This window comes from Pongo abelii, chromosome 4 (genome assembly GCF_028885655.2).
Source record: "Pongo abelii isolate AG06213 chromosome 4, NHGRI_mPonAbe1-v2.0_pri, whole genome shotgun sequence".
NCBI classification, from domain to species: domain Eukaryota; kingdom Metazoa; phylum Chordata; class Mammalia; order Primates; family Hominidae; genus Pongo; species Pongo abelii.
In genome coordinates, this window is record NC_071989.2 from 165687918 (window position 1) to 165760006 (window position 72089).

A 72089-nucleotide genomic window follows, 5' to 3' on the forward strand; every position below is an offset into this window, starting at 1 on the left:
TGATTCGTTCATCAGTTCTAGGAGTTTCTTGGTTGAGGTTTTAGATTTCTCTCTATATAAGATCACATCATCTTCAAAAAAAAATAAATGACTTTTTCTTTTCTAATCTGGATGCCTTTTATTTCTTTCTCTTGCTTGATTGCTCTGGCTAGGACTTCTAGTACTGTGTTCAACAAGATTGGTAAAAGTGGGCATCCTCACCGGGGCAACAGAGCAAGACTGTCTAAAACAAAAAAAAGGCAGCCTTGGCTAATTCCAGTTTTTAGAGAAAGGGCTTTCAGCTTTTCCCCGTTCAGTATGATGTTAGTTAGTATGATGAGTTTGCCTTATATGGCCTTTATTATGTTGGAATGTTTCTTCTAAGTTCCTAGTTTGAGAGTTTTTATCATGTAAGGATTTGAATTTTATCAAATGTTTTTTCTTTGAATATTGAAATGATCATATGGTTTTTGTCCTTCATTCTGTTGATGTGATGTAGCACATTTATTCATTTGCATATGTTGAACCATCTTTACATCCCTGGGATAAATCTCAATTGATCATGGCATATTATCTATTTGATGTGTTGTTGGCTTCTGTTTGCTGGTATTTTATTGAGGATTTTTGCATCTACGTTCATCAAAGATGTTGGCATGTAGGGTTTTTTTGTTGTGTCCTTGTCTGGTTTTGGTTTGGAGCTGGTATCACCTTGATACCAAAACCAAACAAGACGGTATGGAAGAGAGTATCACCAATATCCCTCATGAATATAAACACTAAAATCCTTAACAAAATATTAGGACATAGAATTTGGCATTGTATAAAAGAAATTATACAACATGACCTAGTGCTGTTTATACCTGGCACGTAAATATGATTCAACATTCAAAAATCAGTCAGTGTAATCTACTATAGTAACAGCCTGAGGAAGAAAAATCATGGAATCATATCAATTAAGGCAGAAAATATTTGATAATATTTATAACTCTTTTATGAGTAAGACTCTCATAAACATAAAAATAGAGAAGAACTTCCCCAAGAACTAAAGAGCATATACATAAGAACCTACAGCTAGCATCATACTAAAGCCGAAAACTGAATATTTTCCCCTTAAAATTGGTAAGGAGACCAGATATCTTTCTCTTCTCACCATCCTTATTCATGAAGATGAGGGCTGCAAGTTCTATTCAGGTCAATAAGACAAGAAAAGGAAATGAAAGATGTACAAATCAGAAAAGAAAAAATAAAACTGTTCCTGTTTGTATATAACATGATTGTCTACATAGAAAACCTTAAGAAATCTTAAAAAAAAAAAAAACCTCTCCTAGAATAAGAGAGTTCAGTAAATATGCAAGATGTAAGATAAATATGCAAAAATTAATTGCATTTATATATAAATGCAATGAATATATAGACACTGAAATTAAAAATACAATACCATTTTAAATTGTTCAAAAAGAAAAAAGAAATACTTAAGTGTAAGTCTAACAAAAATGTATGGGACTTGTATGCTGAAAACTACAAAATACTGAGGAAAGTAACTTTAAAGAAGATCTAGGCTGAGCGTGGTGGCTCACACATGCAATCCCAGCACTTTGAGAGGCCAAAGTGGGACAATTGCTTGAGGCCAGGAGTTCAGGACCAGCCTGGGCAACATAGCAGGACTCTGTTCCTAAAACAAGGAAGAATAATAATAAGAAGAAGATCTAAACAAATTGAGACATACTGTGTTCATGGATTGTAAGATTTAATATAGTAAATATATCAATTATCCACAAATTGATATATATGTTTAAAGCAATTCCTATCAAAATAGCAAGATTTTAATAATATAGACAAAATTATTCTAAAATATGTATGAAAAAACAAAGGAACTAGAATAGCTGAAATAATCGTAAAAGTAAAAAAGCAGAACAATTTAGGAGGAATCATTCTACCCAATTTCAATATTTACATAGCTATGGTCATCAAGATTGTGTAGTATTGGCTGAGTGATAGAGTCGTCAATCAATAGAACTGAAAAGAGAACCCAGAAATAGACCCACAAATGCACCCAATAAATTGTATTTATTGATACAAAATATTTGTATATATTTATGAGGGGCATGTGATATTTTGTTACATGCAGTGACCAAGTCAGGGTATTTGCTATAAATTTGTACGAAGTTGCAAGCATAATTCAGTGAAGATAGCCTTTTTAACCAATGATGATGGAGCGATTGGATATATATTCATAAGCAAAAAATAAACCTCAACCTAACCTCAGACCTCATATAAAAATTAAACCTCAAATGTATCATGGACTTAAGTTTATATATAATATAAAACTATAAAACATTTAGGAAAAAACATACTAGAAAAATCTTCTGGATCTAGAGCTCAGCAAGGGGTGTTCAGACTAGACACCAAAAGCATGATCTGTAAAAGGAAAAATTGAGGTTCATCAAAGTTAAAACTTTTTCTCTGCAAGAGACTCTGTTACAAGGAAGAAAGATAGGCCAGGTACAGCGGCTAATGCCTGTAATCCCAGTACTTTGGGAAGCCAAGGTGGGCAGATCACCTGAGGTCAGGAGCTCAAGGCCAGCCTGGCCAACATGGTGAAACCCCATCTCTACTAAAAATACAAAAAATTAGCCAGATATGGTGGCGCACGCCTGTAATCCCAGCTACGCAGGAGGGAGGCATGAGAATCACTTGAACCCAGGAGGCGGAGGTTGCAGTGAGCTGAGATCCTGCCACTGCACTGCAGCCTGAGTGACATAGTGAGTCTCCATCTGAAAAAAAAAAAAAGGAAGAAAGATAAGCTACAGACTGGGAGAAAATATTTGCAAACCACATATCCAGCAAAGAAATGAATCTATAGAATACATAAAGAACACATATAGAATAAATAGCTCAAAACTCAACAGTTAAAAAAAAATCTAGTTAGAAAAGATATAAATGGAATTTCACTGAAGAGGATGTACAGGTGGCAAATGAGAATGTGGAAAGATACTTACCATTGTTAGCCATTAGAGAAACGCAAGTTAAGGCTGGGAGCGGTGGCTCACACCTGTAACTCCAACACCTTGGGAGGCAGAGGTGGGCAGATTGCTTGAGCCCAGGAGTTCGAGACCAGCTGGTCATCGTGGCAAAACCCCATCTCTACAAAAAAATACAAAAAAATTAGCTGGGTGTGGTGACATGCACCTATAGTCCCAGCTACTTGGGAAGCTGAGACAGGAGGATAGCTTGAGCCCTGGAGGTGGAGGTTGCAGTGAGCCGAGATTGCATCACTGTACTCCAGCCTGGACAACATAGTGAGAAACTGTATCTACAAAAATAAAATAAAATAAAATAAAATACAAAAAATTGCAAGTTAAAACTGCAATTAGGTAACATGACACATCCATCAGATTGGCTAAATTTAAAAACAGTAACAATATCAAATGCTGACAAGTGTCCAGAAACACCAAATCACCCATACTTGCTAATGGGAATATAAATGGTGCCACCATTCTGGAAAATTGTTTGGTTGTTCCTTAAAAACCTAATGCACAGGTAGATCCAAAATCACTCGTTAAGTAACAAAACAAGTTACAGAACAATACGCGTAATTTGGTCTTCTTTTAAAATTTTATTTCAATCGTTTTGGGAGAACAGGTGGTGTTTAGTTACATGGAAAGGTTCTTTTGTGCTGATTCCTGAGATTTTGGTGCACTCATCACCTGAACAGTGTACACAGTACCCAGTGTGTAGTCTTTTATTCCTCGCCCTCCTCCCACTCCTCCCCCCAAGTCCCCAGAGTTCATTATATCATTCTTATGCCTTTGCATCTTCATAGCTTAGCACACACTTATAAGTGAGAACCTATGATGTTTGGTTTTCCATTCCTGAGTTACTTGACTTAGAATAATGGTTGCTGTGAATGCCATTATTTTGTTCCTTTTTATGGCTGAGTAGTATTCCATGGTATATATATAAAACACATTTTCTTTATCTAACTTGTTGGTTGATGAGCATTTAAGATTGGTTCCATATATTTGCAATTGTGAATAGTGTGCTATAAACATGCTGTGCAAGTGTCTTTTTCATATAATGACTTATTTTCCTCAGGGTAGATACCCAGTGGTGGAGTTGTTGGATCAAATGGTAGTTCTACTTTTAGTTCTCTGTGCAATCTCCACACTGTTTTCCATAGTGGTTGTACTAGTTTACATTCCCACCAGCAGTGTAGAAGTGTTCTCTTTTCACCACCTCCAAGCCCACATCTGTTATTATTTATTTTTTAATTATGGCCATTTTTGCAGAAGTAAGGTTGATCTTATTTTTAAAAGCACAACACAAAACAAAATGTATATGGGTATTTATATTTGTATTTGCTTAGGAAAAATTGTGGAAGGGATACACAGGCAACCATGAATTGCAGTAATCACTTCACTATGGAATAAGAAACGAGATTGAAGAAAACACATTTTCTAGATGTGATTAGAAGTAGTCTCTACAGCAGCGCTACACAATAAAACATTTTGTGGTGCAGAATTAGAAAAAACTATTTTAAAATTCATATGGAACCAGAAAGGAGTCTGTATGGCCAAGACAATCCTAACCAAAAAGAACAAAGCTGGAGTCATCATCCAACTGAATTTCAAACTATACTGTAAAGCTACAATAACCAAAACTGCATGGTACTGGTACAGAAACAGACACATAGACCAATGGAACAGAATAGAGAACTCAGAAATAAGATCACACAACTACAACCATCAGATCTTTGACAAACCTGACAAAAACAAGCACTGGAGAAAGAATTCCCTATATAATAAGTGGTGCTGGGACAACTGGCTATCCATTTGCAGAAAATTGAAACTGGACCCCTTCCTCACACCTTATACAAAAATTAACTCAAGATGGATTAAAGACTTAAATGTAAAACCCAAAACTATAAAAATCCTAGAAGAAAATCTAGGCAATACCATTCAGGACATAGGCACAGGCAAAGATTTCATGATAAAATTGCCAAAAGCAATTGCAACAAAAGCCAAAATTGACGAATGGGATCTAATTAAACGAAAGAGCTTCTGCACAGCTAAAGAAACTATCATCAAAGTCAACAGGCAACCTACAGAGTGAGAGAAAATCTTTGCCCTTTCTTTTTTTTTTTTTTTTTTTTGAGATGGAGTCTCACTCTGTCACCCAGGCTGGAGAGCAATGGCACAATCTCAGCTCACTGCAACCTCTGCCTCTCAGGTTCAAGCGATTCTCCCACCTCAGCCTCCTGAGTAGCTGGGATTACAGGCACCTGCCATCATGCCCAGTATTTTTGTAGAGACAGGGTTTCACCATGTTGGCCAGGCTGGTCTCAAACTCCTGACCTCAGGTGATCTGCCCACCTCAGCCTCCCAAAGTGCTGGGATTACAGGCTTGAGCCACTGCACCTGTCCGAAAACCTTTGCAATTTATCCATCCGACAAAGGTCTAATATCTAGAATCTACAAGGAACTCAAACAAATTTACAAGAAAAAACAACCCCATTAAAAAGTGGGCAAAAGACATGAACAGACATATCTCAAAAGAAGACATTCATGCAGGCAACAAACATACGAAAAGAAAGCTCAACGTCACTGATCATTAAAGAAATGCAAATCAAAACCACAATGAGATACCATCTCATGCCAGTCAGAATGGCCATTATTAAAAAGTCAAGAAACAACAGATGCTGGTGAGGTTGTAGAGAAATAGGAATGCTCTTACACTATTGGTGGGAATGTAAATTAGTTAAACCATTGTAGAAGATGGTGTGAAAGAATGATCAAGCAAAACAAAAATTAAGAATACTTGTTTACAAAAAAAAAATAAAATTTGTGATGATGGAAAGGCTCAACACTATGCTGTTCAACAGGGTAGCTCCTAGCCCTCTGTGATTATTGCACACTTTAAAAGTGGCTAATGCAACTGAGGACTGAATTTTTAATTTAATTCCATTTTAATTAATTTTAATTTTAAAATAGCTATATATGGCTACTGGCTGGCTTAGTGAACAGCACAGCTCTAGAATCAAAATGAATGTATCCACAGCCTATTTCCACCACTTTCAAGTTATTTAAACACAAGTACATTTCTGAATGCCTCAATTTCTTCACCTATGGAATCTGGATGATAGGAATATTTTACTAGCAAAGTTGTTGTATAATCTCCTCAGAACTATACTTATATATTGATATAATTATTTCACCTCTTTGTAATACTTTGTGTACTTTTTAAATTTTGTAAAATAAACATGTATTTCCTTTGTAAGTTTTATAAAATATATTTTTGAAAGCTAAAACTTCACTGGTTTTGTACAGTCTTTCTTCCATGAATAGAAAAAAATTCAATTTGAGTCCCACATTTCCCTCTACCCAGTTACAAGTTAAGGCTGATATTATTAAATGGGCAATGGTATAAAGTCAGAAATGGCTGATCTGTGGGTTCCTAAGAAGCCTGAGACTTCTCTGGCTTAAGCTCACATTTTTGCAGTGAGGCACTACTGGATACCTTCCTGAGCCTCTAAGGCTACTTATTTCCTTGAGCTATTTTCCTTCTCCTCTCAAATACCTAAGATGTTCCACACTTTAGAACTATCATGACCTTCTGTCTTCATGGAGCTTAGCATCTAGAGGTGGAGAAAGAGAAAACAAGTAATTAACTAATGTTGTAACAGATGCTATGAATAAAAGAAACAAAGCTGCAGATTAAAAAAAAAAAAGGTTGGCAGAAATATTGATCAGAAACAGTCTTTCTGAGAAAATAACTATGACGGTTAATTTTACGTATCAACTTGACTTGATCACAGGATGCCTATATAGCTAAACATTATTTCTAGGTCTATCTGTGAGAATATTTCCAGACAAGATTAGCATCTGAACTGGTGGACTGAGTAAAGCAGATGGCCCTCCCCAATATGAGAGGACACCCTCCAGTCTGTGAGGACCTGAATAGAACAAAAAGATGGAGGAAATTAACTCTGCCTGACCACTTGAACTGGAACATCAATCTTCTCTATCCTCAGTGAATCTGGTTTGTAGGCCTTTAGATCCAGACTGTCATCTACACCAACAGCCCTCTGTCTTTCAGGCCTTTGAACTACACTACCAGTTTTTCTATGTCTTCAGCTTGTAGACAGCATACCAAGGGACTTCTCAGCCTCCATAACTGTATGAGCCAATACTGTATAATAAGTCTCTTCCTTTATAGGTAGAGAGAGAGAGATGGCATGAAATGAGCCAAAGGCATAGCCTTGCAGATAGAGGAAACAGAATGTGCAAAGACACTAAGTTGAGAAATAACTTGGAATTTCCTAGACATGTAAAGAGAGCTGGTATGACCAGAAAGCAGTGAGTGAGGGAAAGATGGTGTGGACCATATTTGAATAACTACCAGAAAAAAGCCATATGACACAGGCCAAAGGAAGAACTGGGGGTTTATTCTAAGGATTATGTATAGATGGATTGTGTAATATAATTCACATTTTAAGGATATTGCTTTATCAGAAATGGAAGAATAATGGCCCTATAGTGCATCAAGCCCTCCTCTTGTTGGCTATTATTAAAAATGGCATCAGTGAGGCTGGGCATGGTAGCTCACATCTGTAATCCCAACACTTTGGGAGGCCAGGAGTTTGAGACCAGCCCGGGCAACATGCAAGATCCTGTCTCTACAAAAAATTTTTATAAAATGAATTTTTTAAATGGCATAAGGGCTCTTTTCACTCTAAGGGGTCATTTCAGTTACCTATTGCTACATGCAAAACACATCAAAACTTAGTGGCTTAAAACCACATTATATTATTATCTCTCATGTTTCTGGAGCATTCTCATTTGGGGTCACTTATGCAGTTGCTATCAGATGATGGCTGGGACTGCAATCATCTGAAAGCTTGACTGGGCTAGACATCCAAGATGGCTCCCTCCCATGGCTTGCAGCTGATGCTGGCTTTTGGCAGAAAACTCAGCTGGGCTGTCAACTACAGTATCTACCCAGCCTCTTCATCTGGCTTGGGCTGCTTTCATTATGACAGTTAAGTTCTGAATAAGAGCATCAAACAGAGAGTATCTTAAGAACAAGTGTTCCAAGAGGTCCAAGTGAAAGCTGCAAGCCTTCTTTTTTTTTTAGACAGAGTTTCACTCTTGTTGCCCAGGCTGGAGCGCAGTGGTGCGATCTTGGCTCACTGCAACCTCCACCTCCCAGGTTCAAGCAGTTCTCCTGCCTTAGCCTCCCAAGTAGCTGGGATTACAGGTGTGTGCCACCACACCTGGCTAATTTTTGTATTTTTAGCAGAGACAGTGTTTCACCATATTGGCCAAGCTGGTCTTGAACTCCTGACCTCAGGTGATCTGCCCACCTCAGCCTCCCAAAGTGCTGGGATTACAGGCGTGAGCCACTGCACCTGGCCTGAAAGTTGCAAGGCTTCTTATGATCCAACTTCAAAAGTTCCCATAACATCACCTCTGCCACATTCTATAGGTCGAAGATCACTGAGGCTAACCCATATTCAAGGTGAGAGGAATTAGAGTTCATCTGTCAATGACTGGACACTGTATTAGTTATCTACTACTGGTAAAAACAAACAAACAAACAAAAAATCCACACAACTACATACTAACTTTAAATCACATATATTTATTAACTTATAGTTTCCATGGGTCAAGAATCTGGACAGGGCTTGACTGGGTCCTCTGCTTTAGGGTCTCTTACAAGGAAGCAACCAAGGTATCTGCCAGGGCTGGGGTCTTATCTGGAGGCTCAACTGGGAAAGGATACACTGCTCATTTGCATGGCTGTTGGTAGATTTTAGTTCCTAGTGAGCTGTTAGACTGAGGGCCTCATCTTCTTGCTAGCTGTTACACAAAAGCTTCCCTGAGTTCCTTGCCATGGGGGTCTCTCCATATGATGATACCTTACTTCATTAAAGCCAGAAAGGAAGAGAGCCATTAGAGAAACTGGTAGCAAAACAAAAGTTGCAATCTCATTTGCTTCATTCTGTTGGTTAGATGCAATTCACTAGGCTGGTCCACACTCATGAGTAGCGGATTTCACAAGGATGTGAATATCAAGAGTGTGAATCATTAAGGACCCTCTGAAAGTCTGCCCACCACAAGTACAAAAGAATGCAGGGCTGTCTTTAATCTACCACAGGAGCTTGCTGCTAAAGACTAAAAGGAGACTGACAAATATTAATATATTCAACAGTATTTACTGAGTGCCAGCTATGTACCATCCAGGCATCAGAGCAGGCCCAAGAAATACAGGGATGAATAAGACATCACAACTGCCCCCAAGGAGGTCATAGGCCAAAAGAAGAGAAAGACCTTTAAGGAAATTGCAGTGTAATAAATGCAAGAATAAAAACACATGCAATGCAGCTGGGCACGGTGGCTCACACCTGTAATCCCAGCACTGTGGGAGGCCAAGGCAGGAGGATCACCTGAGCCTGGGAGTTCAAACCAGCCTGGGCAACATGGCAAGACCCAGTTTCTATAAAAATAAAAATAAAAAACACATGCAATGTATAGAATGGCAAAGAGGATGATATAGAGAGGTCTGTCAGGAAAAGATGAAGCCTGACCAGGGTACTGAGAGGTGAAAGGGAGTTTATGAGATAAATGAAGTTATGCTAAGCCGTGGAACTGGAATTGCAATAGAGCAAAATGAGAAACAGCATGGTGTATGTATAGGATAATGAAACTTTTGGCTTGTCTGGAGGATAACGTGAAAGAAACAGGAAGAACCAAGAGTGGACAGTGACCCAAGAAAAGGTGTAGTCCTAGGGGCCACATTAAGATGCATCAATTCTCTAGGTCATGAGGTAAAAGACAGAATCCTCAGCAGGAGAGAAATATGACACATACGTACTTTAAGGTCATCTCTGCAGGGGTTGCATGGAGAATTAGCTGAAGGGAAGCGAGGGGAGAGGGAGAGTAGACAGGTGAGGCTAATGCAGTAATCTAGTCCAAGTTAACCAAATTAGAACTGAAAGCACAGCTGTGGGGAATGGAAGGGTAGTTATGGATTAAAGGCAGTCATGGGATATAATCAATAGGCTGTACTTATTGCTTGTAGTGGATGGAAGAAGAGCTTTGGGGAAGAATGAAGCAAGATGGAAAACTCCAGGCTACATCTGGTTTTTGGACTCAAAGCTGTTTGTGGAAGAAGGAGGGGCTTAAAAAGGCTAAGTTCACGTCTGGACACAGAAGGCTGCAGCTGACTGTGAAATACCCAGGTGGAAGTGTGAAGCTAGCAGTTAGCAACTGGTTCTGAAGCTCAGGAGAGACATCCAGCTGCAATTGAGATTTAGGAATCTCCAGTGAGTAGGGAAAAGATGCCCAGAAAGAAGTACACAGTAGGTTGAGTCCTGAAGGACATAAACATGAAAGGACACAGAAAAAGAGGAGCCAGCCACTGCTGCTAAGAACAAATGTAGAGGATGTGTTAGTTTGTTTTACGTTGCTATAAAGGCATACTTGAGACTGGGTAATTTATGAAGAAAAATGTTTACTTTGGTTCACCATTCTGCAGGCTGTACAAACATAGCACCAGCAACTGTTTAGCTTTTGGTGAGGCCTCAGGAAGCTTTTACTCATGGCAGAAGGCACAAGGAGAGTAGGCATGTCACATGGAGACAGAAGGAGCAAAAGAGCTACCAGGCTTTTTTAAATAACCAGCTCTTGCATTTACTATTAGAGCAAGAATTTCCTCATTACCACAGGGAGGGCACTAAGCCATTCATGAGTGGTCTGCCCCCATGATCCAAATACCTCCCACAAGGACCCACTTCCAACATGGGGATCACATTTCAATATGAGATTTGGAAGGGACAAAAATCAAAATGATATCCTTCTGCACTGGCCCCCCAAATGTCATGTCCTTCTCACATTGCAAAATGTAATAATGCCTTCCCAATAGTCCCCCAAACCCTTAACTCAATGCAGCATTAACTCAAAAGCCCCAAGACCAAAGTCCAAAGCCTCATCTAAGACTCAAGGCAAGTTCCTTCCACCTATAAAGCCTGTAAGATCAAAAACAAGTTATTTACTTCCAAGGTACAATGGTAGAACACACATTGGGTAAATATTCCCATTCCAAAAGAGAGAAATTGGCCAAAAGAAAGGGGCAGCAGGCCCCATGCAAGTCTAAAACCCAGCAGGACAGATATTAAACCTTAAATATGCAAAGTAATCTCCCTTGGATCCACGTTTCACATCCTGGGCACACTGGTGGGAGAGGTAGGCTTCCAAAATTTGGGCAGCTTCACCCCTATGGCTTTGCTAGGTATAGCTCAAGTGGCTGCTTTCATGAGTTGGAGTCTGATATCTGTGGCTTTTCCACACTAGGGTTGCCGGCTGCTGGTGGTGCCACCATGCTGGAATCTGGACAGTAGCAGTCTTATTCCAACAACTCCACTAGGCAGTGCCCAACTGGGGACTCTGTATGAGGGCTCCAACCTCACATTTCCCCTTGGCATTGTGATAGTAGAGGCTCTTTGCAGGGAAGGGCTCCACCCCTGCAGCAGGCTTCTGCCTGAGCACCCAGGCTTTACCATTCATCCTCCGAAACCCAGGTAGAAGCTGCCAAGCCTTCTTCACTCTTGCATTCTGTACACCTACAGGCTTAACACCACATGGGAGCTGTCAAAGCTTATGGCTTGTGGCTTCCAGGCTGCATGCTCTGAAGTGGCAGCCAGAGCTGAACTTGCAGCCCTTTGAACCCTCTTTTAGTCATTCTAGTCTCTCTAGCAAGCAATCACTTTGTAGCCTGTTTGAATTCCTCTCCTAAAAAAGCTCTTTCCAGGGCCAGGCATGGGGGCTCACACCTGTAATCCCAGCACTTTGGGAGGCCAAGGTGGGTGGATCACGAGGTCAGCAGTTCGAGACCAGCCTGACCAACATGGTGAAACCCCGTCTGTACTAAAAAGACAAAAAAAGTAGCTGGGTATGGTGGCAGGCACCTGTAATCCCAGCTACTTAGGAGGCTGAGGCAGGAGAATCACTTGAAACTGGAAGGCGGAGGTTGCAGTGAGCCAAAATTGTGCCACTCCACTCTAGCCTGGGCAATGAGAGCAAAATTCCATCTCAAAAAAAAAAAAAAAAGCTCTTTCCTTCTATACCACATAGCCAAGCTATACATTTTCCAAACTCTTACACTCTGCTTTCAACTATAAATTCCCACTTTAAGTAATTTGTTTGCTCCACATCTGATCATAGGCTGTTAGGAGCAGCCATGCCACCTCTTGAATGCTTTGCTGTTAAGAAATTTCTTCCACCAGATGCCCTGTCATCACTCGTCATTCTAACCTTCCACTAATCCCTAGGGCACAGACACAATGCAGCCAAACTCTTTGCTAAGGTGTAACAAGGGTGACCCTTGCCCAGTTTCTCATAAGTTCCTCATTTCCATTTAAGACTACATCAGCATGGCCTTCACTGTCCATAATTCTATGAGCATTTTGGTCACAACCACTTACAAGTATCTAAGAAGTTCCAAACATTCTCTGGTCTGCCTGTCTTCTTATGAACCCTCCAAATTCTTCCAATCTCAGCCCAGTACCCGGTTTCAAAGCTGCTTCTACATTTTCAAGTGTCTTTATAGCAACACCCCACTCCTTGGTACCAATTTTCTGTGTTAGTCTATTTTGTATCATTATAAAAGAATACCTGAGACTGGATAGTTTATAAAGAAAAAGGTTTATTTTGGCTCATGGTTCTGCAGGCTGTACAAGCATAGCGTGAGCATCTGCTTGTCTTCTGTTGAGGCTGCAGGAAGCTTTTATTCACGGCAGAAGGCACAGAGAAACAGGCATGTCACATGACAAAAGAAGGAAAAAGGATTAAGAGAGATGCCAGCCTCTTTTTAAAAACCTGCTCTGACATGAACTAAGAGTGAGAACTCACTCATTACTGTGGGGAGGGCACCAAAGCCATTCATGAGGGATCTGCCCCCATGACGCAAATATTTCCTACCAGGCCCCACCTCCAACATTAGGGATCACATTTTAACATGAGATTTGAAAGGGACAAAAATCCAAACAAAGGCCAGCCATGGTGGCTCAAGCCTGTAATCCCAGCACTTTGAGAGGCCAAGGCAGGATTGCTTGAGCCCAGGAGTTTGAGACCAGCCTGGGCAAAATAGGAAGACCCTGTGTCTACAAGAAAATTTAAATAAAAATTTTTAAAAATCCAAACTATATTAGAGGGGTAGAAAGAAAACCAGGATAAATGGTGTCACTTCATGAGAGCAAAAGGGAAGAGAGAGTTGAAAGAAAGATGGTTTGGTCACTGGGATCAAATGCTACTAAGAGATCAAATATAACAAGGAATGACAAATAACCACTGCACTTATACTGAACTTTTGTTGGAGGGCTTCATTGGAAGGGGAGGAAAATTTTAAAAATCCTTTCTCTTATAGTGCCTAAGTCACACATATCCATCCATCAGTCAATGCAAGTTCTTTTCCTACTCTTAATTTTGTTGAAATGCAAAAACCATAAAATTCACCAATTTAAACTGGTTCTTATATATCCATAAAGTTGTACAATCATCACCACTATCTAATATAAAAATGATTTTATCACCCCAAAATGAAACTGCATATCCCTCCATATTTCATTAACAGTCACTCTCTATTCTTTCCTCTTTTCAGCCCCCACAAGCCAGTAATCTTCATTCTGTTCCTGTATTTTCCTATTCTGGATATTTTATAGAACATGACATATACTACATTGTCTTCTGCATCTCGCTTTGTTCACTTAGCACAATGTTTTTGAGGTTCACCTATGCTGTGGCATAAATCAGTATTTCATTGCATTTTATGGCTGAGTAATATTCATTAGATGGATATACAAAGTTTTATTTACCCATTTATCAGTTTTGGACATGTATTTCTGTTTTTTTCCTCCTATAAGCAATGCTGCTATAAACATTTATGTTCAAATTTTTATGTGAACATATGTTTTTAATTCTCTTCGGTATTACCTAAAAGTGGAATTTCTGGATCATATGGTGACTCTACATTGAACTTTTTGAGGAATGACCAGACTAGACTGCTTCCCAAAGTAGCTGTATCATTGTACATTCACAACTGAAATGTACAAGAATGTTGTCTTCTGGTTTTTGTTTGGTTGGTTTTGATTTTCCTTAATTACAGCTACCTTAGCAAGTGTAAAGTAATATCTCATTGTGGCTTTAGTTTCTAGTTACCTAATAACTAATAATGCTAAGGAGTTTTTCATGTAATTATTGGTCATTAGTTTTTAGGTTCAGTTTTGTTTTGGTTCTGAGGCAGAGTCTTGCTCTATCACCCAGGCTGGAGAGCGGTGGCAAGAGCTCAGCTCACTATAACCTCTGCCTCCCAGGTTCAAGCGATTCTCCTGCCTCAGCCTCCCTAGTAGCTGGGATTACAGGCACCCACCACCACATCCGGCTAATTTTTGTATTTTTAGTAGAGATGGGGTTTCACCATGTTGCCCATGCTGGTCTCAAACTCCTGGCCTCAAGTGATCCACTTGCCTCAGCCTCCTGGAGTGCTGGGATTACAGGCGTGAGCCACCATGCCTGGCCTGGTCATTTGTTTATCTTTTTGGAGATATGCCTATTCAAGTTTTTGTCCATTTTTAAATTAATTATTTATCTTTTGTTGTTGAGTTATAAGAGTTCTTTATATTATTAATTAATTAATTAATTAATTTTAAAAGTTGTTTTCTTGTGGAGACAAGATCTCCCTATGTTGCCCAGGCTGGCCTCAAAACCCTGGGCTCAAGCAATCCTACCACCTCAGCTTCCCAAAATGCTAGGATTACAAGCATGAGCCACAGTGCCTGGCAAGAGTCCTTTATATATTTGGGATAATAAACTCCTATCAGATGCCCTCTCTCACCACTCCTATTCAACATAGTGCTGGAAGTTCTGGCCAGGGCAATCAGGCAGGAGAAAGAAATAAAGAGTATTCAATTAGGAAAAGAGGAAGTCAAATTGTCTCTGTTTGCAGATGACATGATTGTATATTTAGAAAACCCCATCATCTCAGCCCAAAACCTCTGTAAGCTGATAAGCAACTTCAGCAAAGTCTCAAGATACAAAATCAATGTGCAAAAATCACAAGCATTCCTATACACCAATAATAGACAAACAGAGAGCCAAATCATGAGTGAACTCCCATTCACAATTGCTACAAAGGGAATAAAATACCTAGGAATCCAATTTACAAGGGATATGAAGGACCTCTTCAAGGAGAACTACAAACCACTACTGGACAAAATAAAAGAGGATACAAACAAATGGAAGAACATTCCATGCTCATGGACAGGAAGACTCAATATCGTGAAAATGGCCATTCTGCCCAAGGTAATTTATAGATTCAATTCTATCCCCATCAAGCTACCAATGACTTTCTTCACAGAATTGGAAAAAACTACTTTAAAGTTCATATGGAACCAAAAAAGTGCCCGCATAGCTAAGAAAATACTAAGGAAAAAGAACAAAGCTGGAGGCATCATGCTACCTGACTTCAAACTATACTACAAGGCTACAGTAACAAAAACAGCATGGTACTGGTACCAAAACAGATATGTAGACCAATGGAACAGAACAGAGACCTCAGAAATAACACTACACATCTACAACCATCTGATCTTTGACAACCCTGACAAAAATAAGCAATGAGGAAAGGATTCCCTATTTAAAAAATGGTGCCAGGAAAACTGGCTAGCCACATGTAGAAAGCTGAAACTGGATCTCTTCCTTACACAGTACAAAAAAAATTAATTCAAGATGGATTAAAGACTTAAATGGGCTGGTGCAGTGGCTCACGCCTGTAATCCCAGCACTTTGGGAGGCCGAGGTGGGTGGATCATGAGGTCAGGAGATCGAGACCATCCTGGCCAACATGGTGAAACCCCATCTCTACTAAAAATACAAAAAATTAGTTGGGCATGGTGGTAGGCACCTGTAGTCCCAGCTACTCAGGAGGCTGAGGCAGGAGAATGAGTGAACCCGGGAGGCAGAGCTTGTAGTGAGCCGAGTTCACACCGCTTCACTCCAGCCTGGGCAACATAGCAAAACTCTGTCTAAAAAAAAAAAAAGAAAAGAAAAGAAAAAAAGAAAACTTAAATGGAGCTAGGTGCAATGGATCACACCTGTAATCCCAGCACTTTGGGAGGCCGAGGCAGGCAGACATGAGGTCAAGAGATCGAGACCATTCTGGCCAACCAGCATGGTGAAACCTCATCTCTACAAAAATACAAAAATTAGCTGGGCATAGTGGCGCACACCTGTTGTCCCAGCTACTTGGGAGGGTGAGGCAGGAGAATCGCTTGACCCTAGGAGGCAGAGATTGCAGTGAGCCGAGATTGTGCCACTGCACTCCAGCCCAGGTGACAGAGCGAGACTCCATTAAAAAAAAAAAAATATATATATATATATATATATATGTAAATATAAGAAACCCTAGAAGGAAACCTAGGCAGTACCATTCAGAACTTAGGCATAGGCAAAGACTTCATGACTAAAACACCAAAAGCAATGGCAACAAAAGCCAAAATTGACAAATGGGATCTAATTAAACTAAAGAGCTTCTGCACAGCAAAAGAAACTATCATCAGAGTGAACAGGCAACCTACAGAATGGGAGAAAATCTTTGCAATCTATCCATCTGACAAAGGGCTAATATCCAGAATCCACAAAGAACTTAAACAAATTTACAAGAACAAAACAACCCCATCAAAAAGTGGGTGAAGGATATGAACAGACACTTCTCAAAAGAAGACATTTATGCAGCCAACAGATGTATGAAAAAATGCTCATCATCACTGGCCATCAGAGAAATGCAAATCAAAACCATAATGAGATACCATCTCATGCCAGTTAGAATGGCGATCATTAAACCGTCAGGAAACAACAGATGCTGGAGAGGATGTGGAGAAATAGGAATGCATTTACACTGTTGTTGGGAGTGTAAATTAGTTCAACCATTGTGGAAGACAGTGTGGCAATTTCTCAAGGATCTGGAACCTGAAATACCATTTGACATAGCAATCCCATTACTGGGTATATACCCAAAAGATTATAAATCATGCTACTATAAAGACACATGCACACATATGTTTATTGCAGCACTATTCACAATAGCAAAGACTTGGAACCAACCCAAATGTCCAACAATGATAGACTGGATTAAGAAAATGTGGCACATATACACCATGGAATACTATGCAGCCATAAAAAAGGATGAGTTCATGTCCTTTGCAGGGACGTGGATGAAGCTGGAAACCATCATTCTCAGCAAGCTATCACGAGGACAGAAAACCAAACACCAGATGTTCTCACTCATAGGTGGGAGTTGAACAATGAGAACACATGGACACAGGGTGGGGAACATCATACACTGGGGCCTGTCAGGGGGTGGGGGGTTGGGGAAGGGATAGCATTAGGAGAAATACCTAATGTAGATGACGAGTTGATGGGTGCAGCAAACCAACATGGCACATGTATACCTATGTAACAAACCTGCACGTCATGCACATGTACCCTAGAATTTAAAGTATAAAAAATAAAATATAATAAAATAAACTCCTATCTGATATGTGATTTATAAATATTTTGTTCCATTCTTTGGGTTGTCTTTTCACTTTCGTGATGGTGTCCTTTGATGCACAAGAAGGTTTACATCTTGATGAATCTTAAATTTAGCTGATTAAAAAATAATTTAAAAATAGGCTGGGCATGGTGGCTCATGCCTGTAATCCTAGCACTTTGGGAGGTCAAGGCAGGAGGATCCCTTGAGCCCAGGAGTTCAAGTCCAGCCTGGCCAACATGGCAAAAACCCCCCTCTACTAAAATACAAAATAAAAAGCTGGGCGTGGTGGCATGTGCCTGTGATACCAGCCACTCAAGAAGCTAATGCAGGAGAGTTGCTTGAACCCAGGAAGCAGGGGTTGCATTGAGCCAAGATCACATCACTGCAGTCCAAACTGGGCAATCCTATTCATTTGGAATGTACCAATGAACCAAAGACTCCTGGCCTCATGTAACTAACTTACTTTTCTCTTGTTTTTTTTTTTTCGAGATGGAGTCTGACTCTGTTGCCCAGGCTGGAGTGCAATGGCACAATCTCAGCTCACTGCAACCTCTGCCTTCTGGGTTTAAGCAATTCTCCTGCCTTAGCCTCCCTAGTAGCTGGGATTACAGGTATGCACCACCACACCCAGCTAATTTTTGTATTTTGATTTTTTAAATCTGCAAAAAACCTGCAACTAATATCATACATAATGGTGAAAAAGTAAATGCTTTTTCACTAAGATTAGGAAGAAGGCAAGGATATTCCCTCTCACTACTTCTTTCCAACGTCACACTGAAAGTCCTCGCTAATGCAATAAGACAAGAAAAGCAAGAAAAAGGCATACAGATTACAAAGGAATTAATAAAGCTCTTTGTTCACATGTGACATGATTGTCTATAGAAAATCTCAAAGACTTGACAAAAAAAAAAACTCCTGGAATCAATAAGCAATTACATCAAGGTTCAGAATACTAGGTTAATATCCAAAGTCTATTGCTTTCGTATATACCAGAAATTAAAAACTGGATTTTAAAATTAAAAACAACACATTAGCACCAAAAGAAGAAAATAGGTACAAATCTAACAAATTTTATGCAAGAGCTGTATGAAGAAAACTTTAAAAAACTGATTAAAGAAATGAAGAACTAACTAAATAAAAAGGTATGCCATGTTCACAGATAGGAAGAGGCAATATTGCTGTCAGTTCTGCCCAACTTGATGAACAGATTCCAATCAAAATCCTAGAAAGTTGTTTTTGTGAAAATTGACAAACCGATTCTACAGTATATATGGAGAAGCAAAAGACTCAGAGAAGCCAATACAAAACTTAAAGGTTAGATCAAAGTCAGAGGACTGACACTACCCAACTTTAAGTCTTACCATAATTGAACTACAATAACTTTGAGCTACAGGAATCAAACTATTATTGGTGAAAAAATAGACAAAGAGATAAGTACAACAGAATAGAGAACCCAGAAACAGACTTATATATATATACAGTCATTTCACCTTTGACAAAGAAGTAAAAGCAATACAACAGAGCAAATGGAGTCTTATCAGATGGTACTGAAACAATTGGATGTCCACACATTAAAAAAGTGAACCTAGACACAGACTTTCTTCCTTTCACAAAAATTAAATCAAAATGGATCATAGCCCTAAATGTAAAATGCCAAACTACAAAATTCATAAAAGATAACAGAAGAATATCTAGATAAACTTGGGGTTGGCAATGACTTTTTAGATACAACACTAGACATGATCTATGAAAGAAAAAAGTGACAAGTTGGAATTTAATAAAATTAAAAACTTCTGCTCTGCAAAAGACACCACCAGTAAAAAGACAAACTATGGACTGGGAGAAAATATTTGCAAAGGACATATCTGATAAAACATACAAAGTACTCTTAAAACTCAACAGTAAGATAACGAACCACCCTGATTAAAAAATGGCCAAAAAATCTTAATAAACATTTTTTCAAGATATACAACTGGCAAATAAGCATAGGAAATATGTTTAACATCTTATGTTATTACGGAATGCAAATTAAAGCAACAATGACGTATCACTACATTCCAATTAGAATAGCTAACATCCAGCACTAAATGCTGGCAAGGATGTGGGGCAATAGGAACTCTCAATCATTGCTGGTGTGAATACAAAATGGCTCAGCCACCTTGAAAAACTGTTTGGCAGTTTCTTACAAAACTAAACATTCTCTTATCAGACAATGCAATAATTGTGTTCCTTGATACTTACATAAATCAGTCGAAAACTTATGTCTATACAAAAGCCTGTGTGCACATGAATGTTTATGGTAGTTTTATTCATAATTTCCAAAACTTGGAAGCAACTAAAACAAATGAATAAACAAAAATAAGTTGTGATACATCCAGACAATGGAATATTATGTATCAACAAGAAGAAATGAGCTGTGTATCTACAAAAAGAATGGAGGAACCTTAAATGCATATTGTTAATTGGAAGAAATCAATCTAAAAAGGCTACACACTGTATGACTCCAACTATATGACATTCTGAAAAAGATAGAACTATGGAGACAGTGAAAAGATCAGATCAGTGACTTCCAGGGATTTGGGGAGAGGGAAGGATGACTAGGTGGATCTATAAGGTTTTTAGGGCAGCAAAACCATTTTGTATGATACTATAATGGTGGGTACATGTCATTATACATTTATCAAAACCCATAGAATGCACAACACAATGCATGAACCCTAATGTAAACTATGAACTTCAATTGATAATGATGTGTCAATGTTGATTCATCTTTGTAACAAATATGCCACACTGGTGGGGAACGTTAACAATGGTGGCAAAATCATGTGTGTGTGTATTGTGTGAGGAAGGTGTCTATGTGGGAACTCTATAATTTCTGTTCAACTTTGTTGTTAGCCTAAAACTTTTCTAAAAATTAAAGTCCATTAAGTAATGTGTGCATCAGTCATCATCAAAGTATTTTTTAGAGCTGACCATGGTGATGCTCACCTGGAGTCCCAGCTACTCTGGAGGCTGAGGCAAGAGGTTTGCTTGAAGCCAGGATTTCAAGGCTGTAGTGCACTAAGATCATGCCTGTGAATAGCCGCTGCACTCCAGCCCAGGCAATATTGCAAGACCTCGTTCCCAAATTTTTTTTAAGTATTTTTAGGCTCAAGCAGGTGCAGGCACTTACAGGCAGAGCAAGCCCCATCTCAGCTGTCCACAGCACAAAATAGGGGTTACCCTAGAGCATTTCCTCGCAGTCCAAAGGGGACTTTCTTATTTATTTTTACCAGTTTGTAGGGGAAACATTTAGTTCCTAGGAGGCCCAGGGACAAAGTCAGCTGAACAGCTGTGAGCCAGCTTCCTGGGAAGCTTTCCAAAAGCATGGCAGCATTCAGCCTTCTTGTTCCCAGGGGTGCCACCAACATCATGCTCTTGTAATGGGTGCTAGACATAGGACACACCTGTGGTCACCAGCCTCTTGCCATTTTTCTTGCTTGGTTTTTCCCCTGCTCTAGCCTGTTGTGGACACTTTCCTGTTTAATTTTGTGTCTTTTATGTCCTTCCAGAGCACTTGACACACACAACATAGAAACATGCTGTCATCTCCCCTTCCCAAGTCTCTCAAGATCAGTGGTTCTCAATCTCAGCTACACACTCAAATCTCCTGGGGAAGGCTGGTCACAGGGCTCATGCCTGGAATCCCAGCATTTTGAAAGGCTGAGATCGGAGGATCTCTTGAGCCCAGGAGTTCAAGAACAGCCTGGGCAACATAACGAGACCCAGTCTTTACAAATAAAAAAATTAGATGGGTGTGGTGGTGTGCCTGTAGTCCTAGCTACTTGAAGCCAGAGACAGGAGGATTGCTTGAGCCCAGGTGTTTGAGGCTGCAGTGAGCCTTGATCACACCGCTGCCCTCCAGCCTGGACAACACAGCAAGAATCTGTCTCAAAAACATAAAAAATCTGGGGAGATTGAAAAAATTATAATACCTGCGACCCACCTCCTGAAATTCTGATTTAATTGATCTAGGCATGGGTAGTTTCTCAACCTTCCTAGATGATTCTAATACGCAGCTAAGTTTGCAAATTACTGATCTCAGAGTCATTGAGATTCACACCAGCTCCAGCCAGTAATATAAATGGACTTGTAAAAGAGACACTCTTCCTTGCTCTATCCCATCCCTGGAGTACACAGGAAGGTTCTAAGAAACATTCTTTCATCAATTTATTTTTTATTTATTTATTTGTTTGTTTGTTTGTTTGTTTGAGACAGAGTCTTACTCTCACCCAGGATAGAGTGCAGTGTCACAATCTCGGCTCACTGCAACCTCAGCCTCCTGGGTTCAAGCGATTCTCCTGCCTCAGTCTCCTGAGACTAGCTGGGATTACAGGCGTGCGCCAAGACACCTGGCAAATGTTTGTATTTTCAGTATAGATGGGGTTTCACCATGTTGGTCATGCTGGTCTTGAACTCCTGACCTCAAGTGATCTGCCCCCTCTTAGCCTCCCAAAGTGCTGGGATTACATGGGTGAGCCGCTGCACCTGGCCCTATCCATTTATTAACTAATTTTAATAGATATATATTGAACACCTACTAAGTATAAGCTAGGTGCTGAGAAAATACAGACACTTCCCTTGAAATGTTGAGTAAAAAAAAGCACCATCAATGCAAATATCTCTAATACAAGGGACAAAGTTATAGGATCACCACTTATGGTTTTAGTTTGCACAGCACAAAAATCCTAAGTCACACTCCTTTTTACAAGCTCTGTCCTGACTCAGGGCTGTGTCAGCCAGAAAGAAGAGGAAGGCCTCTTTGTAATTTACCCTAAGGTGCCCCACAGGCTAGGCAGAACCCTGGCCTCATGCAGAATAATCTCAGCTAGGTACTAGCACCATGCCTAGAATATGGGAGGTACTCTATTTTTCCATGTTTATTGAGTAATTAAAAAGGGCTGCCCAGAATTATTCAGAAGAGGGGATTAATTCTGCCCAGGAGGATTAGGACCAGAAGGGCTGAAGCAGTGACGCTGGAGCAGGACTTTGAGGAATGACATGCCCCTTGGAGAAACAGGGAACAAGCATTCCTGGCAGGTGGGATGACCAATGGAGTAGAGAGTGGATATCTGAGGCATTTATAGCCTTTGGAACCTAGCAGGAAGGGACTCCATGAAGCAGGCTAAGTGAGTTGGGGATAAGCAGTGGAGGGCTTGCTGTGGAGTTGAGAATTTTACCAAATTGGGAGTAGCTGCAGGATTTCCAGCTAAGATGTAACACAAACAGATCTTGGCTTTGAGATTATGCTGGTGGCCCTGCAGAGGAAGGACTCAGGAGTGACTGCGGTAAGGCACAAGTAGCCACCCAAGACTCTAAGTAAGAGTTGGAAAGGTCCTTAGTAGCCATGAGAATCCCCAAGGGAACATTACAATTAGATTCCCAGGAGTTCTGAGTTATAGACTGTTTCTCTCTCAGCCCCATGTACACTGTGCTCACATTCTGCGTCAAGGCTACCAAGGGCACCCTCATGTTTTCTGGTTGGCTATCATTACTTTTGCAGTGGGTAGAGCAACAGCCTTTGTATATATATCCTCAGAAAATCTAATGTGATCAATAGTCAAAGAAGAAATAAAGTTTTGAGAGAGCCTGGGCAACATAGAGAGACAAAAAAATACAAAAATGAGCCAGGCATGGTGGCACATGCCTGTAATCCCAGCTACCCAGGAGGCTGAGGTAGGAGGATCGCTTGAGCTCAAGAGTTTGAGGCTGCGCTTAGGTTTAGCCATGATCACACCACTGCACTCCAGCCTGGCAACATAGCAAGACCTAATCTCTACTTAAAAAAAAAAATTAGCCAGGCATGGTGGCTTTAAGAGGATATGACTACTGAGACCCTCCAAAACTGTTTACAATTAATGGCAAAAGGGCCGGGTGTGGTGGCTCATGCCTGCAATCCCAGCACTTTGGGAGGCCGAGGTGGGCAGATTGCTTGGGCCCAGGAGTTTGAGACCAGCCTGGGTAACATGGTGAAAATACATCTCTACAAAAATCACAAAAATTAGCCGGGCAAGGTGGTGCACACCTGTGGTCCCAGCTACTCGGGAGGCTGAGGTGGGAGGATACTTGAGCCCAGGACTTCAAGGCTGCAGTGAGCCGTGATCACACCACTGCACTCCAGCCTGGGTGACAGAGCAAGACCCTGTCTCAAAGGGAAAAAAAAAAAAAAAGCGAAAGGAAATCAACGACCAAAGAAAACCTTAATCAGAGGGAGATCAAATGACTAATTGTCACTCCTTTCCTTCCAGAGAGCACTATGAACCTGTAAGAAACATCCACAAACTAGACCATGAAAACCAGAATGTAAATAAGCTTCCCCCACATTTTTGGGTCTTCCTATATTTTGGAGACTCCAGGTAATTATATTTAGCCTCAGAAGTGACAGTGCAAAGCTGGGCATGGTGGCTCACGCCTGTAATCCCAGCACTTTCGGAGGCCGAGGTGGGTGGATCACCTGAGGTCAGGAGTTCAAGACCAGCCTGGCCAACATGGTGAAACCCCATCTCTACTAAAAATACAAAAATTCACCAGGCGTGGTGGCAGGCGCCTGTAATCCCAGCTACTTGGGAGGCTGAGGCAGAAGAATGGCTTGAACCCAGGAGGTGGAGGTTGCAGTGAGCCGAGATTGAGCCATTGCACTCCAGCCTGGGCGACAAGAGCAAAACTCCGTCTCAAAAAGTAACTAAATAAACAAAAGTGGCAGTGCAATACCCAAAGTCCCCTGCAAGAAAGACTTTGGGTTTATTTCCTGAGATTTACATCTGAAATAAGTAGAAGTAAAGGATGATTGTATGCTTTTATTTCCACATGTTCTTTCATGAAGTCTGAATGCTTTTATTGAAATGTAAAATATTTTATAGTAGCTTGTCTTCTGTCATTTAACAAACAAAAATTCTCAAGTCCCATCTGTATTGCTAAACCAGGATGTCTAGAAATAGGGCCAAGAAATGTGTATTTTAACAAACTCCCAGCTGATTTTGATCTATTGACTCTCCGACTTCAGGCATCTACATAACCTTTGCCGTATTCACATTGCTTTTTTGCTATTATTCACTCAAATTATTTTAGATTAATTAACTTTAACATTTTACTCATCCTAATCAATACCCATTAAATCATGGGTTTGATGCATCTTAAAAAATATGCATCAAAAAACTATTTTAAAAATCCATTTGTGGACTGGATAGAATCAGCTCCTGTACCACCCCACTACTGCCTCCCAAAGCAGCAAGTTTGGGTCCAAACCAATTAGAGCCAAACGTTGGTGCCATTTCCCTCTTTTTTCACAACCCCTCTTGCAAGGCCTGGGGGTATCTCACAGCCCCGTGGAAAGCCCCTTGCTGCCAAGAGGTTCCCTTCTCCCCCTCTTTTTCCCCTGCCTATATCCTTCTGTCATCCCAACAAACCTGACTCTCAAGCTATACCTGACTTAGAATAGTGTCACTGAAGCATGTTAGTGAATGTTAACATAGAATTTGGTGATGGGTAGCAGGTTTAGCCTTTAATATGCAAAAGTGGTTTTCTAAGAGTGGGACTCTTTTCCAAACAGACATCTTCATAGAGCCCTTTTCCTTTCTTTTTTAAATTTTTAATAAGATGGAGGCTCACTTTGTTGCCCAGGCTGGCCTTGAACTCCTGGGCTCAAGTGATCCTCCAGCCTTGGCCCCCTAAAGTGCTGGGATTACAGGTGTGAGCCACTGTGCCTGGCCTATAGATTCCTTTTCATCCAGCACCTGGCCAGACCCCTTGCACATCTCTTCAGCCTCGCTACTCTTCATCTCTCCTCACTCACTAGTTTTTTACTTATTGGAACACAACGTCCTCTCTTTTAATACACAAGCTTCCTGCTGCCCCACAGCATTTGCATTTGTTTTCCTTCCACTAGATTTTCATGTGGCTGCTACCTACACATTTTTCTTGGTTTCAACTTAAATGTCACCTCTTTCCTAGAAGCAGCCGCTGACCAACCAGCTAAAGCTACACCACTTCCTACCCCCCAACAAACACCCTCTACCTCAGTGGTTCTCAACTGTGCCCACAGGGACATTGTCAGTTGTCACCACTGGAGGACGTGACTGGCATCTAGTGGGTGGAGGCCAGGGATGATGCTAAATACCTTACAAGGCACAGTACAGCCCCCTACAACAGAGATTTCTGTCCCCAAATGCCATAGTTGAGAAGCCAGTCTCTATCACAAGATTCTTTCTCTTAGTAATAATCAATATCAGAAGTGATGGGTTTTGTATTTCTTCCCTACTAAGCTCCTTAGAACCTGGAGTTCAGGGTTGTTTCCTGAAGACCACCTGACACCTATGTGACTTGCCACAAATTTGATCCACTTTGACTAGAGCTCACAGCAAGTTGAAGATGCCTGACCCAAACTAAAAGATGAGCCAGAGAAAATATCGAGTCAGTTTTCAAATTTGTTCCATTGTTGTTTTGTTAAAACAAAGCTGTTTTGTTTTCAAGAGACAAACAAAAAAAAACTTTTACTAATGAGTATGCAAAAAATAAACCTAGACAACCACCAAGAGTCCCTTGCAGTTTCATGTATTCACAGAATTATTTCATCTTTAAAGCCATCAGTGAACGATTAGTTCTGCTACTTGTTAAAGTTGTGCAAAGTTTCTCAATTTAAACATACAGTCTTAATTATATCAGTGTTCTAATGTCCCAAGACTGATTGGAGGTAATAGAATCTCAACAATATCTTAAATAGTAATTTTAAAATGGAGGTAATGGAATCTCAACAATATCTTAAATAGTAATTTAAAAAATTCAATGTGATCTATAAGACTAATATATTTAAAGGAAAATAATTTATATTCACTAAATTCCTCCCCTTTCTTCTTTCTTACCTATTCTCCCTCTCACTTGAAAATTTTTTTCTACAGTATATGATGATGGCCAAATTACCCAATATCAACTGTTTCAAAAAAGAAATGTTATTTTAAAAGATACCATACAGCAAAAACTTATAGGTGTAACACCATTGAAATTATTCACTAGGCCCTGGCCAGGCACAGTGGCTCACACCTGCAATTCCAGTACTTTGGGAGGCTGAGGCAGGCAGATCACTTGACATCAGGAGTTCAAGACCACCCTGGCCAATATGGTGGAACCCTGTCTCTACTAAAAATACAAAAATTAAGTGGACATGGTGGCTATCCCAGCTACTCAGGAGGCTGAGGCAGGAGAATTGCTTGAGCCCGGGAGGCAGAGGTTGCAGTGAGACAAGATTGTGCCACTACACTCTAGCCTGGATGACAGAGCCAGATTCTGTCTCAAAAGAAAAAAAAGATTATTTACCAAGCTGTGTTTTCGTAGTGTTTTTTAATTCTCCAAACTGCTTCAGTATCTGTAGTGTTTTTTACATTTCAAAGACTTCTCACATGTAACATTTCATTGGAATTACCACTGTACATCATAGTTGATATGGAAATTATTACATCTAACAGATGAAGAAAATGTAGACATAAAGAACTATTTGCTCTAATGTCATCCAGTGTAACTGCTAAGAGTTAGGATTAGACTCAAGTCCTATTCCTAATCCTGTATACTACCCTAAACTCCTAAGCCCCCATACATTGCACTTCACAGAATGCTACTAGTGACTGTACTCACCCATTCAAACAAGTTTTGGAAATGTGTTAAGCAAAGCTAACCAGATTCCCAGAGTATTATGCATCATAAATCCCCAGGAAGGATCCAGAGAATAGAGCAGGTGCCATAAAGTTAAAAGCCCCACAGGTGTCAGGCAGGTAACAAAGGTGAGCATGCAGGGAAAGTAAGGACTTGGGGATTAGAGGATGCAGCCCCATCTAGTGGGACCCTGGTCACATAGCAATCCAGTACAATCTTGCCAGGTCTTTCCAGAGAAGCTACAAATCTTGGCTTTAATTTCAAATCTCCAATTTTGTGCATGTTGCCTCAAATTTAAGAAAAAAAGACACTATAGTTTAAAAAAATAAAATTTTTGACCAGATCGGGATGGCCACATTTGGGAAAACTGAAATACCATGTATCACAATATTATTTGCCCACAGAATTTTCCTTCAAAGGACCTATAAATTTCCTAGAATGATAACGGTGTTAAAAAATGTTGCCTCTGGCTGGGCGTGGTGGCTCATGCCTGTAATCCCAACACTTTTGGGAGGCCAAGGCGGGTGGCTCACCTGAGGTCAGGAGTTGGAGGCCAGCCTGGCCAATATGGTGAAACCCTGTCTCTACTAAAAATAATAAGCTGGGCGTGGTGGCAGGCATCTGTAATCCCAGCTACTCAGGAGGCTGAGGCAGGAGAACCACTTGAACCCGGGAGGTGGAGGTTGCAGTGAGCCAAGATTGCGCCATTGCATTTCAGCCTGGGTGACAAGAGCAAAACTCCATCTCAAAAAAACAAAAACAAAAACAAAAAGTTTCCTCTGAAAGCAAGCATCCTGTTGCCCCAGACAACTATGGTATGGGTAGCTCTAAACCTCAACTGTGAATTATTTCAGAGTTTACTCAAACTGAAATTGAAATTAATACCCAGCTTTAACTGTTCATGTAGAAATGTTTCTTTTCTGACAAATCTAGCCCTTGCAAATCTATACTTAGTAGAGACAGGGTTTCTCCATGTTGGTCAGGCTGGTCTCAAACTCCCGACCTCTAGTGATCCGCCTGCCTCAGCCTTCCAAAGTGCTGGGATTACAGGCATGAGCCACCACACCCGGCCGGCAAATATATACTTCTAAACAATTATACTGGTTTAGTATAATTGTTTTTTATATATTTTTATACTGACTAAAGATATCCTTACAATAAGCCTAATTGAATTGTAAAAAAAAAAAAAAAATACAGGAATTGATTAGATATGAGAAAGACACTTTGCCTTTCCAAAACAATTTTATTTTATTTTTTTTTCTTAAATTTTTTTCTTAATAGAGATGGGGTCTTGCCATGTTGCCCAGGCTGGTCTCAAACTTCTGGGCTCAAGCTATCTGTCCTGGCTTCACAAAGTGCTGGGATTACAGGCATGAGCCACAGCGCTAGACTCCAAAACAATTTTAAACATGAAAGTGGTTTGGAGACGATTTAGAATTTGGGTCAAAACTAGTGAGTTTCAAACACTTATATCTGCAATGTAACTTATAAGGCAGAAAAAGCAGTCTTTTCCCTACTCCCGCCTTCTTTTTTTTTTTTTTTTTTTGCTTTTATTGCTGACCTTCTTGGTTCTAAAAATTTGTTCAGAAAGCCTGATGGTTGTTTAAATGCTTAGCACCATGACACACATGTAATAAAAATTGCATAAATGGACTGGGCATGGTGGCTCATGCCTGTAATCCCAGCACTTTGGAAGGCCAAGGAAGCTGGATCCCCTGAGGTCAGGAGTTTGAGATCATTCTAGCCAACATGGTGAAAACCTGTCTCTACTAAAAAAATACAAAAAATTACCTGAGCATAGTGGCGGACACCTGTAATCCCAGCTACTCGTGAGGCTGAGGCAGGAGAATCACTTGAACCCGGGAGGTGGAGGTTACAGTGAGCCAAGATTTCACCATTGCACTCCAGCCTGGGCAACAAGAGCAAAGGTCCATCTCAAAAAAAAAAAAAAAAAAAAAAAATTGCATAAATATGTTGAATCACCTGGCAAATGATTTTCTTCCCCTGGTGTCTATGTGTTCCATACTATTGTAGCCTCTTTAACTGGTAAAATAGCTACCCCAATTCAGAGATCCAGTGCTTAATCCATCACATTTCCAGAGTTGTGAGAAAACAGCTAAACCTGTGAGTTAGACTCATTTTGTTTCTCCATGGAGGAAATAAAAACCCACGATTTGAAACCTTTGGAAAACATAGGAAGTGCAACATTTGGAAGTATAACATGGAAACAAGAGATAATCATACAGTGCTTCCAAATTAAGTCTCACATTGGATTTGCTGATTTTTAAGACAGATTCCCCCCTTCTGGACAGCTCTGATGGCCAAGATAGAAGTTCATTTGCTATGTTTCCAGGGACTATTCTCTTTGATGTATACAGGAGTTATGGGGTCTAAAGAGAACATACAATTCTAAAGTTTTCATGTTTGAGAGAAAACTGCAATGATCAGAAGGATTGAGCCAGTTTTAGCATAAAAAATTAGGACTACATTAATGATGAGGTTGACTATACACAGTTTGGAGTGAGAGAGTTACTCTACTCAGTATCACTGACATGTTGGAATGCCAGATGAAACTGAAACAGAAAAATTGTCTTAGGGTCTAAAAGACGTCTGATGTGCTGATGTCTGTTCAGTCTTCTGCAGTCATGGGCGTAAACTCTCAAAGAGCACCACTGGGTCTTAGTCTGTGGCATAAAGACTATTCTCAATGTAGATATTGTCTTCTGCTTGGACTTCCTTCTCAGCTGCATTTTGCAAAGCTTTAATTTGAAGGCTGCTAAACGAAACACTGTAGAAAGAGTTGTTGAAGAATAACATGAGTAAGAAAAAAAGCAGACCACTTCTCACATATGAGCCGCACTTTTGTTTATGATCAGGCAATATCAGGTATTCAAGACTCCAGGAGCCCCATTCACACAAAGTATAAAATAGTGCCTTCCAGAGTTGTAAAAAGTGTGGCTTTTGTTATTAAGTTGAAGAAAAGTCTGTTTAATAAGCATGTAGATAGACAATCTAAGAAGTGTTCAAAAACTCAGACTGGCCTCTTTGAAACTCGCATAATAGAATACAAAAATGGAAAATCTAAAAATACAGAGCTCTGACATCAAACTAAGTGGCTGAATCAAGATGCACATTTTCAAATGTGGCTAAGAATTGGATAACTGGTGCTTTTCCAGCTGTAGCTTGTGATCCTTTAGAGAGGGTTGTTAAATCTACTTAGAGATCTACATCCTATATTCAAGATAAAAACAGAATAGAGAAACATTGAGTATAGTTAAATAGTACCATTTCACAAGTGTACACTGGATCACAGTGTGAAAAATCTTCCTGTGCTGGATGCAGTAGCTCATGCCTCTAATCCCAGCACTTTGGGAGGCCATGGCAGGAGGATCCCTTGAGGCCAGCGTGAGCAACATAGCGAGGCCCCATCTCTACAGATTTTTTTTTTTAATTAGCCAGGTGTGGTGGCTTGTGCCTATAATCCTGGCTACTTGGGAGGCTGAGACAGGAGAATCACTTGAACCCAGGAGGTAGAGGTTGCAGTGAGCCGAGATCACACCACTGCACTCCAGCCTGGGCAACAGAGTGAGACTCTGTCTCAAAAAAAGAAATCAGTAGAAACAGTGGAAATACAAGTGAAGGAAGAAAGTGGACTTAATTTTAACTTATGTGTAGCATTTTGATGTAACTGGTTATTTTTATATAATATATTTGTATATAGTGACTATTTGTTACCAAAGCCTGCCCCCCAAATATGGAACTTGTCTTCATTCAGCTGCAGATGAAACACATGTCCACACATTTAAAGAACTGTGAAAAACAAAGCTCCACTATGGTCCCCAAACAGGTCAGTCATACATGTGTGAAGGCACTTAGTTTAAGTGTCAATGAGCTCAAATGACTCAGTGTGATATAACTGCCGAGAAGATAATGTCATGAAGAAGTGTTCATAATTTGTTAGTGTGGGTTTTTTATTTTTTTGGCTTTTTTTATACTTTACACATTTCTCTTCCATTCCAGAAATATTTATGAGCACAGATTCCTGAGATTGAGTCCTTTATATGCTATGTGATGTGACCTTAGATGTCACTCAACATTTCTGAAACTGTTTTCCAATCTGTAAAATGAGAATAGTGCCTCTCTCGCAGTTTATTGCTGTGAAGGGCTTGAATGCAATAACAAAAGTCGATGTGTATTGAGCACTTACAATATGCTGAGCACTGTTCAGACAGGTTCTGTGGATTGGCTCAGGTAATTAACTCAGACTCAGCAAAGTCTGTGTACAAGCACCAATGAAGGAGAACTAGACTTAATAGATGGCAGCCTAAGTAAGAGGGATGGATTCTGAATCAGAGAAAGTCGTTGCTTAAAACTCAGCCTGAACCAAATGAAGCAGGCTGGCTGGCTTTAGAACTAGGTAGTTGTCTCCTACCATTATGGGCAATGGGGCAGATGGCCTTGAGGCATAGATGCAGTAAAGGGGATTTAAATTGTACCTGGAGCCAGGTGTGGTCACTCATGCCTATAATCCCAGCACTTTGGGAGGCCAAGGTAGGCGGATCACCTGAGGTGAGGAGTTCAAGACCAGCCTAACATGGCAAAAACCCCATCTCTATTAAAAATACAAAAATTAGCCAGGCATGGTGGCAGGCACCTGTGATCCCAGCTACTCAGCAGGCTGAGGCTGGAGAATTGCTTGAATCCAGGAGGTGGAGGTTGCAGATCACACCATTGCATTCCAGCCTGGGTGTCTCAAAAAAACAAAACAAAACAAAAAGGCAACTAGGCAGCAGGGTAGACTGAAAGGTCTTTAAAGGCAAATTCAAGTGCCTGCAAGGCTAGACAGCTAATATAGATCAGTGGAGCAGGCTGGGTAGGGAGCAGCAGGGAATGATGGAAGCTATGGAAAACTGGAGGCACTTGCCCTACCTCAGTGCCTTTGCACTCCCTGCCCCTGCAGTCAGGAATTATCTTCCTCCAAATTAGCTGCTTTCTGGGCACTCACTCAAACAGACCCTTATCCTGTTCTATAGTCCCCATGGTGTTTATCTGTAAGCACGTAAAAGAACCATGCTTATTTGCTTACATGGTTTTTGTCTGTTTTAGTCATCTCTTTGGAATATAATAGCCAATAACACTCAGTAAGACAAAGCATCGAATATGGTGAAACCCTGTCTCTACTAAAAATACGAAAAAATGGCCAGGCGCGGTGGCTCATGTCTATAATCCCAGCACTTTGGGAGGCCGAGGCAGGCAGATCACTGGAGGTCAGGAGTTTGAAACCAGCCTAACCAACATGGAGAAACCCCATCTCTACTAAAAATACAAAATTAGCTGGGCGTGGTGGCACATGTCTGTAATCCCAGCTACTGGGGAGGCTGAGGCAGGAGAATCGCTTGAACCCGGGAGGTGGAGGTTGTGGTGAGCCGAGATGGTGCCATTGCACTCCAGCCTGGGCAACAAGAGTGAAACTCAGTCTCAAAAAAAAAAAAAAAAAAAAAAAAGACAAAGTATTAAACGAAATAAAAGAACAAACTAAAGCAACTCATTCGATGTTTAGTTCCATCAAGCAAATCTTGCAATTTAGTTATCTTGCCCTATGGGGTTTGCTTAGGATTGAGGCGCTCCCTCTGTACCAGCTCTGCCACAACTCCAGGGAAATACACAAAGCTACAAATATCACTGGAAGGTGTAAATAATAGAATTGCTCATTAAAGTGGACTGTCAGGATCTAAGGTATATGATGGAGAGTTTAGGAGAGAGACAGAAATCTATTTTACCAGTGTAGGAACCTCAAAAGTATTGATAGAAATATTTTAGAGCTTACCTTAGTTGTTGAACCTCCTTTTTGAAGAAATACTCTAAATTGAAGGGGTGGGGAGAGGGGAGTTGAAGAGAAAATTAAACATCTCAGCAAGAGTTTATAATCTTTTTTTCAATCAAGTGTATTGTTTCTGTTATTACTTGGATTTTTCCCTGGTACCTTGAGGTGTCTCCTTCCCATGTCCCTTTTGATTCTGCAGGACCCAAACAAGCCGTTTACTGTCCAGTATCTCAATTTCATTAATGGTTTGGTGTATTCATCCACATATCCTCCCTAACTTTAATGCAATTCTTAAATTATCTGTCATTTTTTTAAAAAAAATGAGTAAGTCCAAGATCCTTCTGATAGGCTGCTGAACAACAGGCATCAACCAAGATTTGTTTTAGATGAACTGGGTCATAAAGCCATATACTTTAAGAGTCACCTCTATCAAAAGATACCTTTGCAAGAGTTTGTACTACCAGTCATCTCTCTCCTAAAGAAGGAAATAATGAGTTATTTTTGCTTAAGGAGGAAAGTATATTTTGAGGTTGTTAGGGCTCAGAATACAATACCCTCAAATAGGCTTCCTTGGAATTCAAAGTGAGAGCACCTGGGGAGGAGCATATTTAGGGAATGGCTTTCTCTGAAGCTCCCTTATCTAGCTAAAGGCCAGATCCTCCAGAAGATATTCTGTTGTTGTGAATCCTTTCCCCAGATATCTCGATATCTCATCAATGGCAGGGAAGGGGCGGGTGGGGGTGGTGGGGGAACTGATGCACATCACAGGAAGGAAACTAGAGCTGACAACACATCCAGAGTCCAGAGGAATTTGTCCTGCCCTATAGTCTGTTCTTTGGGCCCATTCATCTCCCCTAAAAATCATTTACTCTTCCTCTAAAATTGCCTACATCCATCACTTTTCTCTCCCCTAAGAAAAGGGTATTTAAGGCCAGGTACAGTGGCTCATGCCTGTAATCCCAGCACTTTGGGAGGCAGAGGCAGGCAGTCAGGAGTTCAAGACCAGCCTGCCCAACATGGTGAAAACTCCATCTCTACTAAAAACACAAAAATTATCCGGGTGTGGTGGCATGAGCCTGTAATCCCAGCTACTCAGGAGGTTGAGGCAGGAGAATTGCTTGAATCTGGGAGGCGGAGGTTGCAGTGAGCTTTAAGGGGGCCAGCCCCTCCACACCTGTGGGTATTTCTCATCAGGTGGGACAAGAGACTGAGAAAAGAAATAAGACACAGAGACAAAGTATAGAGAAAGAGCAGTGGGCCCAGGGCACCAGCGCTCAGCATATGGAGGACCCACGCCGGCACTTGTCTCTGAGTTCCCTCAGTAGTTATTGATCCCTATCTCTACTGTCTCAGTGATGGGGATGTGGCAGGACTTAGGGTAATGGAGAGGAGAGGGTCAGCAGGAAAACATGTGAGCAAAGGTCTCTGTGTCACAAATAAGTTTAAGGAAAAGTGCTGTGCCTTGATGTGCAGGTAGGCCAGATTCATGTTTGACTTTACACAAGCATCTCAGTGCAGTAAAGAGCAGTATTGCTGCCAGCATGTCCCACCTCCAGGCATAAGGCAGTTTTCTTCTATCTCAGTAAATAGAATGTATGATTGGGTTTTACACCGAGACATTCCATTCCCAGGGACAAGCAGGAGACAGATGCCTTCCTCTTATCTCAACTGCAAAGAGGCCTTCCTCTTTCACTAATCCTCCTCAGCACAGATCCTTTACCGGTGGTGGGCTGGGGGATGGTCAGGTCTTTCCCTTCCCACGAGGCCATATCTCGGGCTGTCTCAGTGGGGAGAAACCTTGGACAATACCCAGGCTTTCTTGGGCAGAGGTCCCTGTGGCCTTCCGCAGTGCATTGTGTCCCTGGGTACTCAAGACTGGAGAATGGCGATGACTTTTACCAAGCATACTGCCTGCAAACACATTTTTAACAAAGCACCTCCTGCACAGTCCTAATCCATTAAACCTTGAGTCAACACAGCACATGTTTCTGCGAGCACAGGGTTGGGGTTAGGGTTACAGATTAACAGCATCTCAAGGCAGAAGAATTTTTGTTAGTACAGAACAAACTGGAGTTCCTTATGTCTTCTTCTTTCTACATAGACACAGTAACAGTCTGATCTCTCTTTCTGTTCCCCACAGAGCTGAGATCACACCACTGCATTCCAGTCTGGGTGACAGAGCAAGAGACTCTGTCTCCAAAAAAAAGAAAGAAAAGGGTATTTAAGCTCCAGTCATCTGGCCCTTTCTTCCATCTCATATTTTGTGTGGCTTCTGTACACATAATAAATATGTATTCCTTTTCTCCTGTTAATCTCCTAATAATCTATTTTTTTTGGCGTACTCAAGTATCGAAATTTCAGAGGGAAAGTTTGAACTTCCCTGCAAGGTATTTTACCCAATTTCTAAATAACTTTGACTAACCAAGCTCCAAAATAATTATATAAAAACTTCCTTAAATTTGCCAAACATACTCTTAATTTTCTGATTCTCCTCTGCCCAAACCCATGAACTAAATCAGTCATGGCTTCAAACACCGCATCTTGCAAAATAGCTAACTAGGGTTCTTTTATGGGAGGCAGGTTATACTGAGACAAACACACACACACACACAATTAGCAGAAAGGAGACATGAAGCCCGGGGTGATTGCTTTTTGAAGACTTTTGTTTTACTTTTTTAGTCTGTGTCTTGCTATCAGTTTCCCCTCCCAGTGTCTCATGTGCCTCTTCTGCTAAATGAGTGTTGCAAAATTTTAACAATATCACCCCCACAGGGAAAAAAATTAGATCTTGTAGGGCGGAGAGAATAAATCTTATATATCACAATGGTGTGTTGACTTCCAGATCGCAACACTACCCAACAAACTCCTATTTCTTGATACAGTTGGCCCTCGATATCCACAGGTTTGGCATCCTCAGTTTCAACCACTCACAAATTGAAAATTAAAAAAACAATAAAAATAATACACAACAATAATACAGATAAAAACAATACAATATAACAACTATTTACATGGCATTTACATTGTATATTAGGTGTTCTAAGTAATCTAGGGAAGATTTAAAGTATACTGGAGGAAGTAAGTAGGCTATGTGCAAATACTACACCATTTTATGAGGGACTTGAGCATCTGCAGATTTTGGAATCAAGGAGCTCTGGAACCAATCCCCCAAGGGTACTGAGGAACATCTGTATTTAATTTTTCTTGGCCTGGCATTGTGGCTCATGCCTGTAATCCTAGCACTTTCAGAGGCCGAGGCAGGTGGATCACCTGAGGTTAGGAGTTTGCGACCAGCCTAGCCAATGTGGCAAAACCCCATCTCTACTAAAAATACAAAATTTCGGCCGGGCGCGGTGGCTCATGCCTGTAATCCCGGCACTTTGGGAGGCCGAGGCGGGCAGATCACAAGGTCAGGAGATCGAGACCATCCTGACTAACATGGTGAAACCCCATCTCTACTAAAAACTACAAAAAATTAGCCGGGCATGGTGGCGGGCGCCTGTAGTCCCAGCTACTCTGGAGGCTGAGGCAGGAGAATGGCTTGAACTCAGGAGGTGGAGGTTGCAGGGAGCCAAGATCATGCCATTGCACTCCAGCCTGTGAGACAAGAGAGAAACTCCGTCTCAAAAAACTTCTTATAAAATTAAATTTTTTCCATAGGGGAATAATAATTGAAAAATAACAAGTTTAAAAAATAGTGATTTTAAGTGAAAACTCCACTAGAATGTAACTTCCACGAGATTTATAGAGATTTATGGCAAAAGGATCTTTCTAACTACAATTACAGTTTAAGATTGCTGTGCACTTGTCATGTGCCAGGAACCATTCTCAGTGCTTTTTCTTTTTGTTCTTTTCCTTTTATTTTAGAGACAATGTCTCACTATGTTGCCCAGGCTGGTTTTGAACTCCTGGGCTCAAGCAATCCTCCTGCCTCAGCCTCCCAAAGTGCTGGGATTACAGACATGAGCCACTGCTCCTGGCTGGTACTTTTTTTAATGGTTTTTTTTTTGTTTGTTTGTTTTGTTTTTCATTTGTTTGTTTGTTTGTTTTTTTTTAAGAGATGGGGTCCCACCATGTTGTTCAGGCTAGTCTTGAACTCCTGGGCTCAAACAATCCTCCTGCCTCACTCAGCCTCCCAAGTAGCTAGGATTACAGGCATAAGACCCCACACCCAGCTCCCATTCTTAGTGCTTTGTAGGTACCAATGCATTTAAACTTCATTTCCCTTCCCCCTTGAGGTAGATGGTATTATCATGTGCCTTTTACAAATGAGGATTTGGGGAGACAAAGGGAAGTCCTGTGAAATCAAAATCTTGTGACTTATGAAACTAGTGAACCCAGGCAATTTGGCTGTACATCCCTTGTTCTAGTCCCTTAGGAACAATCTTGAAATGACTTACTTTTGGCAATGATGACACCCAAAAGAACAAGAAGCACCAAGACAGAAATACAGACTCCAGCATAGATTCCTTTAGTGGTGTTGGCCGTCTGTAGATTATGTGCTGGGGACAGTTGCTGAGGAAACAACAACAGATCAAAAAAGCATCTCGTTAGCAAGTTATGAAGAGAAAATATTTCCCAGAATCACTTACCCAGCCACATTTACCTGTATTGGTGCTTAGGGACTTCTGGAACATAAGGGTAAGACCAAATGATCTGAGTTTATAACAATATGGTGAAAATCTAGGACAACTTGAAATGCAAAACATATTTTACAATGAAGGAAGTGTTTTCTAGCTTGCTTGAGGTTGTATTTACATAGGTGTACACATTTGTCAAAACTAAAACTGTATGCTTAAAATGGGTTTGTATGTAAATCTTTTAATTTACTGTTTTAAAAGTCAATAGGCTATTTCCACAAATACATCCTCTTGTGATATTAAAAGAGAAAAAATGTCGGGCATGGTGGCTCACGTCTCTAATCCCAGCACTTTGAGAGCCCAGGCATCCTGAAGCCTGGTGTTCGAGACCAGCCTGGGCAACATGGTGAAACCCCATCTCTACTAAAAATACCAAAATTAGCTGGGTGTGGTGGTGCATGCCTGTAATCCCAGCTACTTGGGAGGCTGAGGCAGGAAAAATTGCTTGAACCTGGGAGGCAGAGGTTGCAGTGAGCCAAGATTTCACCACTGCACTCCAGCCTGGGCAACAGAGTGAGACTCCATCTCAAAAAGAAAAAAAAAAAAGAAAAAAAATTGTTTATATAAATTGATTTGATGTGATGTTATCTTAATGTGCTCAGTTATTGAATTTTGTCCTTGATTACAGTCCTTACTTGTCTTTTTACCTGTAATTGAAGATTCTGTCTCTATCTAAATAAATAGATTTGAGAGTAGCTGCATACAGACATGGCCATGATTAATTGAATGCTATGCAATCATGAAGAAATGTAAAATTGTTTAAGTCTTCTGGTGCCTATCACAAGAGATCATCACCTCCTGGAATAGGCCTGAAATGTGCCTGGCTTCATGCTGGTCCCCCTTTCATGGCATAGTTCTAATCCTAAAGAGAGCCCGCCGGGTAGGTATTTTAATAGAAGGAACGGGGAGAATCTGAGTGAAGGACAAGTCTTCTCATTTGTAAAATCTTAATCCCTGGAGTCAGAATCCCAGGTCTTCTACTTAGTCACTATGTGACCATGGACAAGCTGTTTAGCCTCTCTGAATCTATTTCTATGTCTAGCAACAGTAGATTCAATAGGGTTCTTTGCAAGGGTACTTTTAGGTCCTTTCTGATAAACACTATGAATATAGTGGAGTAACAGCATTTGAGCCATGCTTGCTTAGAAGCGGCATAGCCAGTGTCTGGGAGTGCAAAACTATATTGTTATTACTTTACCTATGGGGTGGGAGGGAAGTGTAATGTGGGTAGATGGAGAATGGGGTTTCAGGAGGCAGGCTTTGCTTTCATTTTTTAATTACAACACACAAATACTGCATGCTCATTTTAGAATGCGCAGCTAAGCATAAAAAAGGAAAACTAAAAAAATCCATAACCAGGTCAGGGACAGTGGCTCACACCCATAATCCTAGCACTTTGGGAGGCTAAGGCAGGAGGATAGCCTGAGCCCAGGAGTTTGAGACCAGTTTGGTGAGACCCTGTCTCCAGAAAAAAATAAAATTGGCCAGGCATGGTGATGCGTGCCTGCAGTCCCAGCTACTTGGGAGGCTTGGGGTGGGAGGATCACTTGAGCCTGGGAGGATGAGTCTGCAGTGAGCTGTGATCGTGCCACTGCACTCCAGCCTGAGCAATGGAGTGAGACTCTGTCTCAAATAAATAAATAAACCGTAACTTTAACATCCAGAAATGAGCACTTTTGCCATTTTGCTTTATATACTTTTCTAGAATTTTATCCTTCTAGGATTTTTTCTTAACAGAAATAATTACTATATTCTATATGAACTATAGTACATCCTAATTGTATACTATTTAATTGTATACTATTTTACAAGTTGCTTCTTTCACTTAATAATTGTGTTATAACCAACATATTATAACATGCTATAACCTATGTCAGTAAATGCACTGCAATGACTACATTCTTATGCTCTGTTGCCCAGGCTGGAGTACAGTGGTGCAATCTCGGCTCACTGCAATCTCCATCTCCTGGGTTGAAGCGATTCTCCTGCCTCAGCCTCCCAGGTAGCTGGGATTACAGGCACCCGCCACCACACCCAGCTAATTTTTTTTCTATTTTTAGTAGAGACGAGGTTTCATCCTATTTGTCAGGCTGGTCTCGAACTCCTGACCTCAGGTGATCCACCTTCCTCATCCTCCCAAAGTGCTGGAATTACAGGCGTGAGCCACCGTGCCCTGCCAATGACGACATTCTTTATGGCAATACGTGCACATGCTTAACTAAGTAATCCCTTACTATTAAACATTTAGGTTGCTTATAATATTTTCATGATTATAAGTATTAACAATGAACATCCTCCTCATACATTTTTATTTATTAGTTCAATTTTTTCCTTAAGATAGAGCCCAGGAAGGTGACCTACTGGGTCAAAATGTATTCTGCATGTTTTCAAGATACCTGGGAGAAGAAATCTTGACATCTTCAGTCAAGGCACAGAAAGCCCAAGTTTCTGCTACTGCCAACCTTGAACCTGCCTCTAAATTGTTTTCTCTTACTTCTAAACATACCTATTCTGTAGGTAACTGAGACCAAGAATAACCTCACCGGCCGGGCGCGGTGGCTCACTTCTGTAATCCCAGCACTTTTGATGGCCAAGGCGGGTGGATCACCTGAGGTCGGGAGATCGAGACCAGCCTGACCAACATGGAAAAACCCTGTCTCTACTAAAAATACAAAATTAGCCAGGCATGGTGGCAGGTGCCTGTAATCCCAGCTACTCGCAAGGCTGAGGCAGGAGAATTGCTTGAACCTGGGAGGCGGAGATTGCAGTGAGCCAAGATCGTGCCATTGCCCTCCAGCCTGGGCAACAAGAGTGAAACTCTGTCTCAAAAAAAAAAAAAGAAAAGAAATGAAAATGAACAACCTCACTATTCTGAGGGTTTTTTTTTTTAATCCAGCACAAGTCTAGCCATATGTCAACACATTAAACATATACATGGTGGTAGTTCTGATATTTAGCCAGTATGTCAGATCAATCAGTGCATGTCATACAAGTTGCTAAATTTTTAAATGTTACGCCTATGTAATGGCATTCACAATGTCACTAAGGTATACAGCATAAGGCCATTTAGCTCTACACTAAATAGCCCCACTTTGATCATTTTGTATTTTTTATGCAATGGCCATGTTGTCATTTCTTACAACTGGCTATCAGAAAGATTATTCTCGGGCCAGCTGCAGTGGCTCATGCCTGTAATCCCAGCACTTTGGGAGGCCAAGACAGGCAGATCACTTGAGGTCAGGAGTTCCAGACCAGCATGGCCAACGTGCTGAAATTCCATATCTACTAAAAATACAAAAATTAGCCAGGTGTGGTGGTGGGTGCCTATAATCCCAGCTACTTGGAAGGCTGAGGCACAAGAATCACTTGAACCCGGAAGGTGGAGGTTGCAGTAAGCTGAGATTGTGAAACTGCACTCCAGCCTGGGCAATGAAAGTGAAACTCTGTCTCAAATAAATAAATAAATAAATAATAAAAAAATAAAAAAATAAAAACCTCAGAAGGATGATTCTCATAACCTCAGACTTTTTTTGTTTGTTACTTCAAAAAGTTACTTGCACATACTAAAAGGCAGATTGTTTCTTACAGAAGCCAAAAGAAAAGATCTTATTAATAAATCTAACTTACAGGGAGGTAGAAGACTTTGATGAGCATCATAAGACTAGGTCCCTTAAATTTTTCCCAAGTTCACTGAGAAAAAAAGTATGGGAACATTTTACAGAATCAAAGTTATTATCTAGAACTTTGTTATCTTAAAAAGTCATCCTGGGCCGGGTACGGTGGTTCACGCCTGTAATCCCAGCACTTTGGGAGGCTGAGGCGGGAGGATCACTTGAGATCAGAAGTTCAAGACCAGCCTGGTCAAAATGACGAAACCTCATTTCTACTAAAAACACAAAAATTAGCCAGATATGGTTGTGTGCACCTGTAATCCTAGCTACTTGGAAGGCTGAGGCAGGAGAATCACTTGAACCCAAGAAGAGGAGGTTGCAGTGAGCTGGGATCCCACCAGTGTACTCCAGCCTGGGTGACAGAGCAAGACTCTGTCTCAAAAAAAAAAAAAGAAAGAAAGAAAAAAAGTCATCCCATGGGGAGGTTTATGTACAGAAAAAAATCAATAGAAGTTTTAAAATTTCTACATGAAATGGTCATTAGGTAGGGGAAATATATTAGGGAAATAAACATATTACGTTAGTTTCATTTACATTTTACTTTTGTTTGGGGTGGCCTCTACTCCACCCCATTAAAGCATGCTGTTTCCCTGTTGATAATTGAATTCCTCCTTGGTGTGTTATCTTAACTTGTTCTCCTTAAATTAGCTCATTTGGGCCAGGCGCAGCGGCTCACACCTGTAATCCCAGCACTTTGGGAGGCCAAGGTGGGTAGATTGCCTGAGGTCAGGAGTTTGAGACCAGCCTGGCCAACATGGTGAAACCCCATCTCTACTAAAAATACAAAAATTAGCCAGGCATGGTGGCGCACGCCTGTAGTCCCAACTACTCGGGAGGCCGAGGCAGGAAAATTGCTTGAACCCAGGAGGCGGAGGTTGCAGTGAGCTGAGATCACATCACTGCACTCCAGCCTAGGAGAGAGAGTGATGCTCTGTCTCAAAAAATTAGCTCATTCTTTCTTCCCCTATTTTCTCCCAGCAGAAAGTCTGTGTACTATGTATCTAAGTATGCTATTCACTAACATATTCTCTTTGGGCATCCCTAACAAACTGGATCACCTAAATGAACTTTTCAAATTAAAGCATCCTATTTAACAGTCAAATTGTTTTCTTCATCTTTTTTTTTAAGAAGAAAAAAAAAATCTGTGGGCTAGTCTTACAGACATAGTCTTTAAATGTAACTTCCTTCCAGGGAGATATACAAGTGAATCTGGCTAATCAAATAGGGGGGAATATGCTTACAGTTTGATTGTTATTCCAAAGGCCATCTGAAGACTCTGTCACGGTGTCATTCCCATCTACTCAACAAGAAGGAAATTTAATTAGAATTACAAAAAATATTGAATTTTCACTGCAGACACGAAATATATTCACATTACCTTCTGGTGATGAAAAGTTGAATGATAATATGATCAAATGCTGCAGGCACTGCAAGAGTCATACCAAGTTATTAATGTTGTATTAATTTCTCCTGTAAAGTTGTATTTCTTAACCTTTCTGTCACAGGCTCTTTGAAAATTGACTCTTTTTTTTTTCTTTATTAAAAAAATTATGCATGTGCACACACATGAATTTTATCTACTATTTTAGGGTCATCACAGAAGCCCATTCATGGAACCAGGTTAAGAATGCCATTTAAAGGCAATCAATACTTTTATGCTATTGAAACAGCTATAAATGAATGCCCAGAGGCATGTACATCCACAAACCAGAACCACCCTCTTCAGAATGGACATCATATTGGTTTTATATTCAGAAGGAGTAAAATATGCTGTAATATCAAAAACAGGTGGCATATAACTCCTGTGTTGTTGCCAATGTGCTTACACTTTGATCTAGAAGTGCTTTAGAAAATATAGCAGCCACCAGATCAATGCATATCATGCCATATAAGGATTAAAATTTTATGTAATATATAAGATACATTTCTCTTACAGTTGAACATTTAAAAATTTCAACATGTTTTAAAATATCTGCTTTGTAATAGACAGTATATTCTCAGCCAGGCATGGGTGGCTCATGCCTATAAACCCAAGCACTTTGGGAGTCCAAGGCAGGCGGATCACTTGAGGTCAGGAGTTCAAGACCAGCCTGGCCAACATGGTGAAACCCCGTCTCTAACAAAAAAATACAAAAAATTAGCCGGGCATGGTGGCACATGCCTGTAGACTTAGCTACTCAGATGGCTGAGGTAGGAGAATCCCTGAACCTTGGGGCAGAGGTTTCAGTGAGCTGAGATGGCACCACTGCACTCCAGGCTGGGCAACAAAGTGAGACCCTGTCCCAAAAAAAGAGTATATTCTGTTGGCCTTCCTAGACAACTATAGGTCAAATACAGAACTGTCTTCTTACTGAGCATCTACCATGCAGTGAACACTTTACATTCTAACAACCAGTTTGTTCCTTAATCCCATTTTTATGGATAAAGAAATACACAGGAAATGGTTAAATGATGATTTCTAATTAAGTGACAAGAGCCTCTGCTGATAACCTACACAACACATTGCGCTTCTATCAAATGGAAATACTTAGGTCTATGAAATTGTGTAACTGGTGACTATGCTATAGGGCTCAACATGAATAAACTTGGACTAATATCTCCCCAACATTTACATTACTGTGTTTACATTTTACTGCTTCTGAGGCTTCCTAGAAAGCCAAAGGCAAGGCCAGGTGCAGTGGCTCATGCCTGTAATCCCAGCACTTAGGGAGGCTGAGGCAGGCAGATCCCTCGAAGTCAGGAGTTCAAGACCAGCCTGGCCAACAAGGTGAAATCCCATCTCTACTAAAAATATAAAAAATTAGCCAGCGTGAAGCTGCACATCTGTAATTCCAGCTACTTGGGAGGCTGAGACACAAGAATTGCTTGAACTCGGGGTGGAGATTACAGTGAGCCAAGATTGCGCCACTGCACTCCAGCCTGGGCAACAGAGTGAAACTGAGAAAGAAGGAAGGAAGGGGAGGGAAGGGAAGGGAGAAAGAAAGGAAGAAAGAAGGAAGGAAGGAAGGAAGGAAGGAAGGGAAAGAAAGAAAGAAAGAAAGAAAGAAAGAAAGAAAGAAAGAAAGAAAGAAAGAAAGAAAGAAAGAAAGAAAGAGAAAGAGGAGGAAGGAAGCAAGGAAGGAAATAAAGGAAAGAAGAAGGGAGGGAGGAAGGAAGGAGAGAGAAAGAAAGAAAGAAAGAAAGAAAGAAAGAGGGGAGGGAGGGAGGGAGGGAGGAAGGAAGGAAGGAAAAAAGAAAGCCAAAAGCAATATGTAGGTTTACGCAATATATAGAATCTCAGCCCTGTTTGTGACAGGTATTATGACCTTAAGTAACAGTTTCAGGAAGAGGATGGGGTGATGCAGAAGAACAGCATGGACTGGAGTCAGATAAAATTTGAGTTCAATGCTGACAATGTCTGTTAGCAATGTAACTTTGATACTCAAGGTCCTTTTCATACACACAGTTATGTATGTATGTATAGGTATATAAAGGGGTGTGTGTGTGTGTGTGTGTGTGTGTATACAGTAGTGCCCCCTTATCCACAGGGGATATGTTCCAAGACCCTCAAGCAGACGCATGAAACCAAGGATAGTACCAAACCCTATAGAGACCATGTTTTCCCTATATATACACACCTATGATAAAGTTCAATTTACAAATTAGGAACAGAAAGATATTAACAGCAATAAATAATATAATAGAACAATTATAGAAATAAACTGTAATAAAAGCTATGGGAATTTAGTCTCTCTCAAAATATCTTAGTATTTGAGGAACATAGTTGACTGCTACAGAAAAGCAAAACTGCAGATAAGGGGAAAACTACTATATATATATTTCTAGCTACAGTACACATGAACTACAACCTATTAATAGTACACAGCCCATCAAGTTGTTACAATTAAATTAGATGATGCATGTAAAGTGGTTGGCACTAAGCTATTATTATCATATAATGGGAAGAGGAGTGGGGAGGAGAGAGGGATAGATACTATGCAATGCACTTTCCAAATATGTACTCTAATCATCCAAAGAGGAATGTTCAACAATTTTCCTGTGGGCACAGAACTAGTAACTCATAGCTGAAATGGGAGTTGTGTGTCTCCAAAGCAGATTTATATGGCCTCCTCAATCTGGCAATAGCATTAAATATGGCCTGCCTTGAAAGAATTCAACAAGATAATATATCCATTTCCTGGCACATACATCTGTCAAAGGTGGGTAGTGGGCCATATGACAGCTCCAATCCTTTCCAGATCTAATATTCCTTGCTTCCATGAGGCTTTAGGCAACTGAGGGCCAACACAGGCGCAGTAAGAACTTGGCCCAAGAGCCTTGGATCCATGGCCAAAATGGCAGCAGCCACACAAATCCTGGGGATACAGCTGCTCCACTGTCTGTTCCACCCTGGAAAACTCTACCTTGACCAGGTTTCACTGACATAGTATTTCAGAGAATGATTCCCCACTCCTACTTTCTTCCTCCTTACACTCTCAAAGAGTGGGGTGCAGCTGCTCCTACCACTGTTACCTTGTGTTTTTATCTATTTTCATTTTGCTTTTGTGCCTGGAAACAGTTTGCGCTAAGGATTACACTTTCAAAACGAAATGTCACCATTATCTAATCCCAGTTGAATGAGTCCCTCTATGAATCACACTGCAGGTCCATTTTAAATTAACCAGCTACCAGGAATGATTGGCGAAAAAGGTAGGCCATGCAGGCTGGGGAGCAGCTGCCTACAGATTGGCAACTGCTGAGTACAATGAGTCATACACACAAGAAGGCCTGCAAGGTGTGACCTTGCTTGGATGCCACACAAGGACACAGAGCCAGCTCAACATCACAGAGGAGCTCAGCACAGGGCACTCCCAGAGCTTACCACTAAGGGAAACAAGGAGAGTTAGCTGGGAAAGATGACAGGTTTCAGCATCACCTTTCTCCATCACAAGGAAAGACAGGTCAATTCTACACTTCCAAGGAGCAGAGACTCTAAGAGGCCTGTTCAGACTTGAAAGAATAGTAAGGATTGTTTGGAGCAGAGTAGCAGGATCTCAGAGGGGCATGCCTCTTTGATGTTGGTGTGGGTGTCTTAGTCTGTTCAGGCTGCTATGATAAGATAGCTTAGATTGGGTAATTTAAACAGAAATTTATTGCTCACAGTTCTGGAGGCTGGGTAGTCCAAGATCAAGGCACAGGCTGATTACTCAATCTAGTGAGGGTCCTCTTCCCTATAGATGGTGTCTTCTATTTGTTCTCATACGGGGGAAGGGGCAAACAAGTTCCCTTGGGCCTCTTTTTGTTTAATTAATTTATTGTTTCTCTCCCATCCAGAAAATGTACCTTGGACCTTTTATAAGAGCATTGATTCCATTCATGAAGGTGGGGCTCTCATGACCTAATCATGCTCTGAAGGCCCCAGCTTTTAATACTTGCATTGGGAATTAGCTATCAACATGAATTTAGGGGTGTGGTGTTATGAGATTATACGTACATATATAGATAGATAGATGTCTGTGCATGGTTCCTGGCTCATAACTCCCATATCCCTGATTATAGTCTTTTGTTATCATGATAAGTATGTTTGACCTCAGGAAACAATCTTTGACTTTCTCCAGCTCTCCTTTCACCTGACAAGGCAGAACTTTAATTTCCCCTGCCTTTCTGATTGTGGGTCATAAGACACTTCCCAGAGAGAGTCCTCCCCTGTGCCCCTGGGGGATGGAATGTTGACTTGAAATTTCCATAAAAACCCAAAAGGGCTGGGTGTGGTGGCTCACACCTGTAATCTCAGCACTTTGGGAGGCTGAAGGTGGGCAGATCACCTGAGGTCAGGAGTTTGAGACCAGCCTGGACAACATGATGAAACCCCATCTCTACTAAAAATACAAAATTAGCCGGGCATGATGGCACATGCCTGTAATCCCAGCTACTTGGAAAGCTGAGGCAGGAGAATTGCTTGAACTTGGGAGCAGAGGTTTCAGTGAGCCGAGATCGTGCCACTGCACTCCAGCCTGGGTGATGACAGAGCAAGACCCTGTCTCAAAAAAAAAAAGAAGACTAGTTTTGAGAGTTTCCAGATAGCCAAACACTTGGAGGTTCCTAGAAGGTAGAGTTCCCAAGGAAGGGCATGGAACCCTTTCCCATATACCTCATCCTGTGCATCTCATCATCAGTATCCTTTGCAATATCCTTTATAAATATCTGGTAAACATAAGTGTTTCCCTGAGTTCTGGAAGCCACTGCAGGAAATTAATAGAACCCAAAGAGAGGGTTGTGGGAACCCCAACTTGAAACTGGCCGGTCAGAAGTTCCAGAGACCCCGAACCTGTGACTGGTGTGTGTGGTGGGGGTGGGAGGGGCAGTCTTGGGGTCTGAGCCCCTAACCTGTGGGATCTGACCCTCTCTCCGGGTAGACCGTGTGAGAATTGAATTAAACACACAGCCGGTGTCCACTGCTTGGTGTATGGGGAAAAACTTCACACATTTGGTCACAGAAGTCTTCATCTGAGTTGATGATTTTTGTTGACGTGGTGTGAGAAGAGAGAGAAAACCCAGTTTGGGAGTTTTCCCTTAATAGCAAGGACACAAACATTCAAATCATAGCCCCATCTGAGAATGCTCATGTAAATACAAATTTGATGAGTCAGTGGAAGCCTCCTGGTACTTTTTGGGGTCTGGGACTTATGAGAAGTGTAGGGTCTGGTGCTTGAGCTAAATACCAGAGGGCTGGATTTAATTGTTTTAAGGCCCTGGCCCAAGGAATCAAGTCAAAATAATAGGTTTGGATTCAAGACTGGTTGATTTGATTTCCAAAAACAAGGTAATATGCATGTGGATGTTTCCAAATCACATAAGCTACCTGTGGCAGTCAGGCATTTGGACTCTTGATGTTCTAAGGAATAATAATAATAGCTGCTATTATATTTATCATTTACCCCCTGTAACTATGTCCCAAATCTTTCATCCCATTTGATCCTCACAAGCATTCTGCAAGATCATGGTATTACATCCTTTTTACAAATGACAAAACAGCTGGGCATGGTGGCTGATGCCTGTAATCCCAGCACTTTAGGAGGACAAGGCAGGAGGGTTTCTTGAGCTCGGGAGTTTGAGACCAGCCTGGCCAACAAGGTGAAACCCCCTCTCTACTAAAAACACAAAATTAGCCGGGCATGGTGGTGCATGCCTGTAATCCCAGCTACTCGGGAGGCTAAGGCAGAAGAATGGCTTGAACTCAGGAGGCGGAGCTTGCAGTGAGCCGAGAGCACGCCACTGCACTCCAGCCTGGGCAACAGAGCAAGACTCAGTCTCAAAAAGAGAGAGAAAAAAAAAAAAAAAAAAAAAAAGGCTGGGCGTGGTGGCTCACGCTTGTAATCCCAGCACTTTGGGAGGTGGAGGCGGGCAGATCACGAGATCAGGAGATCGAGACCTTCCTGACTAACATGGTGAAACCCCATCTCTACTAAAAATACAAAAAAATTAGCTGGGTGTGGTGGTGGGCGCTTGTAGTCCCAGCTAATCGGGAGGCTGAGGCAGGAGAATGGTGTGAACCTGGGAGGTGGAGCTTGCAGTAAGCCGAGATCATGCCACTGCACTCCAGCCTGGGCGACAGAGTGAGACTCCATCTCAGAAAAAAAAAAGAAAAAACACACACACACACACACACACAAAAATGACAAAACATTCAGAAAGGGTAGATATTTGTACAAGTCAAATGACTGATCTGTGTGGCTGGTGTTGGCACTCAAGTCAGATCAGTCGTATTCCAGAGCGTGTGCTCTCAACAAAGTCAATGGTTATCAAGGTTTGAATGATCCCAGGTGTTCAGGAAAGAGAACGCAGTTACCTGTTGTGTAAGAGTACAATGGTGAGCTGGTGGGTTGTGTCCTTATTGCTCCCTGCAGTATCGTAGGGTGGGTTTCTGCTGGCTGAGGTGAAGATGGTGAAGTGGCTACTGGAATGAAAAGAATGGAAGAATTGTTCCATTTGTGGAGGAAAACGTGCACCCCAAGAAAAATAAAGAACAAAACTAGAATCAGGAATTACCATCAACTTTCCATGGGCCCTTCTCCTGGCCTTCCACAGTGGGCATGCAGGGCTTCTACCGACCCACTTCTGAACCTTTCGGCTCCTCTTAGAAATGTATTCAAAGATGGCCTTCAGGCATTGCCCTGCTATCTAATTATCTCATTAACACGAGGAAATGCGATCTAGATAATGTTCTACACAGTCAATATATTCAATATATACGATTATCTCAAACTTTCTATACTCCCAGGTTCCCTCTAAATAGACAAAGCCAACAAAAGGGCATTTTATGTAGAACACCCAATTAAGCTTTATTTTATTCATACAAGTGATATTTCACTTTCAGAAAATGGGGGGCTTAGGAATTTGCACTAACATGCCCTACCCCCTTCACAACAGCCCCATTCTGGGTTTCCTGGCCTTACTCAAGTTCAATTATCCACACATCTAATAACTAACAGAATAGATACAATATTAATTCCTTGAGGTCTCTTAAAGCTGACAATATTGCCCAACGTCAGCCTTGGTAATGATTTGCAACCCCAAAAGGTAAGGTTCCTGGCAGGCCCTGACCCCAGCTCCTTCCACATCTGCATTCTAGTCATTCCTTTAGGGGTGATTTCCTGTGTTTTCTGACTCATCTTACACTTCTCACTGTAAAGCTTCCATTAGGAATTCTCCAGCATAGGGCTATATTCACCTTTCCTTTCCTGAAATCCCTTCTTTATTTCCTATCAGATATCTCACGTTATTTGCAAAGTTGATCACTTGCCTCTTCACAAAGCATTTACATGATTCCCTTCTCTTAGAGCACCACAGAAATTTAGAGTCAATTAGTGATGGTGACTGGTTGAATTCCCAAACCTGGGCTTTCCTTATTGCCTCTCACTGGTCTGTTTCTCCTTCCCCACCACAGTCTCCATAACTTCACTTTTCAACATCGCTCTTTCTCCTGTTGTCAACTTTTTCCTGTTTTCCTCTAGTGCTCAAAGCTGTAAGAGGATGTGGCTCTCTTTCGGAACGAAAAACAGAATAACACAGGAGAGTCATGTGGGCAGTCTGTACCCAATTGAGTTCTGTGCAAAAGATCTCTTGAGCTTAACTTCTTTCCTAAGTTTGGGTCCTTATGGCATCTTTCTTTTCTCCACTGCTCCTACAACCATACATACAATTCTTCCATGGATGTTTTAGGCAGCGAGCAGGTACTAGCAGCACTGAGCAGGGAGGATTGGATGCAAAGATAAATGTCCCTGCATTCTATTTGCTCCAGGGTTCTCTCATTCCTGGACTGTAATGTTCAACTCACGCAAACTCTTTAGAAAACTACCCAGATAAGAAAAACCTCAATTGATACCATCCTCCAGGTTATAGCCATATAAACCAACTCTTAGGAGAAAGGCAACTTTCTCCCAAATCTCGGCTTTAAATGAAGTCAGTGACTTGGGGATGTTCTCCAAAACAAGTCCACTCATCTATCCACCTTAGCAGACACAAGCTAAGTATTAAAAAGTGAAATCAACATTGAGAAAGTCTAACAGACTCTCTAGTGTGTGCAGCTGCCTGGAACAAAACTGCTTTTCTTACAAAACTTTTATGGCTCTAAAATCCAAGGTATGACCTAATTAACACCCTCTCTTCCAAACTGAGCTACTAGCCCAATCCTTCAGATCTCTCCTGGTTAAATACACACACAATTCAATGGGAGTCAAGGGAAATCAATATGTTCCATCAGATTTTTCCAGCTAAGAGGTTGTGACATTTGTTACGCCTCAGAATCCAGAGCCACCCTAAGGGGTCAATGGATTTCTGAGGGCTTTGAGAATCTCCACTAAAAGTTATCTTTTAAATCCTGGAAATGGAAGATTTGAACCTATACTTGTCCTCAGAATGACAAGCTATTTCCCTACCTATAAGTCAAGTTATCCTCCATTTGTATTAAATCTAATGTCTTATTTACAGGGAATTTGAAGTATCAACTATATGGCCTGAACTGAAAAAAATAAACCTATACATTCTAAATCCCTGAAGCCCTTAAATCCAATGTTACTTTTTCCTAAGTATAAATCACACCTTTTGCAATTTCCACTGTACACAAATAAATTAAAGGACCTTTGAAGTAAAAATGTGTAAGTCATTGACTACCCTGAAAAGACAGTGTGGTTGTTTAAGGGTTTTTTTCAGTAAAAATGTTAGATCAGGGCAAACTCATCCAAACATAAAACTCAGTGCTCATAATAGGAGGCATGATCCAGTAGTTAAAAGTACTGGCCCTGTTTCAAGCTAACAGAAATCGAAACCTGACTCAACCACTTTCTAACTGTGTAAATATCTTTTTTCTTTCTCTTTTCTTTCTTTTTCACTCTGTTACCCAGGTTAGAGTGCAATGGTGCAATCATGGCTCACTGTAGCCTTGACCTCCCAGTCCCAAGCGATTCCTCCACCTCAGCCTCCCAAGTAGCTGGGACTAGAGGCATGCACCACCATGTAGAGACAAGGTCTCACTATGTTGCCCAGGCTGGTTTTGAACTCCTCGGCTAAAATTACAGTCATGAGCCACCGCACCTGGCTTCTATCTGTGTAACTTTCAACAATGAACTTTTAGACTCTGTCTCAGTTCTGACAATTATAAACCACACCTACAGTGAATATAATTATCCTAAGAATTAAATGCATGAAGCACGGTGCCTGGTAGATAGGAAACAGTAAATGTTAACTTCTTTGAAATCAAGGTCTGCTTTCAGAATAGACTAAATGATCTCTCTTCAGAGCTCTTCGTGAGGACACAATCTCATTTATCTGACCTTGGTTCTCTGGCATTCCCTGTGTTTTCATCATAAAGCCGTACCTAGCTGAGTCAGATCCACAGTATCCCTGTTAGATGTTCTACATCAGTGGTCCAGCTATTTTTTGTTAATAATCAATTTCTTTGAGAATCTGACAAAAAGCAATGGGTTCCCTCACTCCAAAAATGCTTATTGGTGTAAACGATGCATATAACTTGGGAGTTGGGGAGGATCACAAACCCTGAGGAGACCCTGATTGAAACCCAGGTAAGAACCCTCACTCTAGACTGTCCTTCTACCTTGATACAATGCCCTGGATGGTCTGCAGCTCCTCATTAGAAGGCCTTTGGGCTCCCAAACACATCTGTTTTACCTGGGTCATGGTTCCGCCTGGGCAAAGGCATTGGAGGAACAAAGGTAGAGACAGTTGTTGTCACTGGAACACTTGTTGTTGTTGGAATGCTCATTGTCGTTGGAATGCTCATTGTCATTGAAACAGTCATTGTGGTTGGAACAGTCGTTGTCGTTGGAATGCTCATTGTCATTGGATCAGTCATCGTTGGAACAGTTGTTGTCATTGGAACAGTCATTGTCGTTGGAACAGTCGTTGTCGTTGGAACAGTGGTGCTCGTTCGAACAGTTGTGATGGTTGGAACAGTTGTGACAATTGGAGTAGTCGTGACCTTGGCTGGAGTCAGAAATCAACATGAGAGTGAGCATAAGTCAAACAAGAAACAAGAGCCTCAGGCTGGAACTATACCCTAGCACACCAATGACAGACTGTCCCTAGGTGGAGTTAACTTCCTGAACTGTCAATCTTGGTCATTGCCCAACTAGAAACTGTGACAGGAGAGGGCCTTGGAGACATACCCCTCCTTCCAAAAGAAAAGTAGATGTATTGAAAGGTGCATGCATATTCAGCAAATAAGAACAGATGCCTCATATTTGCACTGAAGCACTTTTTTGGGGTCAGGGTCTCACTCTGTCATCCAGGCCAGACTGTAGTGGCATGATCAACTCACTGCTGCCTCGAACTCCCAGGCTCAAGCAATCCTCCTGTGTCAGCTTCCCAAGTAGCTGGGACTACATGCAGGCATCACCACACCTGGCTAATTTAAAAAAAAAAACTTTTTTTGTAGAGACTGGGTGTGGTGGCTCACACCTGTAATCCCAGCACTTTATGGGGCCAAGGTGGGTGGACTACTTCAGCTCAGGAGTTCAGAGTTCGAGACCAGCCTGGGCAACAGGGTGAAACCCCATCTCTACAAAAAATAGTCAAGTGTGGTGACACATGCCTGTAATCTCAGCTACTTGAAAGGCTGAGGCACAAGAATTGATGAACCCCAGAGGTGGAGGTTGCAGTGAGTAGAGACTGGGCCACTGCACTCCAGCTGGAGAAACAGAGCGAGACCCTGTCTTAAAAAAAAAAAAAAAAAGAATTGACCTCATCTTGCTCACCCTTACAAGGGAAACAATCCAAGTCCAAAAGCTAAGAGACTGCAAATTAAAGTTCCTCTTAATTAAAACGAAAATAGAGACACAGCTTATTAAGGTCATAGGTATTGGGTTCTATTATCATTGTAAGACCTTAGTGGAAGAAGATTCATTAAGAAAAAGCAACAGCTGGGGGCGGTAGCTCACGCCTGTAATCCCAGCACTTTGGGAGGCCGAGGCAGGTAGACCGCCCGAGGTCAGGAGTTTGAGACCAGCCTGGCCAACATGGTGAAACCCCATCTCTACTAAAAATACAAAAATTAGCCGGGCGTGGTGGTGTGCACCTGTAGTCCCAGCTACTCAGGAGGCTGAGGCAGGAGAATTGCTTGAACCCATGAGGTGGAGGTTGCAGTGAGCTGAGATCGCATCACTGAACCCCAGCCTGGGCGACAGAGAAAGACTCAGTCTCAAAAAAACAAAACAAAAAGTCAGTAGCAAGGCTGGGTGCTGTGGCTCACGCCTGTATGCCCAGCCCTTTGGGAGGCCGAGGCAAGTGGATTGCTTGAGCCCAGAAGTTTGAGACCAGCCTGGGCAACATAGCGAAACCATATCTCTACAAAAAAAATTTTAAAAATTAGCCGGGCATGGTGATGCACTCCTGTAGTCCCAGCTACTCAGGAGGTTGAGGCAGGAGAATCACTTGAACCCAGGAGGTGGGGTTTGCAGTGAGTAGCGATCACACCACCGTACTCCAGCCTGCCACCTGGGCAACAGAGTGAGATTCCATCTCAAAAAAAAAAAAAAAAAAAGGCCCTGCGTGGTGACTTACACCTGTAATCCCAGCACTTTGGGAGACTGAGGCAGGCAGATCATTTGAGGTCAGGAGTTCGAGACCAGCCTGGCCAACATGGTGAAACCCCATCTCTACTAACACAAAATACAAAAATTAGCTGGGTATGGTGGCGCCTGCCTGTAGTTCCAGCTACTCAGGAGGCTGAGGCAGGAGAATTGCTTGAATCAGCCTGGGCAACAGCGAGACTCTGTCTCAAAAAAAGTAAATAAAAAAGTAAAAAAGGACAGTTCTTCAAGGTGAATAAATTCAGCTTGATAAAAATATTCACTGTATTTTACTATGGAACAGTAAATGCTATTTCTTGGACCAACTACTATGTTTGAAGTACATTTGGCCCTCCATATTTGTGGGTTCTATATCTGTAGATATAACCAAGACTTTGGATGGAAAATGTATGGTGGAAAAAGAAGGATATGTTGTCTGCTGTACTGAACAAATATAGACTTTTTTGTTTGTCATTATTCCCTAAATAATGCAGTATAACAACCAATTGCATAGTATTTACATTGTATTAGGTGTTATAAGTAATCTAGAGATTAAAGCATATGGGACTATGTGCATAGTTTACACGCAAATACTACACCATTTTATATAAGGGACTTGAGCACCTGCAGATTTTGGTATCAAGGGGGTCCTGGAACCAATTTCCCATGGATATCAAGGAACAACTGTATTGCTTTAGGAGCTGGTTTGATTCTAGCCTGACCTTGAATTATGCTTGGCCTTGCAACTTCATCTACACAGAAGTTATTCTATTTCCCAAGAACAAGAGTTTATTTTAAAACAGGACTTACAGGAACCTCCTCTTTCCCTATTAAGAAAAAAGAAAATTACTACCGAACAGAAAATTCAAATAACTAGCAAGAAATATCAAAGAAAAACTTACGTGGCACAATCTCCAATGATATGGTGATTTTCATGTCATTGAACCACCCACGGTGCTCAACACGGCAACAATATACACCACTGTCAGACACAGCTGTATTTTCTATAGTCAAAGAGACATCCCTTCTTGAAAGGTCACCCAATAGCTTATAGCGTGTGTCCTTCTGATAGGTGACGTGGGTTCCATTGGTCCAGACAATGCCATTTTGGCATGTGAATAAAGAACATGCGCCTCTATTCCAGCACATGGATGTGACAGCTCCACTGTAGTGGCAGGGTAGTGTGACAGACGGACCTGCCACTCCACCAACCTTTACAGAACCAGCTACAGAATCTGCAATGAAGAAAAGACAAACTGAGAATGAGGCCTCAATATTTCATCTTGACTGGGCACAGTGGCTCACGCCTGTAATCCAAGAACTTTGGGAGGCCAAGGCAGGCAGATCAACCCAGGTCAGGAGTTCAAGACCAGCCTAGCCAACATGGCAAAACCTGATCTCTACTAAAAAAAAAAATACAAAAATTAGCGGGGTGTGGTGGTGTAATCCCAGCTACTCAGGAGGCTAAGTCAGGGAGAAGTGCTTGAACCCAGGAGGCGGAGGTTGCAGCAAGCTGAGCTTGTGCCACTACACTCCAGCCTGGGTGACAGAGCAGACTCTGTCTCCCCCCACCCCAAAAAGAAAAAGAATTCTCTTAAATTTTTTTACTTGTTTTAGTTTAAAAAAATATTTTATTCATTTTTTCATTTTTTATTTTTTATTTTTTTGAGACAGAGTCTTGCTCTGTCACCCAGGCTGTAGTGCAGTGGCACAAAGATCTTGGTTCACTGCTACCCCCGCCTCCTGGGTTCAAGCAATCCTCGTGCATCAGCCTCCCAAGTAGCTGAGATTACAGGCACATGCCACCATGCCTGGCTAATTTTTGTATTTTTTGTAGAGACAGGCTGGTCTTGAACTCCTGACCTCAAGTGATCCACCCACCTGAGCCTCCCAAAGTGCTGGGATTACAGGCATGAGCCACCATGCCCAGCCTTGTAAATAGACATTATAGCTGGAAGGTTTTTCCCCTTTTTCCAAGTTAGCTGATATCGCTGGAATTTTTAAAATTTGAGATTATAAGCATTTTTCTATGTTAGCATTCTTTTAATTTTTTTTTTAGACAAAAAAAAATTAAATTAAATTAGTCTTGTTTAAAAAAATTAAATGAGTCTTGTTAAAAAGAATTTCTTCTTCTTTTTTTTTGAGACGGAGTCTTGCTCTGTGGCCCAGGCTGGAGTGCAGTGGTGCGATCTCAGCTCACTGCAAGCTCCGCCTCCCGGGTTCACGCCATTCTCCTGCCTCAGCCTCCCCAGCAGCTGGGACTACAGGTGCACGCCGCCACGCCCGGCTAATTTTTTTGTATTTTTAGTAGAGACGGGGTTTCACCATGTTAGCCAGGATGATCTTGATCTCCTGACCTCGTGACCCACCCGCCTCGGCCTCCCAAAGTGCTGGGATTACAGGTGTGAGCCACCACGCCCGGCCACCAAGAAATTCTTATTTAATTTTGCCTAATACTAGTATCATTTTTTTTGGATTACATATATAATGCATGCTATTACAATTTGGTTATAGAAGTATATAATGAGAGATTATTTTTCCCCCATAATCCCAAAGGCATATATCACTCCAGAAATTTGTGTTTAAAAATTAGGATATGCCTATTTTAATCTTTCCTTATCTCATAGAATGTTTTGAATTAAAGTGTTTATTTCAAAATAAAATACTTAGGCCAGGTGTGGTGGCTCACGCCTATAATCCCAGCACTTTGGGAGACTGAGGTGGGAGGATCACTTGAGCCCAGGAGGTCAAAGTTGCAGTGAATCAAGATTGCCCAACTAGGCCAGGCGTGGTGACTCACGCCTGTAATCCCAGCACTTTGGGAGGCCGAGGCAGGTGGATCACAAGGTCAGGAGTTCAAGATCAGCTTGGCCAAGATGGTGAAACCTTGTCTCTACTAAAAATACAAAAAAATTAGCTGGGAGTGGTGGCAGTACCTGTAATCCCAGCTACTTGGGAGACTGAGGCAGAGAATTGCTTGAACCCAGGAGGCGGAGGTTGCAGTGAGCCAAGATCGTGCCAATGCACTCTAGCCTGGGCGACAGAGTGAGACTCTGTCTCAAAAAAAAAAAAAGATTGCCCTACTGCACTCCAGAGTGAGACCTCATGAAGAGAGAGAGAGAGAGAAAGAGAAAGAAAGAAAGAAAGAAAGAAAGAAAGAAAGAAAGAAAGAAAGAAAGAAAGAAAGAGAAAGAAAGAAGGAAAGAAAGAATTGAACGTGGCTGAAAAAAATCAGAAGGCATAAAAGAATAAAATAAGGATTAACCCTCCCTCCACCTCCCACCCTCTGCCCCCATCCCACAGTACCCACTGTCACTATTTCCTATATACATGTGTCTATGCATATATATCTAACCACTCCCTTTTTGTTTAAACACAAATGGCAGCCTGTGACACACTGTGCTGCATCTTGCCTTGTTCATTTAGCCATGAATGTTGTAATTCATAGCAGTTAAGCAATTTCTTTGGCCTAAAACTTTATTCTGGTCCTGCTCACCAGTTAACTCATAGCCACACAACAGTGCCCAAAGAACATCTACATCCATCCACCACCACCATCCCCTCCCCTTCCCCTACCCCATTCTCTGGCTTCTAACCCCCCTCTACTCCCTTCTTCCCTCCCAGGGCACCTACTCACTTACCTGCCAGATGTAGGATGAGGCTTAAGATGACCACTTGAGGATGCATTATGGGATCAGCCTGAAGGAAAATGAGCAGACAGGCTGGTCGGTACCCCCCACCAGATGGTATCTGATCAAGTCTTAATTCTTAGATTGCAACTTATCTTTTCACCCAATTGGTTGATTCATATGAGCCTGCTCTGCTAGAAATGAGAGAAGACCACATATAAGGGCTTCAGAGCTCTGTTAGTTCCCTGCAGCTGAGAGCTCTCTGCCTTCCAAAGGACCGGGAAAGCTGTCCACAGAAACAGCCCCTGACTTCCCAGCTTCTTCCCCACACATAGCCCCCAAACTGACTCCTGGTCCTGATACAGGGGATCAGGGAACAAACAAAAAGGAAACGGCCGGGCGCGGTGGCTCACGCCTGTAATCCCACCACTTTGGGAGGCCGAGGCGGGCAGATCACGAAGTCAGGAGATCGAGACCATCCTGGCTAACAGGGTGAAACTCCATCTCTACTAAAAATACAAAAAATTACCCGGGCGTGGTCACGGGCACATGTATTCCCAGCTACTCGGGAGGCTGAGGCAGGAGAATGGCGTGAACCCGCGGGAGGCGGAGCTTGCGGTGAGCCGAGATCGCGCCACTGCACTCCAGCCTGGGCGACAGAGCAAGAGAAATTGAGAGTGAATGTGAATCACTGTGCCTAACCTTTCATGCTCCTAGACAACATGATTCAGACTGCACCTCCTTACCAATGGATTTCAAGAGAATGCTTCAGGAAACAGAAGTCTGGAGCAGACTTACGTTCAGATCCAAGCTGTGTCACTCACAATGCTGGGTAACCCTGAGAGTCCCTGAGTTCTCTTCAAACCTCTATTTCCTCAGTTGTAAAACAGCACTAAAAATGCTTCCTCTATCTCCCACCAAGGATTGATATAATAAGCAAAAAGGGCCACGGAAGAACTTCGAAAACTAAACCTACATCATATGCACTAATAGCACTAGCTAAGGTTTTTGGAGAATACTATATAGCAGGCTCTGTGTCAAGCACCCACATGCGTTAAATTGGGCTGTTGACTTCTGCTCTTAATCATTAAACCATACAAACATGAGTAAGCTTGCCTAGTACTTCATTAACTCCTCTTCTGGTCTAAGAATTCAGTAACTTCCAAGGAGGCAATGATGCTCTATATCTTGCAGCTCATGACAGGGTTCATGGGGAAGTGGATGGTCTTAGCATAGTGTTTTGTATGGCAGTGTTTAAAAATTCATTTATTGACCGGGCATGGTGGCTCGTTCCTGTAACCCCAGCACTTTGGGAGGCCAAGGTAGGCCAGTCACCTGAGGTCAGGAGTTCAAGACCAACTTGGCTAACATGGTGAAACCCCGACTCTACTAAAAATACAAAAATTAGCTGGGGGTGGTGGCAGGCGCCTGTAATCCCAGCTACTTAGGAGGCTGAGGCAGAAGAATTGCTTGAACCTGGAAGGTGAAGGTTGCAGTGAGCCGAGATCAAGCCATTGCACTCTAGCCTGGACAACAAGAGCAAAACTCCATCTCAAAAATAAAAATAAAAATTCATTTCTTGCCAGGCACAGTGGCTCATGCCTGCAATCCCAACACTTTGGGAGGCCAAGGCAAGTGGATCACCTGAGGTAAGGAGTTTGAGACCAACCTGGGCAACATAGCAAGACTCCCTCTCTGCAAAAAAACAAACAAAAATAGTCAGGCCTGGTGTACATGACTGTAGTCCCAGCTACTCAGGAGGCTGAGGCAGGAGGATTGCTTGAGCCAGCAGTTGGAGGCTATGATTGTGCCACTGCACACCAGCCTGGGTGACAGAGCAAGACCCTGTTTTTTAAGGAAAAAAAAGATTGAAAAAAAAAAAGCTAATTCAATTCAACCAGTTATTACTAACATATTGAGCTGATGGGACATGACTCAATATACTAAGGACGTCAAAAATCCAGAATTGTGTAATCGGGCAGGGACACGGGTAAGTAAGCAACTAATGAAATCAGGATGAGTGAAGTAAAGGTAAATACATAATCAGACTACGTCATTCCCCCACTTATAACCCTCTCATACCTCTCTCAGAAAAATAATAATAATAATAATTCCTCAACCTTTACTCAAATTACTGAAGCCCTGGTGATCTGGCCCTGACCTACCCCATCGATTTCTTCTACCACTCTCTCCCCTGCTGACTCAGCCCCAGCCACTAGAGCTTTCTTTCCCACTTGCCTCAACCCTAAGGCCTTTTCCTTGGCTGTGTTCTCCATCTAGCTCCCCGGCCCCACCATTTTCACTTTTTTCCTTTTCATTTTTATCCTGGCTTAAATGTTACCTCCCTGCACATTTTTCACTGGTCCTTCAATCTAAAGTAGCCAATCAGTCCCTCTCACTATTATTATCTTGTTTTCCTTAATCCATTTTATCTGTGTGTGCAATATATGTAGTGTCTGTCTCTATTCCCTCCTATAGAGTGCTGCCCAGTAGAATTTTAGTAATGGAGTTATTCTGGTAACGGAGTTGTTCTGGAACTGATGAGCCAGAGAGAGCCAAGACAGGGATGTGGAGCCTGTGCTCTGAGATGTTACATAACTATACAATTCCATAGGATTTGAATTTGAATTCCATAGGATCGATTCTGTCTCCAGTAGAATATTGGTAACGGAGTTATTCTGTGTGAGTTTTGTGCACTACAGCAGCCACTAGCCACATATGACTACTGAGCACTTGAAATGTGGCTAGGGCAACTAAGGCATTTTTAATTATTTTTTTTTTTCCAAGACAGAGTCTGACTCTGTCACCCAGGCTGGAATGCAGTGTCACAATCTCGGCTCAGTGCAAACTCCATCTCCTGGGTTTAAGCGATTCTCTTGCCGCAGTCTCCTGAGTAGCTGGGACTACAGACACGGGCCACCATGCCTGGCTAATTTTTGTATTTTTAGCAGAGGCGGGGTTTCACCATGTTGGCCAGGCTGGACTGGAACTCCTAGCCTCAAGTGATATGCTCACCTCAACTTCCAAAAGTGCTGGGATTACAGGTGTGAGCCGCCATGTCTGGCCTAAAAATTTTTATTTAATTTCATTTTAATTAAAATTTCTGATTGCTTGAGCCCAGGAGACAGTCTTCGGGGAGTTGAGATGGCACCACTGCACTCAAGCCTTAGATGACAGAGCTTTCAAAAAAATAAATTAATTAAAAATAAAAAAATAAAATTTAAATTGTCACACATAGCGACTGTGTTGCGTGGCACCCAACTCCAGACCATAAACTCCTTTAAGGCAAATTAAGTGTTGAGGCCAGGCATGGTTGCTTACACCTGTAATCCAAAGGAGGCCGCCGAAGCGGGAGGATCACTTGAGGTCAGGGGTTCCAAACCAGCCTGGCCAACATGGTGAAACCCAGCTCTACCAAAAATGCAAAAATTAGCCAGGTGTGGTGGCGAGTGCCTGTAATCCCAGCTACTCAGGAGGCTGAGGCAAGAGAATCGCCTGAACCCGGGAGGCGGAGGTTACTGTGAGCCGAGATCCTGCCACTGCACTCTGGCCTGGGCCACAGAGTGAGACTTCTCAAAAAAAAAAAAGTTGTTAATTGAATAGATAAACAAATGGAAACACAAACCCACAGGGAAAGATCATTCATTTTGATGATGGAATGTGGGGGGTGGGAAGAATTTCTTAAAAAGTGACATGTGAGAGGAATGAGTGGAGGGTGTTTCAAGGGGAGGAAAAGATGAGCCAGAGAGAGCCAAGACAGGGACGTGGAGCCAAGACTTTGAGATGTTACATAACTGTACAATTCCATAGGATTGAATTTTCTGACACAGGACCATCTCCCATGAGAGACACCTGTGTTCTAAAGACTCCCAAACAATATAGCACAGTGGATTTTTTTAATGAGCTATATAACCTCCATGAATCACTACTCTTTAGGGCAAACTTAATGACCCCCTGAAGGATGCATCCCAGTTGTGGGGTAAAGCTGGAAGTGACAATACTTGGGCACCAAAGCTGAATTTCCAGCTGCTCACTAGGGAACTGCATCTGTGTAAACCAAGATTAACGGCAGTGAATTGAAATGATTCAGAACATGGGCCGGGTGTGGTCGTGGGTGCCTGTAATCCCAGCTACTTGGGAGGCTGAGGCAGGAGAATTGCTTGAACCCGGGAGGTGGAGGTTGCAGTGAGCTGAGATCATGCCACTGCACTCCAGCCTGGACAACAGACTGACACCCCGTCTCAAAAAAAAGAAAGAATTCAGAAAAGAAAATAATTCACTGTTCTTTCTTGCAACCACCACTTACTTCCCTGCTATCTCAGCGCACATCGTACCTCCAGCTCCAGCCTCCTGCAAAACAGTTCAGCTGTTCATATTCCCCATGCTTTCACCACAGCAAGATCTTCTTAGGCCCCCTCCACAACTAGGGACTCACCAACTCCACGTCATTGTACCTGTCAGTCTCTCCCTCATCCCCATCACTTTATATTAGGCCTCTATAATCCAGACTTCTGCAATTCCCTCCAAAACTGTCTTCCTACCTTTCACTTCTCTTCCTGCCCTGCCCACTGCCCTAAGCTAGTTATTTTCCTTCACTTACTCCTCTCATTTCATAACAAGTAATATGATGCTTCTGTTTTTTCATATCTTTTACAAAGATATAAAAATTACAAGATACCACCTATGTTTACCATAGAAAATATATAAAAGGCCAGTCATGGTGGCTCACACCTGTAATCCCAGCACTTTAGGAGGCCAAGGCAGGAGTATCACTTGAGGTTAGGAGTTCAAGACCAGCCTGGCCAACGTGGCAAACCCCTGTCTCTACTAAAACTACAAAAATTAGCCAGGCGTGGTGACGCGTGCCTGTAGTCTCAGGTACTAGGGAGGCTGAGGCAAGAGAATCGCTTGAACCTGGGAGGTGGAGGTTGCAGTGAGCTGAGATCACACCACTGCACTCCAGCCTGGGTGACAGAATGAGATTCTGTCTCAAAAAAGAAAATATATAAAAATACCAAAAGTGTACTCATTTAACAAGTATTTGTTGATGATCTGCAATACGTTAGAAATGAGCCTATTCATCTGGAATGTACCAATGAACCAAAGACCCCTGACCTCATGTAACTTACATTTTTTGTGTGTTTGAGATGGAGTTTCCCTCCTTTTGCCCAGGCTGGAGGGCAATGGCACGATCTCAGCTCACTGCAACCTCTGCCTCCTGGGTTCAAGTGATTCTCCTACCTAAGCCTCCCAAGAAGCTGGGATTACAGGCATGCGTCACCACACTGGCTAATTTTTGTAATTTTAGTAGAGACGGGTTTTCACCATGTTGGTTAGGCTGGTCACAAACTCCTGACCTCAAGCGATCCGCCCACCTTGGCCTCCCAAAGTGCTGGGATTATAGGTGTGAGCCACCACGCCCGGCCTCATGTAACTTACATTTAACTGAAAAATAAATATACAGATTTTTAAAACATCACTAAAATGTAATTTATCAGCACATTACAAGTTGATGAATACTAATACAAAAAAGGCAAAAGGATACCCAAGAGCAGGGTGAAGGTGGTTGGGAGTGGAGGGTTCAGGAGGCACTGAGTTGCAATTTTAAACAAGGTGGTCAGGTTTGAATAGTCTCTATTACTTTCACCAAGAAGGTGATTATTTGAACTAAGACAAAGGACAAGGGAGTTAGCCAAGACAGCAAAAGCTTTCCATGGAGACAGACAGGAAAGGCAAAGGCCCTAAGGCAGGAGGGTGCCTGGTGTGTTTACAGAGCAAGAGAGGCCAGCGTGACAGCAACAGAGCAAGGGACAGGGATCACAGAGGAGTGAGGGTAGAGGACAGACACCTGGAGCTTAGGAGCCATATTCTGAGGACATAGGCTTTTACCCCACATGAAAAGAAGCACCACTGCAGGTGCATAGGGTGATAGGATCTAACTTCCTTTAAGAAGGACCACTGTGGCTGCTAGATTGAAAAGCAGGGAGACCTGTCAGGAGACTATGGCAAGATTCCAGAAGGGATGGGTTAGCAGTAGAAGTGGTCAATGAACTTTCCTCACTCAAGCTAGAGTAGCCAGATGTGATGGCTCATAGCTGTAATCCCTGGACTTTGGCAGGCCAAGGCGGGAGGACTGCTTGAGCCCAGGAGCTCAGGGCAACATAGCGAGACCCTGTCTCTACAAAAAAAAAAAAGAAAGAAAGAAAAAGAAAAATTAGCCAGGCATGCTGGCATGCAACTTGTAGTCCCAGCTACTCAGGAGGCTGAGGCAGGAGAATGGCTTGAGCCAAGGAGGTGGAGAAGGTGGAGCAAACGGGATTTCCTGTAGGATATGAGGAGAAAGGGCCTAAGATGACTCCAAGGATTTCGGCCTGAGCCACTGGAAGAACTGGAGGTTCCAACCAATTAAGACAAGGAAAGCTGCAAAGGCTGGGCTCAGTGGCTCGCATCTGTAATCCTAACACCTTGGGAGGCCAAGGCGGGTGGATCACCTGAGGTCAGGAGTTCAAGACCAACCTGGCCAACATGGCAAAACCCTGTCTCTACTAAAAATACAAAAAATTAGCCAGGCATGGTTGTGGGTGCCTGTAATCCAACCTACTCAGGAGGCTGAGCCAGGAGAATTGCTTGAACCCAGGAGGCAGAGGTTGGAGTGAGCCAAGATCGTGACACCGCACTCTAGCCTGGGCAACACAGCAAGATTCTGTCTAAAAAAAAAACAAACCTGTATGACCACAGGTTTTAGAGGAAATATTCAGGGTTTTAAGTATGTTGAGTTTGACATGTCTTAGACCCGTGTGGAGACTGCTGGAGTTCAGGAGGGAGGTCTGAGCTAAAGATACAGTTACAAGTTATTGGCTTAGAAATGGTATTTTAAAGCCAGGAGCCTGAATGAGGTAGGAATTCAAAGGATGAGATTCAAAAGAATGCTTGATGCTAAGGACTAGGTCCTGGGGACTTCCAGCATCAAAAGGTTAAAATGGGGGCAAGCATGTTGACTCATGCAGGTAATCCCAACACTTTGGGAGACCGGGGCAGGCTGATAACTTAAGGTCAGGAGTTCCAGGTCAGCCTGGCCAACATGGTGAAACACCATCTCTACATAAGAATAAATTTTAAGGCCAGGTGTGGTGACTCACACCTGCAATCTTAGCACTTTGGGAGGCCAAGGCAGGCTGATCACTTGAGGTCAGGAATTCCAGGCCAGCCTGGCCAACATGGTGAAACCCCGTCTCTACTAAAAATACAAAAATTAGCTGGGTGTGGTGGCACATGCCTGTAATCCCAGCTACTCAGGAGGCTGAGGCAGGAGAATTGCTTGAACCTGGGAGGCAGAGGTCGCGGTGAGCCAAGATCATGCCACTGCACTCCAGCTTGGGTGACAGAGCAAGACTCCATCTCAAAAAAAAAAAATTAATCAATTAAAAAAAAAATTTGTTAAAGGCTGAAGTGGAAATTAGCTGGACGTGGTGGCGGGCGCCTATAGTCCCAGCTACTCAGGAGGCTGAGGCAAGAGAATGGCGTGAACCTGGGAGGCGGAGCTTGCAGTGAGCCACTGCACTGCAGCCTGGGTGAGAGAGCGCTGAGGTGGAAGAGGTACCAACACAGAAATGGAAGCAGCCCAAGGAGGTAAGAGAAAAAGCGAAAAGGTCCTAGAAGACAAGTGAAGCAAATGCATCAAAGAACAGGCAGCAATCGTGGGTCAAAAGCTGCAAAGGAAAGGGATAAGATTTGTCATAGACTGAGCAAGCTGGAGATTATCAGTGAGCCCAGTACTTTATACTGCAGTAAAAAGTTTACAAGGAGGAAAATCAGGAGATAATTGAATACAGGAAACACTTTCAAGGAGTTTGCATTGAAAAAAGTAGTTGGACGTGAGTGCCTATAGTCCCAGCCATTTGGGAGGCTAAGGGGGAGGGATCACTTGAGCCCAGGAGTTTGAGGCTACAGTGAGATATGGTAGCACTACTGCATTCCAGCCTGGGTAACAGAATGAGTCCCCGTCTTCCCAAAAAAAAAAAAAAAGTTTTGCAAAAATGGAAGGAGAAAATCCTGGGTGTTTTTTTTTTTTTTTTTTAAGTGATAAAAATAACAGCATGTTTGTATGATCTGGAGACAATCAAGGGGAAGAAAGGGAAAATTTGCTGGGGCAACAAGTCAACAGAGGAGTGTGATCCTTTGCCCAAGTAGAAGGTTCTAATTCACAACCAGGGATATCCTGTTGGTGCACACGCTAAGTGAGCACTTATGTCTGGGGAAGCTCCAGGTTGATTGCTTCCTCAGTGAAAAAGGAAACAGTTAAAAGCAGTAAGGGCCGGGCGCGGTGGCTCACGCCTGTAATCCCCAGCACTTTGGGAGGCTGAGGCAGGCGGATCATTGGAGGTCGGGAGTTCGAGACCAGCCTGACCAACACAGAGAAACCCCGTCTCTACTAAAAATACAAAATTAGTCGGGCGTGGTGGTACATGCCTGTAATCCCAGCTACTCGGGAGGCTGAGGCACGAGAATCACTTGAACCCGGGAGGCGGAGGTTGTGGTTAGCAGTAAGGATGGGGAAGAGGTTTGGGGAATTTGAAGAGAGCTTTAGGAGAGCAAATCAAGTAAGGACAAATGTTCCACCATCTGGCAGCACTCAGGTATCACTGGAAGTAGGAGATCATGAGGTTGATGCTCTGCAGCTACCTGCAGGTGCAGGCTATGGGGGAGGAAGAGGACTCACATCAGCGGATAACTTCTTAATCTTCCCATGTATTTCTCTAAACATCTTTTCCACTTCAAAGGCATTTAATGGCTTGCCAGTGCCTTTAAGGCAAAGTCCAAACTCTAAAAGCTGCCCACCTTCCCAGGCTGGTCACACCCTGTCACTCTAAGCTTCACAAAGTTCCAAACAAACCAAATTGCTTATACTCACTAATCTTTGCAAGCTCAATAATTTCTAACACATGAGACTACTACAAACCTTCAAAAATCAGCAGCCCAGCCTGGGCAACAGAGTGAGTCCCCATCTCTACAAAAAATAAAAATAAAAAAATTAGCTGTGCATGGTTGCACAAGTGTGTGGTCCCAACTATTTGGAAGGCTGAGGTTGAAGGATCAATTGAGCAGGGGTCAAGGCTGCAAGGAGCTGTGACTGCACCCCTGCATTCCAGCCTGGGCAGCAGAACCAGACCCTTTCTCTCTCTGTCTCTCTCTTTTTCTTTATTTTTATTTTTATTTTTTGAGATGGAGTTTCGCTCTTGTTGCCCAGGCTGGAGTGCAATGGCTCGATCTCGGCCCACTGCAACCTCCGCCTCCCGGGTTAAAGCGATTCTCCTGTGTCAGCTGGGATTACAGGCATGTGCCACCACACCCAGCTAATTTTTTGTATTTTTAGTAGAGACAGGGTTTCACCGTGTTAGCAAGGATGGTCTCCATCTCCCAACCACAGGTGATCTGCCTGCCTCGGCCTCCCAAAGTGCTGGGAGCCACCGCTCCCAGTGAGCAAGACCTGTTCTCAAAACAAAACAGCCGGACGTGTAATCCCAGCACTTTGGGAGGCCGAGGTAGACAGATCACTTGAGGTCAGGAGTTCCAGACCAGCCTGGCCAACATGGTGAAACCCCATCTCTACTAAAAATACAAAAAAATTAGCCAGGCATGGTTGCAGGTGCTTCTAGTCCCAACTACTCAGGAGGCTGAGGCAGGAGAATTGCTTGAACCCGGGAGGTGGAGGTTGCAGTGAGCTGAGATGGAGCCACTGCACCCCAGCCTGGGTGACAGAGCAAGACTCTGTCTCAAAAAAACAAAACAAAAAGTCAGCAGCAAGGCTACGTGCTGTGGCTCACGCCTGTAGGCCCAACCCTTTGGGAGGCTGATGCAAGTGGATTGCTTGAGCCCAGAAGTTTGAGACCAGCCTGGGCAACATAGCGAAACCATATCTCTACAAAAAAAATTTTTTTGATTAGCCGGGCATGGTGATGCACTCCTGTAGTCCCAGCTACTCAGGAGGCTGGGGTGGCAGGATCGCTTGGGCCCAGGAGTTCGAGGTTACAGTGAGCTATGATTGAGCCACTGCACTCCAGCCTGTGTGACAAAGCAAGACTCTGTCATAAAAGTCAGCAGTCAGTACTAGGCTTCTACTTTACTGAACATTATCTTTATATGGGTTTTTTTTTTACAATTTTCTTTTTTTTTTTGAGACAGAGTTTTCTGGCTCACTTCATCCTCCACCTCCCAGGCTCAATCCATCCTCCTGCCTCAGCCTCCCCAGTAACTGAGATGGCAAGCATGTGCCACCACACTCAGCAAATTTTTCTATTATTTTTCAGGCGGATCTCACTATGTTGCCTAGGCTGGTCTCAGATTCCTGGGCTCAAGCAATCCCCCTGCTTCGGACTCCCAGCGCATTGGGATTACAGGCATGAGCCACCACACCCCCTAATATTTTTACTTTACAAATCATAAAACTACTAACAGAGCTATGCCCTCAACACATTTCCATATTATTACATAATACCCATTTTACAGATAAGGAGAAGCTCACCAAAAGTAATGTATTGCGCCTAAAGTCACAGTTTCAAGCCAGCCTGAATAAACACAGCTTAACACAAATGTACCACACAATTTTCTGCAGTTTTAGTTTTTCCTCCTTTTTCTCACACTAAATTTGCCCAGGTAAAGTTTAAATAAGGCTGCTATGGCAGTCCATGATTCCATTTAAATAAAAGTCAATTTCTCAAGAAATCCAAAAAACTCTATTTTATGTAAATTTCCCCTAAATTTCTTGGCTCAATCATTATTGTCCTTATATCTCATGTAAAACTACGAAAGTCCAAGCAACTATATCCTGATTTTCTCTTTGTCATAAGTTTCCAGAGGACCGCACTTACCAGTTAGTTAGAAGGCAGTTTTCCAGCTTCTCCTCCCTCCTCCTGGTCTGTTTGTAGCCCTCCTCCAAAGATCTTTATAGATTAAGACTACTTTCTCCCAGAATTCCATTCTTTATCTCTTTGCCACACCTTTACATAAGAATACGGGGAAGCACGTTTGAACATTACATTTCTCCAGTTGGCTGATCTTTTTACTGGATTTGATCCACTTACAAATTTAAACAGATCGCAGGGAGATTGTTACAATACTTGTTCTCCACTGGGCATTTGTTTTGTTTTGTTTTTGTTTTTGTTTTTGTTTTGAGATGGAGTCTTGCTCCATCGCCCAGGTTGGAGTGCAGTGGCCCAATCTCGGCTCACTGCAACCTCCGCCTCCCGCGTTTAAGCAATTCTCCTGCCTCAGCCTCCCGAGTAGCTGGAACTACAAGCACTCGCTACCACGCCTGGCTAATTTTTGTATTTTTAGTAGAGTCGGGGTTTCATCATGTTGGCCAGGCTGGTCTCTAACTCCTGACCTCCAGTGATCCACTCCTCCCTGATTTCCTAAAGTGCTGGGATTACAGGCAGGAGCCACCACGCTCTGCTGGGCTATTTTTAAAGATTCAACCAAGATCTGGATGTTAGGTCAGACTCCAGGCTTGAAAAATTATACAGACTTTGTGAACGCTGGTGAAGGAAAGGACTTTAAACTACCTGGGGCCAAGTTTCTCAATTTATAATGAATAAACCAAGGTCCAAACAGTGGAATAGAGTGTGGGACCCACAGAAGCCACTGGGGGCAGAGGCAGAAGTAAAAGCCAGGTTAACTTTTCCTATTCCACTGTTCTTGTTACGCAACAAACATTACTTCAATAAATACTTATTGAGCACCCCATGCTAAGAATGGAACATTTAGATCTTTCTTTCTTTCTTTTTCTTTCTTTCTTTTTTTTTTTTTAGACACGGTCTTGTTCTGTTGCCCAGGCTGGAGTGCAGTAGCACATTCATGGTTCACTGCAGCCTTGACTTCCCAGGCTCAAGTGATCCTTTTGCCTCAGCCTCCTGAGTAGCTCAAGCACTCGTCCCGCATTGGCCTCCTAAAATTCTGGGATTATGCGCGTGAGCCACCATGCCTAGCCTTCTTATTCATTCTTTCTATTTTTTTTCTTAACCCATTAAGCATTGTCACCCCAAGAACAAGGTGTACATTCTTGGCACCTTTGTCGAAAATGAGTTCACCGTAGGTGTGGCATGGGGCTTTTACCAGATGGGATTAGAGAAGTTTTTAAAGAACTCTGTACACTCCCAAACCAAGACCATCACAGGACCTGGACACCAAATTGAACTGCTCATGACAGTAAGTAATGACTATGTAAAATGTATGCTGAGTTCTATCAAAACCTTTATCAAAACGTTGTGCTAGTGGTGGACATTGTGGCTTTAAAAAATGTTGACTCTGCTCAATAATGATATATGTTGATAAAATGCCAACTTTTTATTGGGAACTATGACATGGAAATATTTTCAAGAAATATGGCTGGGTGTGGTGGTTCACACCTATAATCCCAGAACTTTGGAGGCTGAGGTGGGAGGATCACTTGAAGCCAAGAGTTCTAGTCCAGCCTGGCCAACATGGTGAACTTAGTATTTAGTATTTTATTTTATTTTATTTATTTCTGAGACAAAGTCTCACTCTGTTGCCTAGGCTGGAGTGCAGTGACACAATTTTGGCTCACTGCAACCTCCACCTCCCAGGTTCAAGCGATTCTCCTGCCTCAGCCTCCCGAGTAGCTAGAACTACAGGCTTTTACCACCACACCCTGCTAATGTTTATATTTTTAGTAGAGATGGGGTTTCACCATGTTGCCCAGGCTGGTCTCAAACTCCTAACCTCAGGTGTTCCACCCACCTCAGCCTCCCAAAGTGCTGGGATTACAAGTGTGAGCCACTGGGCCCGGCCAGTATTTAGAATTTTAGACACTACTAAAAAAAGAAAAAAATTAACTGGAAGTTGTGGCACATGCCTGTAATTCCAGTTACTCTGAAGGCTGAGCCACAAGAACTGTTTGAACCCAGGAGGCAGAGGTTGCAATGAGCCAAGACTGCACCACTGCACTACAGCCTGGGTGACAGAATGAGACTCTGTTTAAAAATAAAAAGAAAAGAAGTATTTCCAGGAAATATTAAATTAGGCCAGGCGTGGTGGCAGGTGTCTGTAGTCCCAGCTACTAGAGAGGCTGAGGCAGGAGGATCGCTTGAGCCCAGAGGTTGAGGCTGCAGTGAGCCGTGATTGCTCTCCAGAGGGAGACCCTGTCTCAAAAAAATAAAAAAACAAACAAAAAGGAAATATTAGATCAAAAAAACAACAACATGGTGGCTCATGCCTGTTATCTCAGCACTTTAGGAGGCTGAGGTGGGAAGATCACTGAGTCCAGGAGTTTGAGACCAACCGGGGCAATGCAGTGCGACCTTGCATCTACGAAAAACAAACAAAAATTAGCTGAGTGTGGTGGCGTGTGCCTGTAGTCCCAGATACTTGAGAGGCTGAGGTGAGAGGAAAACACAATTTAAAACACACACACACACAGCAACCACCACCTAGTTTATAGGAATCCATTTTTGCAAAAACACTACAACAAAATGACACATATGTATGTATATATGCATATGTACCTATACGGAAAAGTTACTGGAAAGAATCTATGAAACTAGTCAGGTCAGAGTATCCTATCTGGTAGCAAAGCCAGCTGAGACAAGAGGAACTTTCAGTTTGAGGCTATACATTTAGTATCATTTGTTTGTTTGTTTGTTTGTTTGTTTTGAGAGGGAGTTTCGCTCCTGTTGCCTAGGCTGGAGTGCAATAGCACTATCTCACCTCACTGCAACCTCTGCCTCCCAGGTTCAAGCGATTCTCCTGCCTCAGCCTCCCGAGTAGCTGGGATTACAGGCATGCACCGCCACGCCCGGCTAATTTTGTATTTTTAGTAGAGACGGGGTTTCTCCATGTGGTCAGGCTGGTCTCGAACTCCCGACCTCAGGTGATCTGCCCACCTTGGCTTCTCAAAGTGCTAGGATTACAGGTGTCAGCCACTGTGCCCAGCCATTTATGTATCATTTCAGTATTTTACAAGAATGTACCAATGTACTGTTTATATAATATAATGCATG

At 42.2% G+C, this 72089-nt stretch overlaps 1 protein-coding gene across 1 annotated transcript; it reads right to left on the bottom strand.

Annotated features, from left to right (window-relative positions):
* Positions 1 to 29274: 29274 nt before the first annotated feature.
* HAVCR1 (hepatitis A virus cellular receptor 1) lies at positions 29275 to 58430 on the bottom strand. Its single transcript, XM_002816124.5, has 8 exons — positions 58087 to 58430; positions 55348 to 55680; positions 52548 to 52862; positions 49210 to 49317; positions 42623 to 42678; positions 37471 to 37585; positions 33074 to 33107; positions 29275 to 30034 (listed from the first exon to the last, which is right to left on the bottom strand). The coding sequence occupies exons 1-8, from the start codon at positions 58130 to 58132 to the stop codon at positions 29926 to 29928; spliced, it is 1116 nt and encodes a 371-aa protein (XP_002816170.3). The 5' UTR covers positions 58133 to 58430; the 3' UTR covers positions 29275 to 29925.
* Positions 58431 to 72089: the final 13659 nt, after the last annotated feature.

Coding starts and splice junctions, on each gene's coding strand:
- HAVCR1 (XM_002816124.5), bottom strand. CDS start 58,132: ATGCATCCTCAAGTGGTCATCTTAAGCCTCATCCTACATCTGGCAG. Junction 55,681..58,086: donor CCTCATCCTACATCTGGCAG/GTAAGTGAGTAG, acceptor TCTTCATTGCAG/ATTCTGTAGCTGGTTCTGTA. Junction 33,108..37,470: donor GGGTGTCATCATTGCCAAAA/GTAAGTCATTTC, acceptor CCTTCAATTTAG/AGTATTTCTTCAAAAAGGAG.